Source organism: Megascapheus bottae, unplaced genomic scaffold (genome assembly GCF_031878675.1).
Source record: "Megascapheus bottae isolate mThoBot1 unplaced genomic scaffold, mThoBot2.hap1 HAP1_SCAFFOLD_40, whole genome shotgun sequence".
Taxonomy (NCBI): Eukaryota; Metazoa; Chordata; class Mammalia; order Rodentia; family Geomyidae; genus Megascapheus; species Megascapheus bottae.
This window is the reverse complement of record NW_028327715.1, coordinates 776,930-849,018: the sequence shown is the minus strand read 5'-3', so window position 1 is coordinate 849,018 and position 72,089 is coordinate 776,930. Positions and strand designations below refer to the sequence as shown.

The following is a 72,089-nucleotide window of genomic DNA, read 5'->3' as shown; positions in this document are numbered from 1 at the left end:
GTGGCAAGCAGCGGGGCTCCTAAATCACTAGATAGGAGTCCCCGCAGTTTCCCCTTTTTCTTTATTTGTGGACACTCATAATGGAATATAGGATGGGGCCCAAACCTTGTGCAAAGATATTAGCTAGATGGCATCCAGGCAAGCCTGGATAAACTCAACCAACTTAGCTAAAGCAAACATGGGTCCTGCTGCTGTGGAAATGAGTGTGGTGGGCTAGAGAGAACTAGGGCTAGGTGGGTTTAAGATGGGACTGGCATTAACAGGAGTCACAGCCCCCATGTACTCCCCAGCATGCTTTGAGGGAAGACAATAGCGTTGCAGTTCCTCTGATTGTATTGTTCATAATCATATCACGGTCCCATGCCAGGGTAGACATAGGATGAGGTAGCTTTGAGGAGAGTGTGGAGGCAGAGTCTGTGGCATCCACAGCCAGCAGAGCAGTCATTCAGGGTGGTTTTTCTGGATAGGTCGGTGTCCTAGGTCATACTGGTGAGGTCGCAAAGGTGGAGGCAGAACTCAGGTCAGCTGGCTGTGGCTGGCAGCCTTCTTCCGGGGGGGTGCTGGTCTCCCGACTGGCGCCGGAGCCAAGGTGACTGAACCCCGGAGGCAACTCAGAATAGCGACCACGATGGGGAAGAAATGAGGCAAATCACCAATGTGCTCCCCTTTCTGACCTGCCGGACTCCCCTTTTCCACATGGACTCATCCCGTATCCTACCTCCAATCCCTCACAGAGAGAGAGAGAAAAATTTCATAAACTTGCTCAAGCTGTCTATGAGAAAAGTGAAGGTGCCTGCTCTCCAAGATCCCTTTCCACATAATTGCTTATAGAGGTCCACTTACCTGCTAGTTGTGCACCACGTCTGGGCACCAGTTTTTGGGGTCTTTCTCAGACTTCTAGGAGGGGGTAAGATGGTGACAGAGCCCACGACTAATCCCAGGAACACAGAATCTGGACACCAGACTCTCAGTGCAGATCTAAGTTTATTTAAGAAAACGCGATGGCTAAATACAGATCAAGCGGTGGTTGTCATGTCATCAAATAGGGACCTCCCTGAATGCGACCATCAGCCAATGGTGTCCTGAGACAGGCCCCACTCGCCGGGAGTATCTGGGATCTCCTACTCCAGGCGGGAGGGACCAGGCACCCTCTGATTCTGGACTGCTTGCATCACTGAGAGTGTACATGCTGAAACACAGGTGGTAAGCAGCATGGCTCCTAAACCACTAGCTACAAGTCCCCACAGGTCTGCAGTAGATTGCAGAAAGAAACAGACGTAGAGGCTAGTGAGCAGCAGAACTATTTGTATGAAAGATCAAGGTCATGTAAATATCCCTTATAATATACAGCCCTGTCATCATGTGAAGCTAGTGTTTACAATGCCCCTGGGTCTAGCTGTGCCTCTCTGCCAGCTTGTTCTGATCCTAATCTCTAACAAACTGAAAAGACATTTACCCTCATACCACACTTTGTATTGTTTTATAACAATGTAGATATTTTTAATGGTGGGTATAAGAAATTGCTATGAGAAGTGGAGAATCTGGAACTTAGCTGTGAGAAAAGAAGAAATTTGGAATGAGAAAACAGGGCCATTAGAAGCTAACAGCACTGCTTTTACTTAGTTGCAAACAATGAGCATAAAAGTTTTGTTGTATGGATATGGCTTTCTTGTATGGAATTGTCCCAAACCAAATATGTCCCTTCCCAAACTACTCTCTCTTCTTTATATGGAAAGGTTGTTGCCAAGTCTCAAAGTGACTGGATTGATATGGTAATAATGTTCATTCTTGGCACACATACTCTGAAGATTATCCCAACCTGTGAATGGAGGATATTGCAGTATCGTTCAGAGCAAGTAATGACTCCATGGTTACTTTCTCTCCTCTCTCTTCAGTTACTTGGGAAAACTGGAGGTTTTGATTACATGTGATGAAGATCATGGCTAGATGACTACCCTGCCTTCTCCTTAGGAAGTTGTGGCCTAGTGTCTTGGTGACTCAATGAGTAATGTGTTCTCTTTACCTTTGGAGATGACCTTGCACCTGTCTTCTTTTCTGACCCAGTGAGCTAGATACACGATTACTTTAGAACGCTAATTGTTAATATTTTATCACCAAGTATATTTCTTTGATGATCTTAAACTGTAATGTTGTGCTGATTTGAAATCAAGTGTGAGAAGAAAATCTCAGTTATAGGGAAGAAGCATAGTCCACTGTTTTGTGACTTGCAAAATAATTTGACCCAGAATATGAAGTTTAATTATTCATGTGATATCTGACTATATGTATTTTTTGTTCCTATAGCACATCTGGATTTGAATTTTGTTCAGCACATGATGATGACAGTGTGACTGAAAGGTAAGCTATAATCCAAGCCATATAATAGAGTGCTAGACAAATGTATATGTAGAAGTTTATGTACATATTTTATATGAATGTATGTACAGACACATGGACACATAAGTATCCACATTCCTAAGGCTGGAGCTGAGCCCTTGTATTTGAAGAAATACAAACAGCATGAAAGGAGTGGTGACATGTGTGATGCAGTGCAGTTCAGAAAGTGAAAGATTCTGTGTTGGATCACCAGTGCTGCTAGGAAAATGAAAGAAATATGCATCAGGAAGGGTCTGCCTGTCACACTGACTGTGTGGTATGTGGAAATTGGAGGTGATCCTATGTAGAAGCCAGCATGGAGAACAAGTTATTGAGACCCTTATCTCAAGCAGTGAGCCTGTCCTAGGAGCTCACAGCTGTATTCCCTTCTCCCAGGAGCACAGATAACCAGGTGATGATCTGAGGCCACTTCTAGACCTAGACAGAAGGAAGACCTTCCTGGAAAGACATCTACAGCACCAAATGACTTAGGCCATTACTCAGGTGGTCGAGTGTTTGCCTAGCAGGCAAACAGAATGCCCTGTCATCACACTCCAGTGTGACAAAAAGGGGAAGCATTCAGTGACTTTCCAACAAGCTCCTACTGGGCTCTGTAAAACATTAGGTGTGACTCCTTCTGTGCTAATACACCACTGACTCTGTACCCACCTCCAAAACTCCCCACCCTGTGACTACTATTCTACCTCACACTTCTTGACTATCATGTTGAGCTGTCACATTAAAGTTAGTATGTTTTTCAATATCATCACTTTGTTTTCATTTGCTTCAAGACACTTTAAATTTCTTTCTTGGTTTATCAGTCCCCCGATCATTCAAGTGTCTATCACTTAACTTTCATGCGTTGTTTTGTCCTCTCTCTTTTTGTATCTCTATTGCTTTGTAAAAATAAGATACATTGGTATATCCAATTTTTGTTTCAGTTTCTTCTAACCTGGTTATTAGCTTAACATGTGATTTTCTGGTAGAATGTATATTCTTCAGTTAGAAAATGAAATGTTTTGAAGTGTCTTCTAGACAAATTTGAAATGTGGTAAACTTTGATGTTTTGTGATTGACATTTTTGTCTGAATGATACTTCCTTTCTGGCAATGGATATGAATGCATGTAATATAATCTTCAAGTATATGTCTCCTTGTAGGTCTCATGATGTTGGTTTTATAGAAAAGCATTTTCCTGCACTATATACCTCTATCTTTACAATAACTATTCGTGGTTGTTTATTTGATGTATTTGCCATAATTTCCTGCTCTTCTTGACATCTTTTTCCAGTGATTGCTGTAGTCTGGGTTTTTTTTTTACATATCAAGAACTGCTTGTTATTACTTTCATTTGATTTTTTCTAGACATACACTCTTCCTTTCCATCCTCACTCTTAAAAATGGGTATTCAGCAGCCAGCATATCATTGGGGCAGGGGTTTTCAAACTTACTCTACTACCATTGGCACTTTCATTGGATACAATAATGCATATTCCCCTAAGTTTCTGATTGATCAGAAGAGACATATTGCTCCCATTCTCATTTATTTCTGTCATATATCCTTGTTTCATTGCTTCTTTGTTATTTGGTGGCTGCCAACCCAGAGAAGGATTGATTCTCTTCTTCTTTGTGTATTAGCCTAAAATTGTACCCTGTACGACTGGCAGTAAGTTGACTTAGTGAGTGTAAGTAAAGATATGATTAAAATACTTGATTATCATCAAAGTACATATTTATTTCAGCTTGAAATAAATGCTTTCGTGGGGTCTGTGGTAATATTAACAATCTATTGTTAAGTGAAGGATAGTTATACAATCAGTAAATGTTAATATATCATTTTATTATAATCAAAATGATGACCTAGTTTCATCTATCTTCTGATTTTATCTATCATTATGTATGGTATCCTATGAGGTAGCAATTTGCTATGAGTAGTGAAAATTGATCATTTGTATAAAGTAGATTGTTCTTTGACTGAACATGTATGCTAAAGTTATGTGTCATGCCTGCCTATATATTCCAATACACTTCTATCCTGAAAATTGGCTGTAGGACATAATGTGTGATCTAGGATGGAAATGTGAGTTAATATCCTTGAAGGCTCTCAATTATCTGATGGTATTTACATATATACATATCTATGCGTATTCCTAATGTCAGAATGAAGGCAAGAAATGTGTGCATACACAAACAGATGTCAACATGTTAAACAAGAAGTAGCAGAGCAATATGGTATAGGCATGAGATCCCAGCTGTGAGACATAGGTAGGAATACTATAGTCTGCTGTCAAACCTAAGCAGTGAAGGAAACTCTGTGGGAAATGTATGAGAGGTAAGAGATTTTGCCCCAAAATGAAGAACTGTCATCTGATACTACAACTGAACTTCCTGAAAGAAACAAAAAGGAAGGGTAGGGTCTAAATATACATACACTCTCACCTATGTGTATCTATGCATATTTGCATGTTGGTAAGTCCAGACACACGTGAATGGATAGTTACAGAAAAGAAAGTGATAGAGATTAGAGAATTTAATTTTAAGTATTGATGACACTGCAGAGCCTTTGATATTTTTCTAAGATCCTTGGGCTCTAGTATCAGTAGAGACCTTTCTAAAATCTAAGGTATTTCCAAGAAGAAATACCATGAATTCTTCTTGTTCCTAATCTATTGTAGTGGCCAAAACCAATTCAGTGTTATGCTGTAAGACTCAGCAGGTTAAGAAATTTCTCTCTGGTGACTCCATTTTGTCTAGCTAGAGGATAAAGCAAGGTACAGGGGTTTTGTCTGTCTGTCTGACTGACTGTCTCTGTTTCTCTCTCTCTGTCTATTCTCTGTGTCTCTGTGTGTCTCTCCCTGTCTCTCTCTTATGTCTCAGTGACTGAGAAAAGGTTGGTCATTAGGGGTTTTTAAATTTGATGTGTATTTTCCAGAAATGCCTTACTGTTAAGGTGTGTTTTCAGCCCCAAGCAAAAATTTGCCTAATTATGTTCTGGATGTCTATCTCAAGAGATGATGATGAAAAGACCAGAGAATCTTTTCATGCCCATGATCATCCCTGATATGACTCATTTCATTGCTGTGGGAAGGAGGCTGTCTAAAATAGAATGACTTGCCTAGGATTTCACATGTTCTGGGGAAAACAGACAGCTGAAGACAGCTCCCTCATACCATTTGTGATATTTTTAGTGGATGAGAAGTCTTTTACCATCAAGTGATGGTTGGAATTTTATGTGAAAGGTAATACCCAAAGCATGTCTGTGTGTTTGTTTGCACATATATTCTGTAGATTAAGGTAAATAACTCATGAACTACAAATCCTTTTATGAATCAGAGAGGCTGGACAGACAGAGGACAGTAGTGCTAGCAAGGAGGGGAGAGAGGAAGCAGAAATGTAGATGCTTGATCAGCTCCATTTTCTTCATAGGAAGGGATATGGAACATAAGGAAACCCACAAAATCACTGCAAAATGTGGTTTAGGGTCATGTGAAAAAAAACTCCTTTTACACCTTGCATAAATCTTTGTTTATCACATTTCATTGGAGAGAGAGGCCTCATTTCTAGGAAAACACAGGAAATAACCCCTAGCATATAAAGAGTATTTAGAGTTAGTATTCAGCTAGTTATAGCTGTTTGGAGAGAAAAAGTAGTTTTAGGAATTTCCATAGTATTTGACTGCGCATAACTTAATGGTTCATGTTGGTAATGAAGAGCAGAACACTCAGAGATCTACAGAGGACATCCATAAGAGTTTAGATACCCAAATACAGTCAGACTTGTGTAGAAAGCTGTACCGAGATGGAGGAACATGTTAGTGGGAACCATTTGGAAGGTCAGGGAAGTGCAATTTTGTCTGTGCCATTCCATCATTTTGCAAATTGGGTGAAGGACTGAGACTGCAGTAAGGAGAGTGAGTTCTCACTGTCCTGGTGAGCAGTGAAGAGTTCTCTGCTTCTGGCCTGCCACCCATTGGTCCAATGTGAGAGTAAGTCAATAAAGACATCCAGGATTACTGAAAGTAAGGAGGGAATAGAAGGAACAGAGGAAGCAGAATATTAGGTATGACCTCAGGGTTGAGTTCCCTTGAACAACATCGTATTGAAAGTCATACAAGATAGCATTAGGTCCAGTGTTAGGCTACTGGGAAAAATTCTTCTACCTTGGATTAAAACGGTCCATATTTAATTTCCTGAAGAGATTCAACTGCATTTCTGTGGTAAAATGAAAATACTGCTTTTCATTTGGTTCTGGTCTCTTAGTTCACACCAGAGTACTCGAGCACAGTGCTAGATGGAACAAAAGAGCTGGAGATGGAGCTGCAGCTCAAGTGGCAAACATGATCCTAGCATGAACACAGACATGGTTTAAGTTCCCAGCCTCGTAGAAAAGTTTGATTTCTGCAGTATGTTCCAAATGAGTTTTCTGTGTCTTATTTTATTTTATTGTTTAGAGATGACACAACATTAACTGCAATTGCAGTTTGTGACTCAAGAATTAACATTTGGTAAGTTGTGTTATCTGTCATCTGAGTGTAAATTCATTTGTAGTGTGAGTTTAGTGTACAATCTATGTGACAGCTTATCAGTATCCTCATGTAATAGTTATTTTTGTACTGAAACTAAGTAGAAATTGATAGAGTCAATTAGTACATACTTGGTCATGGTCTGCCATGAAGTGAAATTAGCAATCATATCCTTATTTACCTATTATCAGTGCCTACATGCAACTTGCACTGAGCTAATAGAGACACGAATCCCAGTCAGGAACAATTAGGTTATCTCAGTGGTTCTGAGATGAAAAGAGTTGTTGGGCCTCTTTCCTTCTCCAGAAATCTGTTTCTTAGACAGGCCCACTGTCAGTTCTGATGAGAGTCCAATTTCTCGGCTGTTGTTCCTTGTATTTTGTTGATAAGCAGTTAAGAAAAGAGCCAAGTTAGTGAAAATAAGAAGGGAGTAGAGCAGACTTAGACAGCTGAAAATCAGATTGCATAAAGGATTGAATTTCTCTGTAGTGAGTTGCATGTACAATTAAACTACATGATACCAATAAACATTTTGTTAATTTTAAGAAAGAAAATTTCTTTACTTGTGCATAGAAACTTTCTTTTGAAGAGATAACAGTGTAAATTCCCAAAGAAATTAATTTCCTTTCTAGGGAAATGTGGAGACAAATTTCTGATGTTCAGGGAAAATTTTCCAACAAAGGAAAAGACATTAACTAAGTTTCTATATCATCTCGATATTGTGTGCCTGGGAATCTTTCTAACTTCGTTTGGAAAAACAGAAATATATAAAAGATATGTTTCATGTCCCTGTTGTGATTGAGATACTGCAAAAACACTAGCACAATCTAAAGGGCATTTCACAATCCTTGGACACACACTACCAAATCCCCACTGTTGACTACACTTCTGTCTTACACATCTGGAATATCAACTTGAGCTACCACATAAAAATTAGTGTGTTTTGCAATAGAATCATTTATTTTTCTATTTGCTTGAAGTAATTTTTACTTTCTTTCTTGGTTTATCAGACCTCTGATTGATCAAGTACTTATCAATTTACTTTCATGTCTTATCAAAATCCCTAAAGTCTTTGGGATATTTGTAGCTCTGTCTTTATAAAAATAAAAGATACATAGAGCCTGTATCCTAGCTAATGAAGAGTCTGAGAACTGTGGATCGTGGATCAGACACAGCCCTGGCACTAAAGACCTAGAGATTCCTACCTCCCATTAACAACCAAAAAAACCCCAAAGCAGTGCTGGGGCTCAAGAAGTAGAGTGGTAGCTCTGAGCTGAAGAACTCAGGGACAATGCCCAGGCTCAGAGTTCAAGCCCCTTGAATATCAACCAAGTGATACAATCCTTTCTGGACGAAGCAGTGGAGATCTAATTAGTAATATTGGTGGGAAACTCTGGAATTCTTATCCAGTTAACTTCCTGAAAGCCAGAAGTATGGCTCAAGTGGTAGAGTACCTTCTTCACAGAGAAAGCTAAGGGAGAGCACCCAGGCCCTAAGAGGAAGCCCAGTAGTACCTGCACATAAACACAGTAAGAAAGAGAAAGAAGGAAGTCCACCTCCCTATCAGAGACAGTCACAGGCCTGATGTGAATGGATGGAAAGAGATATTCCAATATGGCACCCAAAAGGAAGCAAATGTAAATGTACTCCTATCTGGCAAAGAAAACTTGAAAGTATTACAACATGAAAGTCATTTCATTTTGCTAAAGACACTGCAATGATTAACAACAAAGAAAAGGCAACTAATCCTCAATGCACCCAATTTGACACAACAGACATTGCTGAACATAAATGAGTAGATGGATCCCAACCATGTTAGATCCTTTCCAAAGAATCCGCAAGAAACCAGATTCAACTGAAGGCCAAGAGCCAAAGACAGCACATATCTGCAGAATATTCCACACAACATTCTCAGAATAAATATCATCCCAGCAACCCTCAAGCTTTCTACAAAGGAAATTAATATTTAGAGCATAGAGGCAGCATTATTCTCTTTTTCCCTTTCCCTTCCTCTAATATTCCTCTACAGTAAATATTCAAAGAGGTTTCTTGGCAGAGTATAAAGGAAGTCTTAACAATCACATATAAGAAAAGACAATGTTACTGTTTGCTATCATACTATGATGGAATTCAATTGGAAATAGACAAAAGAGAAAAGACAGAAAATATTGAAATACATAGAAATGGAACAAAACGCTTTGAATGGTTAGTTGATTATTGAAGAAAGAAAGGATGGATATGTATTCAAGTCTAAAATAACCATTAGAGAGTCTGACTATGACATTTGGTTTCATCCTATAGGGACACCTCATCCTATACCACAACCAAACTTGATGAAACAAACAACAATGAAGGGTAAGGTCTAAATATATATATATATATATATATATATATATACTCTCATCTATGTGTATCTATGCATAATAAAATGTATGTAAGTACAGTCATACATAAAAGGATAGTCACTGAAAAGAAAGTGATTAGGATTATTGAACTTTATTTTAGGTATTGATGACACTGCAGGGCCTGTGCTATTTTTCTAAGATTTTTGGGCTGTAATATCAGTAGATAACTTTCTAAAATCTTACGTGTTTCCAAGAAGAAATGTCAAGAGTTATTGTTCCTAATCTATTGTTGTGTTCAAAGGCAATTTAGTGTTTTGTTGTAAGGCTCAGCAATTTAAAAACGTCTCTCTGATAACTAGAGGATAAAACAAGTTACAGTTGCGAGCTCTCTCTCTCTCTCTCTGTCTCTCTCTGTCTGTCTCTCTGTCTCTGTCTCTGTCTCTGTCTCTCTCTCGCTCTGTATCTCTCCTTGTCTCTTTGTCTCGATGAATGAGAAAAGGCTGATTATTAGGGGATTTTTAATTTGATGTGTATTTTCCTAAAATGCCTTACTGCTAAGGTGCGTTTTCTGCCCCAAACAAAAATTTGCCTAATTATGTGCTGGATGTCTATCTCAAGAGATGATGATGATGATAAAAAGACCAACCAGCGAATCTGCTTATGCCCATGTTCATCCCTGATGTGTCTTATTTCATTGTTTTTTTATCATCAAGTTAGGGTTGAAATATTATGTGAAAAGCAAATATTCCTAAACAGCTAAAGCATGTCTGTGTTTTTGTTTCCACATATATTCTGTAGGTTAAGGTGAATAAGTCATGAACTAGAAATCCTTTTATGAATTAGAGAGGCTGGAGAGACAAAGGACAGTAGTGCCAGCAAGGAGGGGAGAGGAAGCAGAAATGTAGATGGTTGATCAGCTCAATTTCCTTCATAGCAAGGGAAACAGAACATCAGGAAACCCACGAAAACAGTGTAAACAGTGCTTTAGGGTCATAGGAAAAGAACTCCTTGTGAATCTTGCATAGGTTTTTATTTAGCACAGGTAATCATTTCATTGGAGAGAGAGGCCTCATTTCTAGGAAAGCACAGGAAATACCCCCTTCCATATATAGTATATGTAGAGTTTGTTTTCCGGGTATTATAGCAATTTGGGAAGAAAAAGTCTCTTTAGAAACTTCCATAGTATTTGACTGTGCATAATTTAATGGTTCATGTTGATAATGAGGAGCAGAACATACATAGATTGACAGAGGACAGCCATATGTGGTCAGATACCCAAGTACAGACAGAGTAGTGTACAAAGCTGTACAGAGAACAAGCACCGTATTTGTGGGAACAATTTAGAAGGTCAGGGAAGTGTAATTTTGTCTGTGCCATTCTGTCTTTTTTGCAAATTGAGTGAAGGATTGAGACTCCAGTATGGAGAGGGAGTTCTCCTTGTCCTGCTGAGCAGTGTAGAGTTCTCTGCTTCTGGCCTGCCACCCATTGGTCCAATGTGAGAGTAAGTCAGTAAAGACATCTAGGATTACTGAAAGTAATGAGGGAATAGAAGGAACAGAGGAAGCAGAATATTAGCTATGACCTCAGGTTGAGTTCCCTTGAAGAGTATTTTATTGAAATTCATACAAGATGTCAAGAGGTACTGTGGTAGGGGTACTGGGAAAAATTCTTCTACCTTGCATGAAACTGTTCCATATTTAATTTCCTGAACAGATTCAACTGTATTTCTGGGTAAAATGAAAATACTGCTTTTCATTTGGTTCTGGTCTCTTAGTTCACACCGGAGTACCAGAGCAAAGAGCTAGAGGGAACAGAAGAGCTGGAGCTGTAGCTGTAGCTCAAATGGCAAACATGATCCTACATGAACAGAGTCATGGTTTTAGTATCCAGCCTTGTAGAAAAGTTTCATTTCCTCTGTATGTTGCAAATCAATTGTTTGTGTCTTACTTTATTTTTTAGAGATGAAACAACGTTAACTGCAGTTGCAGTTTGTGACCCAACCATTAACATTTGGTAAGTTGTATTATCTCTCATCTGAGTGTAAATTCATTTGTAGTGTGAATTTATTACACAATCTATATGACAGCTTCTTTGTGTCCTCCTGTAATCATTTTGTTTGTATTGAAACTAAAAGAAAATGATATAGTCAGTTAGTACATACTTGGTCATGGTCTGCTATGAAGTGAAAAGTAGCAAGCATATCTTTATTTACCTATTATCAGGGCCTTCATGCCACTTGCACTGAGCCAATGGAGGTAAGAATCCCAATCAGGAGCAATAAGGTAGTCTCAGTGTTTCTGAGGTGAAAAGAGCCGGTGGGCCTCTTTCATACTTCAGAAATGTGATATTTGGACTCTCAGTTCTGATGACAGTCCAGCTTTTGGACTCTCTTTTGGTGAGAAGCAGTTAAGAAAACAACAAGTTAATGTAAGTACGGAGGGGGTAGAGCAGACTTGGAAAGTTGAAAATCAGATTGCATAAAGGATTGAGTTCCTCTGTAGTGAGTTGTATGTACAATGAAAATACATGATACCAATAAACATTGTGTTAGGTTTACTAAGAAAGGAAATTTCTTTACTTGTGCACTAAAGGTTTCTTTTGAAGAGATAAAAATGTAAGTTTCCACAGAAATTAATTTCCTTTCTGGGTAATAGTAGAATTCCTCTGTTTATTTAGCTAAGTATGGAAAAATTTAAATTCTACAAATTCACTGGTGTTTGGGTAACTTGCTACCTTGAGTAAGACTATGAATGTACATGGTATTTGACTGTATATAATTTAATTCTCTAGCTTGGATAAAAATGATTCAACAGAATTTGGGACAGAAGAATTCAAGCAAAGGTCAGATATCTATCAATAGAAAAACGTACATAAATATATATGTTATGAAACAGACTGATCATTTCTGGGTAGGTTCCAAATACTTTCAGTGTACCTTCTGTCTGTCATATTACTCCTTTTCATTTTGATGAATAAATGAGAAAGGAGGTGCACAAGTGTTTTGCTATTTTAGGGAGCAGTGCAGGAAAACCCCCCAAACCCTGCACATTGCCAATGTATGACAACCTACTACAATTGGTTATGTTCCTTTTTTCTGACGGCAATGACATACAATTCTATGTATTTATTTCCTGCCATAACAATTTCTTCACAGGTGAAGAAATGCAAGTGTCAGTTCAAAGTGGCTATACAACTTTGTTTGATCTTTTCCGTAGTTTTTTGGCTATGTCTGATTCTTTGATGGGTATTCCCTTTCCCTAGGTCTGGACCTTAATTTTTACATATACCTTTCATTGTGCACTTAATGCCAACTTTTAAAAACTGTGGTCCTAAGTTTTGTGTAACTATAAACACTGTCTCTGTACCATTTATATTGGATAATCAGATGACTCGGTGACATTATGACAAGGTCCTTACAACTCACATCTGTGAATACATGGTTCATGAATAAATGTACATTTTCAATGAAAGAGCTACAAGACAGAGAGTTAGAGAGAGAGAGTCCATACGTATGTGGCTGAAGGACGGTACTCTGATATCCCTTAAAGTCAGGGCTCCAGGAATGTTTTCCTTTCTTACTTATCACTGAGGCTCTGCTTCTTGATACACACGTGCAGCACACCATTTTGCTGATTCATTGGATATGGCCTACCACAGAAAGGATTTTCTGCCCTGGATGGCGTCATCTTGCCATCCTCTGGTGGTCTTCCCCCCACATCCACCACACCCCTGGAAAACAGAATCACATCTGTGAACAAAAGGCTTGCACATCTATCTCGAGTTCTGGTGAAAGACTTAAGTGAAAGTGTCATTAAACAGGCAAGCCTAGGCATGAAGGCTCACCAGGCCATGACTAAAGGTGTAGCAAGGACAGGGCTCTGAGTTGAGACTTCAGTACTGAATGAAGGTTTGGCAGAGACAGAAGAGCTAGAGACATAGTACATTTGAAAGATGACCTGTGTAGCACACACAAGGCCATAGTTTTCTGACCGAGAAGTGTCAGAAAAATGCATCACTTCTTCCTACATTGTCTGATTTAATTTCTGTATGTTTCAATATATCCACAGTGAGGACAGCAGCTTAACCAAAGTTGTTGTTCATTCAGATGAAGACATCAAGAGGGGGTGAGTTGACTAATTTTAAATTTTATTTTATTTTTGATTGTTGGGGTAATGCATAGAGGGGTTACAATTACATCTGCCAGATAGTAGATGCATTACTTCTCACACAATGATATCCCTTCTCATGTTATTGTGCCCATGTGCCTTCCCCCTCCCAATCATCTTGTTTTTTCTACTTCTTTTTCTATTTCAAACAAGGAAATAAACGTATATACTGTGTGCCAGGTTACAAAGCCAGATACAGTAACAATATGAGATTAAGCATAAGGGGAAAAAAAGAGAAGAGAAATAACATAGTACATTAAGAACAGCAATCACACAACATAAAGCTCTTGTTTCCATATCCTAGAGTTCCTTTCATTTAGTGTGAGTTGAGTTTTTGGTCATCTAAATGATAAACCATTTTGGACAATGATGAATTTTCACAGTACACCGGACCACCTATCCATATCGCATGGAATCATGATATGTTTTGAAACTAAGGAGAAATGATAGAGCAGATCATAAGACAGTGGCTCACGGAGTGCTGTGAAGTCAAGAACTAGCACCCAGAATCCTGAGATTATCACAGAGCCTATAAGCTACTCACCAGAAGCCCAGGGACCTGGCAATCCCTTTCTGAAACCTAAAGGTAGTCCCAGGTGTCTGAAGGGCACAAGAGGAAGAAGCACATTCACACTGAATGGGAGTCCTGCTTTTCGACTGTTCTTCCTTGTCCCTAACTGAGGGGCAGGAAATAGAGCTGGGAGTGGAAGGCAAGTGGCATGCAGAAATTAGATATAACTCTTGAGTCCCTTTGAATTGAGTTGGGTGCAAATAGATGAGGCTGTTATCCACCAGGTTAGGAAGATTTATTTGTTTATAGTGTTATTAAACCTTGGATAAAAATCATCTTTTGCAGGTGTAAAAGTTTAATTTCTGCAAAAAGCCTCACTTCAGTTTCTTTGCATGTGTGGATACTGAAGATACCTAATAAGTAGAGAAATGTGGAGACAGATTTCTGATGTTCAGGGAGAGTTTTCCAGCACTAGAAAATGACATCAACTAAGTTTCTACCTCATCTCGATATTGTATGCCTGGGAATCTTTCTAATTTTATTTGGACAAAACAGAAATATATTAAGATATGTTTCATGTCCCCATTGTGATTGAGATCCTGCAAAAACACCAGCACAATCTAAAGGGCATTTCACAATCATTGGACACACACTACCAAATCCCCACCATTGAATACTCTTCTGTCTTACACATCTAGAACATAAGCTACCACATGAAAATTAGTGCGTTTTGCAATAGAATCATTTATTTTTCTATTTGCTTGAAGTAATTTTTACTTTCTTTCTTGGTTTATCAGACCTCTGATTGATCAAGTACTTATCAATTTACTTTCATGTCTTATCAAAATCCCTAAAGTCTTTGGGATATTTGTAGCTGTGTCTTTATAAAAATAAAAGATACATAGAGCCTATAATCCTAGCTACTGAGGAGGCTGAGAACTGTGGATCTGGTTCAGAGTCAGCCCTGGCACTAAAGACCTTGAGACTCCTACCTCCCATTAAGTACCAGAAAAAAACAGAAGCGGTGCTGGGGCTCAAGAAGTAGAGTGGTAGCTCTGAGCTGAAGAGCTCGGGGACAATGCCCAGGCTCAGAGTTCAAGCCCCTTGAATGAAAAAATATCAGATATACTTTTGATTTCATTTTTTCAGCTTCTTGAGATCTGGTTATTAGCATATGATCTTCTGATAGAATATATATTCTTCAGCTAGAGGAACAGGTCATGAAGAGAATTTTTTTCTAGTCAGTATGTCAGCTGCACTTCACAAGATGTTACAAATGCAGTCAACCAAAGGATAGAATCCTTTCTGGAACAAAGAGGTGGAGGTCTAAATAGTAATATCGGTAGGAAACTCTATGAGATTCTTATCCAGTTAACTTCCTGAAAGCCAGAAGTATGGCTCAAGTGGTAGAGTACCCGTCTTAATAGAGAAAGCTAAGGGAGAGCACCCAGGCCCTAAGAGGAAGCCCAATAGTACCTGCACATAAACACAGTAAGAAAGAGAAAGAAGGAAGTCCACCTCCCTAGCAGAGAAAGTCACAGGCTTGTTGTGAATGGATGGAAAGAGATATTCCAAGAATGGCACCCAAAAGGAAGCAAATATAAAAGTATTCCTCTCTGGCAAAGAAAACTTGAAAGTATTGCAACATGAAAGTCATTTCATTTGGCTAAAGGCACTGCAATTATTAACAACAAAATCCTACTAAGACTCAATGTACCCAATTTGGCGCAACAGACAGTGCTAAACATAAATGAGTAGATGGATTCCAACCATGTTGGATCCTTTCCAAAGAATCCGCAAGAAACCAGATTCAACTGAAGGCCAAGAGCCAAAGGCAGCACATATCTGCAGAATATTCTACACAACAGTCCCAGAATATGTATCATCCCAGCAACCCCCAAGCTTTCTCCAAAGGAAATAATATTCAGAGCCTAGAGGCAGCATTATTCTTTTTCCCTTTCCCTTTCTCTAATTCTCCTCTACAGTAATTATTCAAAGAGATTTCTTGGCATAAATTTTAACAATTGCATATAAGAAAATTCAATGTACTCTTTCCTATCATACTATGGTGGGATTCAACTGGAAATAGCAAGATAAACTGCAGAAAATATTGAAATAGATAGAAATCGAACCAAACACTGTGAATGGTTAATGGGTTATTAAAGAAAGAAAGAAGGGATTTGTAATCAAGTCTACAAAAACCATTAGAGAGTCTGACTATGACGTTTGGTTTCATTCTATAGGGACACCTCAACTTATACCACAACGAAACTTGACGAAACAAACAACAATGAAGAGTAAGGTCTAAATATACATATACATGAGGACTGAACCCAAAAGAAGAATACTTCAGTCCTTAGGCAGGCCTTAGTCTAAGCCCCACACAGAGTAGTAAGTCACTGCTCTGTGTAGTAGCTCCACTCGCAAATCTTCTTCTGTGAGTGAACATGTTTGCTATATTGCAAGTCTGCAACTGCTCAGAAAAAAATCCAAATCGATTTATCTTTAAGCACAATTTTTTTGGATGAGAAAGAAGCTTTTGGCAGCTTGGTTGAGTCTCTCACTTTCCAGATGGCATGGGCATCCTTCAGTGATGCCTGCCTGGTGATTCCATCAAACCACATAGGCCCTGTGCCCCAGAAATAGACTTCAAACATGAGCACCTGAGGCAAAGTGCTCTCTGCTTCCTTGGGCCACTTCTCTCTCTCAACCGCAGAAGACTGACTTCCTGTCTGTCAGTTCATCTGCTTCCATTTGGCTACCTTTGTAATCTCCTTTAGGTTTCATTCATTTGGCTTTCTGCTCACATATAATTCTTTGGATTTACATTATTTCTAGCATCTGCTGGAAGATTTTTGTATGTGTATTTTTTTTGTAGGTGCTAGGGCTTGAATTTGGTGCCTGGGTGGTATCCCTTAGCTGTCTTCCTCAATGCTGGCACTCTACCAATTCCACACCTCCACTTTCAGGGTTTTGCTGGTTGTTTGGACATAACTGTCTCTCACACTTTCCTGCAGGATCTGGCTTCTAACTGCAGTCCTCAGATCTCTACTACCTTGAGGAGCGAGGATTACAGGCATGAACAACAATGGCTCAAAAACATTTAAAACAGACCTAACAGCCTCCTCGCCCCCCAGAATCTCAATAAAAACGGCTCCTTTTCCGTTTCCCATCTTGAAGATCACTCCTCCCAATATGTCACAAGCTACCGAACACACAAGTCCATACAAAAATTTGAGAAAAAAGGGAACTAGGAATCTGCTAGACCCATCGTTGTCATTACGAAAGGGATGTACAGTCTTCCATTCCTTGGCAAGTCTACTCAGTTGTACAACTTCCAAATTATATGTAAGCAGAATTTGCCCTTATAAAACACAGCTCCTCCCCGACTCCCACCAGGGACTTTATCGGTAACCACAGCAACAGCCCAGGTGCAGTAACAGAACCAGCAATTCTATAAAGGTAGAGAGCCCAGAGGAAACAAGAGGGAAAAGTTCTGGAATGCCCCACGAGCCTGGGACTGCCCAGGAGTCATCCATCCTCACTTAGTTCTGCCCAAGAGAGGCGGGAACATTCACATCTGTTTCACCAGGTAAAATGAGCCTCTACTAGTAGCAAAATCCTTCTGCCTCATAGCAAAACCTCAGATCCATCAATGTACTTTAGCTAAAAGAAATGGTCAGTTTCAGGACCTAAATCTCTAAAATCATTGGTTGACCCTGGAAAACAAAGCCCTATGTGTTTCAGTTTGCTTTTTCAATGGGATGAGATATTGCTTTCCATCTTTCTCTGGGTTTCTATTTCAGTCTGTCCCTGTCTATCACTGACTCTTTCCTTCTCTCCCTCTCAATAACAAATGTATGTACACACGCACTGGCAGAAGGGAGGAGGAACAGGGAAAAGCTATGATGAAATTCCCATTACCTGATCACAAAACACACTGCTAGTGCTTTACAAATAATATTTTCTAAGTGCAGCAGCCATGCTCTGGTGTGTATGTGTCAGTCTCTACATCTCTATGTACGTGCACATACATAACTACACAGAGATTTAGCAACTCTCCTAAATTACAATAACTGTCAGAACTAGGCATACTCAAGGTTTATGGCTACAGGAATTTCTTTTTAAGATGCTCTTATTCAAAAGAATATCAAGAACTGAGCAGAGGCAATAAATTAATAATGACTTTTACGGCAATTTGACTAGCATTCTAAGCACACCACTGTTGGTGAAGAGAATAAACAGGATATCACTTCTGATGAGACTTGGGACCAGACATGCAACAGACATGTCCGTGGGTCATGGCTGTGCTGGCCCCTGGGAAGGCTCTGTGACTACACATGGATGTCCTCTTCCTGCAGGCACACACTGATTATTGGAAGACATTAAGGAAGAAGAAGCCCTTGAGGACACAGTTACATTTTTTTAAAAAAAATGCCTGAAAATAAGGTATTAGAAAGGATTCTCCACTAAACACACACCCAGAAATCATTTTTTACCTTGTGGTGAGGATCTCGTGATCTCCACCTTGGTACTGTCCTTTGTTCTGAGAGAGTGACAGCCATTTGTTATGCATCCCTCGTAGGGTTTGACTCTCAGCTTCACCTCGTTTACACTGGCGACTCTGACCACTCAACCAGTTCACTTTCCAGCTCTATTACTGATGTCTAATGGAAACTCTGCTCCACAGAATTGGAGAGCAAATCGCTCCTACACTTGGACAGTTCCTTCCAGATCAACTCAGTCAGGTCAGGGTGCGGCACTTGACACTTGCCGTGGCCTGCTCTATTCTGCTTCATCACGACACTTCAGTAACAGGATGTTAAGTGGGAATCTTCTTTTGATTCAGTACATCAGCTACACCGCTCAAGTTGAGAACCTGGTAGTAAAGAAGAGATCCCCAAGAATTAAAACCAATCAAGAGGCCAGCAAAGAAATTCCTTTAGGGTTGGAAAGCTGATTCAGTTTTGAGGTCTACATGGTTTTGAAATCTGTAGAATTTTTAAAACCTAAGTATATAATTTTGAGAATATTTTTAGAAATTTTATTGTTGGGATAATGTATAGAGGAGTTACAGTTACATTTGTCAGGTAATAGGCATATTACTTCTTGGATACTGATACTCCTCATGTTTTTGTCCCTGTTTCCCTCATCCCACTCCCTCCCAATCATCTTGTCTTCCCATCTTCCCTTCCCTATTTCAAATAAACATACATACAATATACCAGGTATGAGATTTTATTTTGGAATGAGGAAAATGTTTTGGGATAATGTAGTGGTGGTATTTCCATAAACTCTGTGAATAGTGTTTTGAAATATTGAATTATATCCCTTAAAAGATGAATTTTCCAAAAGTGAAACTAAATTCAATAAAAATGTGTAATCTCAGTCTAATCATAAGAAAATGGTAAAGAAACACAAACTGAGAGTTTTATATTATAAAAGAAGTCTGAATGGGGCTGTGAATTTGGCCTAGTGGTAAGAGTGCTTGCCTAGCATGTAATGAAGACCCGATTCCTTGTTACCACATACTTAGAAGAAAGCTGGAAGTGGTGCTATGGCTCAAGTGGTAGATCTCTAGCCTTGAGATCAGGAGGCTGAGATCTCAGGATAGCAGTTCAATGCCAGCCCAGGCACTGAATATTAGGAGACTCTTATCTCCAATCAATCACTAGAAAATAGGAAGTAGGGCTGTGGCTCCAGGGTAAGATGGTAGCCTTGAGCTGAAGAGCTCAAGGACAGCACCCAGGCCCAGAGTTCAAGTCCCATGACCCACCAAAAAAAATGAAAGTAAGAAAAAGGAAAAAAAAGGTAAAAAGAAACAAACAAAAAATAATGACACAAACCTGCAATCAAGCTATAGAATGTGGCTATAGTAAAACTAATGTTGCTTTTTTGTTGTTTAAATTCATCACCAAATTTCAGGTAGCCATTACATCTGTCTTAAACATCTGCTTGAAAACATTTTTCCCTCATCCTTATTCTTCTCCCTTCTCCTCCATCACAGTTTCTCAACTCTACCCCCAAACTTCAGGAGCTTGTTCACTCCAGGAGGAATGAGCAGACCTTTACATAAGAATTCCCAGGTCCTGTCTACATCTCTCCTATCTCTTTATACTGGCTGCCATTGTCAACTTTCCAAATTCACATCTCAACTTCCAACTTCAACCTATATTCATGCACTTCTTTTATCAGACGGTTATATCTCTCAAATCAAACTCCACCTTCCCCTCAATTCCAAATAAATTATCTCTACAGCCTTCCCCATTACAGTAAGTACCAGACATTGGCTCAGCTGCTTGTAGCGTCAAATAGAATCCCACTTTTCATCTCTAAGATTAGCCATCAATAAACCTTGGATTTTTACATTCTGGAAATTGCTCCTGAAGCTGTTGTGAGAGTTAACTGAAATACAGGAGCAAAAGTCACATTTGCCTACAAAAGGTGACTTTATTCTATTTCATTTCCATGGGATCATCTGCATGGGCCTTTTAATGTTTTCTTCCCTTCCACAATCCAGGCCTCTACATAGTCCTTGCAAACTATTAAAGAATTTGATCTTCTCTTTATCTCCCTTTGCAAAATTCACTACCTTCTCTCCATGATCAATGCAAACCATGCTCTTTGTTCACTTACATCTCTATTCAAGGCCCTTGGGTACTTTCTACCAGATTTAAGGACTTTATGAAACTCCATACCTCCCCCTTCTAAAGAAAATCAAGACTGGTACTGTGCAAAAATGCAGCCTCCGCTTTCTAAATAGATTCCTAGAATTTCCCAAGTCCCCAAGCTTTGTGAAACAATTCCCTGAGACTATTTTCATTTAGGGGCCTAGTAAAATAGTCCTTGCTGATAATACATTGAAAAGACACTTGCATGTCCTTATTAAGAGTATTAATAGGCATCATCCAGATCAGTAACATGTCTGCTGGCCATTGTCCAGGCTGTTTATGGTTGTATTCATCATCCAGCAGAGTGCTTGCCTCCACACAGACTTAGCCCTGAGACTGCCAGTTCATTTCAGAAGCTAGAACTGCTGACTCTGCAGGTTGCAGTAGCAGCTTTGGAATAACTTTCTGGTAAAGCCAAAAAGGAGAGCTTCCATGTTCATTCTACAGCTAGAGCCCTATAAAAACAAAAAACAAAAACAAAAATAACATTAAGGAAGACTGAAATGGTTCGCAAGAGTATAAGCAAAGCATATTAAAAGCAATAAAAATGGGACCATCATAAACTCTAACTTGGTAGCATCCAAATTTCCTTCTAGAAAAGCCATACTCAGCACATGGTAAGTAAGCAAATCAACTTCCCACAAGTCAAGAATGTGTCTCCAGAGAAAACCCATGGAAACTAAGCTTTCCTCTATCTGTTTCATTGTCAATAAAAATAGGGTGTACAGTAAGGGTCATTTGGGATTCTTCTTCTAGTAGGTGGATGTGCTGTGAACACAGATTGTAGATTTGGATGTACCACATATGCTTACTTAGCTCCGAACTTATCCAACTGTATATATTAAGTATTGAGTGTTTGTGTGTCATTCTGCCTATAAGTCATTTGAAAATATGTAAAAAAATAAAGTGTACCTAACTAGTCATGTAAAAGGTCTAGGGGCAGGCTCTAGTGTGAAACTGTGGTGAGCCCAACATACTCCATCATATCTGACATGCCAGTAGATCCAGCATATCCCACCCACACAAAAGAAATACCCAGGGTAGACATACCTGGATATAAAGACGGGAAAGAAGGAAAGAGAAGGAAAATCAGTCCATTTTTGAAGGAACAGAAAATAAACTATCCTTTAAAATAAGAATCAGAATACAAACTACAGGGCTGGGAGCATGGCCTAGTGGTAGAATGCTTGCCTAACATGCATGAAGACCAGGGTTCAATGCGTCAGTACCAAATACATAGAAAAGGCTGGAAGAGTTGCTAGGGGCTCAAGTGCTAGAGCTCTAAGCCTTGAGAAAGCCCAAGGACAGTGCTCAGTCCCTGAGTACAAGCCCCAGAATTGGCAACAACAACAAAAGAAATACAAATGACATTGCAGATTTCCATTTACAAACATGAGAGCAAAAGCAGAGTTGACCAAACTGTAGAATCCTGTATTCTTAAGGGGCATTATCACCAAAATGAAGGAGAAAAAGACTTTCTGGCAAAAATACAAATAAGAAAATGACATAGGTCAGAAACTCAATTCTACACAGATAAAGACAAAAACAAACATTTGGGAGGGTACTAAGATTTAAACTCAGAGCTTCCACATTTGCTCAGCTTGCTGCTTAGCTGGTGTTCTTCCACTTGAATCATATCTGCTTTTTGGGGGGACATAGAATCTCACTGTTTTTTCTGCCTGGCCTGACTTTGAACTGCAACCACAGCTCCTAAAGTGCTAAAACTACAAGTGTGAGAAACCAGTGCAGTATATTTTCTGATTCTTATTTGATCAGAGAGGTTAACAGTTTATTCAAAATGATAGCAGTAATATAAAGAGTATTTGTAACTGTGGATGAGCAAAATGAATAACAGCAATGTTATAATAGAAGGGGGGTATTTACTTCTTTTTGTTATGAAATTCCCAACCTACCTCTGGAACAGTGCAGTATCATTTAAAAGTGGCTCAAGTTAGTTACTGACACACTAATCTCTTATTTCCTACAATCTTGGTTTAATTACCCAGAGTCAGCTGAAGCCTAAAAGACATTAAACGGGAAATTTCAGAAATAAACCATTCATAAAGTTTTAATTGCATGCCACTCTCAGTAAATACGATGATACCGATATCATTTTATTCTGTTCCACCTAAGACCTGAATCCTTCTTTGGTCCAATAAAACCATACTCTAGATTTTATATGCCAATTAGTCCTTCAGAAGCCTTCTCAGAGGTCACCTCACTTATGGTAACCTTACAAAACCTGTGTATAAGGTTTAGTGTTATTAACAATTTTAGGCATCTATTGGGTGTATTGGAACATACCTTCTTATGGGTAAAGGTAAACTATGATATTACACACTAAGGTCTATTTTTTTAACCTTTACATCCAAGTACTTTCCAAACTAATAGCCTTCTCTGTCAACCCAGAACATTAGAATACAGAAATGAACAATAATAGAGAAATAAGTACCTAAGATGTAGGATCACTTTAGTGATTGTTTCCTGGGTGACAGTGAAAAAGACAGGCTACAGAAAGCCACTCTTTAGAAAGGTACTGACTCCAGCCATACACTGCCTTCACAGTTAACCAAGCACTTCAATTTCTCACTAGCCTTCCCCCAAATCCACTGGAATGCAGTTTATCTAACTTTATATCTCCCTCACATACTCCCATCAGTCAAATGAAAGCCATAGGCAGACACCTTAAATAACCCCCAATTCCTGTATGCCCCATCCAGAGTCAGGGTAGAATGACTTTAGTCTTTTTTTTTTTTAGTGCCATGAATTAACAGCATTAATTCCTAGCTATAGTCAACCCTTTGTGCACAAGGCTTCTGTCCTTCACACATACTCCTAAATGTAGCTCTCCTCTGGTGTATCATAATTTTCCCCTTTCTAGTGGACATTCAAAAGCACAATGTCATTTCTCTTATTAAAAAAATGCTTGACTCCGACCCCCAAATTCCATTTACTACCAAAGTTCTCTTTATAAAGGAATGAATTTGATGAATTACATTAACTTACTGGTTCAATTTCTCTTGCTCTGTTTTGCTCTGGACACTGTGTGATCAGGTTTTACAATTCTGCCACTCTTATCAGAATCTCTAGAAAGCTCCACATTACCAGACCAATAGATATTCCAGTCTTCATATGCTTAGCCTTCAATTTTTATTTGCACATAATCCTATAAAGGCCTATATAATGCAATTAATTTATATAATATGACTATGCCAATGATTCTTATATTTATAGTTCCAGCTAAGGCTTACACTTGGACTTCCAGACATCTTCATCCATCCAATCACCACTAAATCTCAACTTGGTTGGCTAAGAGGCAGATCACACATAACAAGAATAAAGCTCCCTCCCTACTATTTCTACCATCCTAAACTTTCTAGAGCCTTCAATGAAATTAATAGTGATTTCATCTTTCCAAGAGTTTGACCCATAATCATTTTTATCTTTCATTTCCAGGTTTAATCTGTCAACATCAAGAAAGCCTTCCTTCCCTTACCTACTGAAAACTGACTTTCCATCTTGTTTGTTTGTTTCAAATATATCTACCTCCTTCATAATGCAGGTTCCACAAGGTAGAACATTTTTGTTTCAATTTTCCTTTGCACCATCCCCAAGATATCATCCAGTATATAAAAACTGGAAAAAATTCTAAGAAATGACAAATATTTTCGAATTAATATTTAATCATTTGTTTTCTACTCCTCCATATATAGCCTTCTACTCGTTTAACCTGTCTGATAAAAATTTCTTGGCCTTTTTCTGGAGATTGAAGGCCTCTTTTGCATTGCAAACCATTAAAAGTGGACAGCTTCATACAATCCAATTAGTGACCCCTGCTTTTCACAGGAAACCCATCATAGATGGGTTGCAATTCTCCATGAAAATCGTTTACCTTCCGGGAAGCCGCTGCTTTTGATGTGGCATTCCAGGAGGGTGTTAGAACAGCCTGTGTACCTCTGGTGTTTCAGAAACTTCCCCAAATTCTTTTGCGTTCAGTGATTATCCCAAATTATTTAAATTGGTTCCCAGTCATCTTTGATGCAACTCTGGAATCTTTTCTGAATGTAAGAAAATCACACATATAGCACAGAGAGAAGATTACAGAATCAGAATGACTTAGTACTTCCCAGGGAAATTCTATCAGAACCAAATAGCAGGTGTTTGAGTTGAATTTGAAGCTCCACAGCCACACTTCTATTGTACCTTTACCCACAGCTCATAGATGAGTACATAAAAGTTCACAATAATTGCTCATAAAAAATTCTCCACCCAAATGAGGAGCAAGTAAGGCAATCACCGAAGTTAATGTAATTATACAATCAAAATTTTATTAATATGTCCTCATTTCCATTCCCCAGTTGTCCCATATCATTTTATCACGCTGTATTATTCTCCTTGCTTCTCCTGTTTTGCAAGCAAAGGAAATGTCAAGTTAAGATACATCCATTCAGGGGGACCAAAAATAGCCATTTCTCACTTCCCATGATGCTTTCTGTTGTCATCTGTCATTGAGCCTGCCTCCTGTATGAAGTGTTATTCTTCTGCACTTAGTAGAGTCTTTTTCTGCCAGAGGCCTCAGAAAACTAGGTTCCAACACACACACACACACACACACACACATTCCTTAAATACAAAGATATTTTCAGTAAGTGTTCTAGTATGTAGATGTGGGATTCCCTCAGAGAGGTCTGAGGAGTCATAGGTATGGACCACTCTAGTAACTATTTTCCCTTTGACCAAGGCCAATGTCACCATCTGTGTGACATATGTCACACTAGAGCTGCATACTAGTAAATTTTCAGCCCCTTTCCAGGAATGCTGTAGGGAAGAAATCGTTTTGAATTTGAGCTACACATTAACAGATTTTCATTAAATATAAAATCTTAAGTAGCTTTATCATCCCTATTTAAATTTCTGAATAGGCATAATTTGGTCACTGAATTTCCTATAATAAAAGAAAATGCACAGTATGCTCAGTGGAATAAGACAGATGAAAACGAATGAACACTGTATGATATCACTTGTACATGAAATTCAATAAAGTTAATTTCATAGAAACTGGGTATAATGGTGGAACTACCATGGTGGTACTACCAGAGAAAGTGAGATATTGATCATGGGTAAAAAGTTTTAGTAGGGGGGCTGGGGGTTTGGTCTAGTGGTAGAGTGCTTGCCTAGTATGCACAAAGACCTGGGTTGTAGAAAAAAGCTGGAAATGTTGCTGAGACTCAAGTGGTGGAGCTCTGATCTTGAGAAAGCCCAAGGATAGGGCTCAGGCCCTGAGCTCAAGCCCAGGACTGGCAAAAAAAAAGTTTTAGCAGGACTTGAAGAACAAGCTACGATATGAGCTATTGAAGTACTCTGTGACCACAATTAATAATACTGTACAATTCAAAATTGCCCAAAGAATTCATTTTTAACATTTTCTTCACAAAAATGGTGAGTTAGAAAGGTGATGGATATATCAGTTACCTCTATTGAATATTTCCATACTGTATAGACAGATCAAATATTATGTTTACTCTATAAATTTGCGTAAGTAATGCCAATAGGAAGGAAGGAGGGAAGAAAGGAAGGAAAGAAGGAAGAAGGAAGGAAGGAAGGAAGGAAGGAAGGAAGGAAGGAAGGAAGGAAGGGGGAAGGAAGGAAGGAAAGAAGGAAAGAAGGAAGGAAAGAAGGAGGAAAGAGAGAGGGAGCATTTCTAGAATGTACATAGGTGATCCAAGAAACAATCTCTTTTCCAAATGTCTGAAATTCTCCACTCTACTAAAGCTTTCCTTCCATGCTATCCATGCTGTACACTCCAAGCTTTGTTATCACTACTAGTAACTACTTTACCACCGAGCAATCTCCAATACATGGATCCTCTTTATCGAGCCTCCACCTGCTGTCGTTCCCGCATACTGTTTATGATATTGCCCCCCTGCCATTCAATGATGTGATTGGGACCAGGAATCCTTCCTGTGACTTCCCTCAAGTCTTCCCTTCCCTTCTTGCCAAGCTGGGAGCCAATTGCAGAACATACTAACCTAAAAGTTTCATAAACACCCTCCCTCTTTTCATTGTCCTATTGGCGAAAAACACTACATGTATCTTCTGCTGTCACTAAACTAAACTAGATGTCAGTAAGCTATAATTTTGGACAAATACAGACCACTGCCAGGTTTTATAAATGAAGTTTTATTGGAATAAAACAACATTCATTCATTTCTGTATTATCTATTTCATGCAATAATGGCTGTGTTAAATACTGGGACCAAAACTGTGGCCCACAAAGTTAAAAGTACTTTATGTGTGTACTGAATACATTTGTGAAACTCTGAGTTAAATTATTCCTTAAATCCAGATTTGCCAACCATTCTTAGCTTTGATTTATAAACTCAAGACTCTAATCAACACCCAACTCTCTAGCTCACATCTGTATTCCTGACTACTTAGGAAGCTTAGATCTAAGGATCCAAGTTTGATGTCAGCCTAGATAATCATGAATATCATGCCTCAGTTTCTTAACTCTAATCAGCAAAATTTGGAACTAAAGACATGGCTCAAGGATAGAATGCCAGCCAGGAATAAAACAGAAAACCAAGCATATGAGGGCCTGAGTTCAAGCTCCAGTAATGACAAACATGTTTGGATGCATATTCGGGCATGTATAACACTGACACACGGACAGACAGACAGACAGACAGGCACACACACACACACACAGATAGAGACAGAGAGACAGACAGAGAGAGACAGAGAGACAGAGACAGAGAAAAAGGTAAATCAGGTCTTAAAGCCAAAGCATGGGAATGCCTTTTGGAATTTCCCTCCTTGCACTCTCCCTATTTACCTTTGCTAAGCTGTGTTTCAGTATTTCATTATGTTCTGTTTTGTATTCTGTATTTATTTGAGACCAAGCCTTGCCATGTAGCCCAGACTGGCCTTCAATTCACCATGTTGTCTAGGCATGCCTTAAGTTCTCTGTCTTCCTGACTCAGATTCCTGAGAGTAGAAGTATATATTACCATACTTCACTTTTGCTGATTTTTTCCCCTAGAAATGGTCACAGCAATGTTCTCATCTCATTTGCCCATTGAGTGTGATTTTAACAAGTCTTCCACAAGAACTAATATCTAGATGCCCTCTCTTTGTATGAGAACATGCATGTATGGACTTCACAAGTAGAATGTGACCAGTGGTGCTTCCTGAAGCAAGTCATGAAAGAAATTACAGGTGTCCTTGGTTCTCTCATTCTCAGAGCCCAGCTGCCAAGCTGTTAGGAAATCTAAGCAACCCGTGGAGTGTCTCACAGAAAGCTGCCTATATAGAAAAGGAACAGAACCCCTGGCTTTCTACCCAGCCAAGCTCCCAGCCAATAGCCAAGAGTATCTTACCATCTGTACATCTCAGAAGTAGAATATCCATGCTAGGTACCAGTGGCTTACCCTTAACGACTCAGAGAACTGTGGTTCAAAGCCAACCTAAGCAGAAAAGTCCATGAGACTCTTATCCCCAATTAAACATCAAAAATGGCAGAAATGGACTATTACTCAAGCAGTAGAATGATAGCCTTGAGCAAAAACGCTCAAGCATAGTGCCCATACCCTGAGTTCAAGTCCCAAGACCTGTACACAAAAATAAATGAAGTAGAAAAGCCAGTTCTGCTCCAGTTTGCCCATTACACAAACTACAAATTTTTGACGTATAAAATTACAGCTATTTTGGATTTCAGTTTTTTAAGATTAGAAGATTGGGTATATACAAAATGATAAGACCCAACATAATTCACAAGATTCATTACATTTGATGTGCACCTTATACAGATAATCTGAAAATAATTTTATATAGTATTTGACTGGGTCTGCAATTTGACTATGACTTACCCCTTGGGTGTGGAATTTTCCACTTGCAGTCATGTCAGCATTCAATATGTTTCAGATTTTGGAGTGTTTCTGAGTTCAGGTTTGGTGGCTGTTCATCCTGCACCGTTCTGAGTGACTATGGGGGAGGGCGCTCATTTATTACACATGGCACAAAACAAACCAAAACAGCAGCCATCTGGTCTTTTCCTCTCTAGGCCTAGCTTTCTTATCATACAGACGAGGTGGTGCGTCCTTTGACTCCTCTCTCAATCATCATGGGACAGTTCTGGCCTCTCACCTCACTCAGAGTCAATATGCTATTTGTCTTTCAGCTTCTGAACTAAGCACCACTACTAGGTCATTTCTGTTCCTGACATGTATTATTTTAGGCCCACACCCAGCTTCATGACCTCCTTGGGAAGCCAAGTGTGGGAAGCCATACTCTCATAGGCCCATACCTAAAGTGGTGGGTTGTCTAGTTTCAGATGCACTTAAGATTGATGCTGTTGAAAGCATAGGCTGAGAAGGAAAGGACAGGTCTCCAAAATTTGATAGTTTCTCTGTATGAATTATTAGTGCCAAGACAAACTGTGACACAGTCAGTCATCAGTAATGGGTGACGGGTTGGCAGCACAGCATACATAGAATCCAATGTGAGTCAGAGCAGGGTTGTAAGCAAGGCAGTAAGTAAATGCTTGAGAAAAACTCATTAAAACAACAACATTCTACTAGTAATCGGTCCTTGAAAGAGGGTCTTGAGTGTCAATCACTATCTCTGGCAGTAATTGCTGAGGTCATTCTCTTGGTAACTTGTCATATTAAGGAACTCAATCAAATAGATTGCTGTAGTAAAGCAAATTATGTCTTAGTCACCACATCTTCTTTAACACATGCACAAATGTCCCCCATGTCTCTTTATGTCTCTCTTATTCCTGTCTCTCTGTCTCTATCTCTCTCTGAAATGTGCATACATGGATATTTAACATGCATGTGTGTGTGTGTGTGTGTGTGCTTGTATGTGTGAGAAAGCAGATCCTATGTCACCACCTGACTGAGCCAAATATAAGAAAGACAGTTCATACTGATCTTCCACCTCCAAATTGTGGAGACAATTGGACAATGTGTAATGCAGATTTTACCATTTATCAGCTATGTGACCTTTGGTTAGTCACTAAATCCTTCTGAGCATCTGTGTCTTAATTTACAAATGAGACTTATATTAGACAGAGTATGACAAGACTGTATGGTGTGTGTGTGTGTGTGTGTGTGTGTGCTCACACATGAGTGCATGCAGGTCCTTGGGCTTGAACTTAAAGTCTGGTGCTATCCATGAACTTTTTTTGCTCGAGGCTAATGTTCTACCACTTGAGCCACAACTTCATTCCCAGCTCTTTGTTTAGAGATGAGAGTCTCATGGATTTTTCTACCAGAGCTGGCTTTGAACCATTTTTCAGTCTCTTGAGTAGCTAGATTTTAGGCCTAAACCACTGGCACCCAGATGAACTTATTTTTGTTTTTATGACTAAATAAAATCACAAGGAAAGTATCAAGTATTTCTAGTGAATGGTTCATACATGTTGAATTTCCTTCCTCTGCTGGACAAAACAGCCTGGTCTAGGACTGCAGTACTAAGCCATTTGTCCCCACATTTTATTTAAAGTTTAACCTAGCATATCCTAACTTTCAGGTTTAATCTAATTAGTCACTTCTAGTCTGTAGCTTTAGGAGTCCTGACACCATGCTAAAAACACTCATCAGAAATTTTCTCCCTTACTTTGGCCATTAGTTGCTTTCTCATTTTATCACCAACAAAATCACATTTTCTTCCTTAGCCCTGTTGAAAGCAACAAGCTTACCACTGAGATGCTTGGACTACATCCTGCAAAGCAATCCTGCCCCAGAGCCAGGGCCTGATTTAACATGGTGCCAGTGGCTCTCTTAATGAAAGGCAGGTGGCAAGGCCTTCAGAGATTCTGTCACAGTGGGAGCACAGCAGGAAAAAGATTGGGTTAATCCTCTATGTGCCTCCTGATTTGCCAAGCTTTCAAGCATAGCAAAACTGAAAATAGCCTACTTTCTCACATTTTCACATAGGCATTCCCTTCTAAATCATCTCTCCCCCGCCCCCCCCCCACCGAATGCCTCATCTTTAGGGATATATATTGTTAGCTAAGACAGGAAGTATTCTGGGAAAAACCTTCTCTGTGTTATGAATTCTGATAAATTCTACAGGTTTGAACAGGCTATCCCACTATAGGTTATCTTTGTACACAAAGGACAACTCTGTCTTAAAGAAAATGCCACAGAGGAAATGAACATGGGGGTAAAAACTCAACAAGGAAACCATCTTACCAAAGAAGCCCCAATGTGGTAGTTCACAACTTTAACCCCAGCTACACTGGCTGGCAGAGATAAGCAAACCACAGTATAGGATAGTTCTGAGAAAAAACTGCATGACATTATCTGAAAAATAATACAAAAAGGCACCAAGGACATAGCCTTGATGGAAGAAACACCTGACCAGCAAGCAAGAGTGCTGAGTTCAAACCTCAGTACTACAAAAGCAGAAAAAGAAAGAGAAGGGGGAAGGGAAAAAGGGAAGGAAGGAGGAGAAAATGAAAAAGGGAGGAAGGGTTACAGTAAACCAGAATAGAACTATGCTTTGTATATGGCATTATTCAGGACTCAAGAAGCTTCTTTATGAAGAAGCTCATTAACTCAGCCTTAGACAGGAATGGGATGCAAAGATCAGCCCTGATGGAACCCTGCTCTTACCGAATCCTTCACCAACGAGGTTAAAATAGGACAAGTGCCAGGATCATCAGGACAAGTTTGGAAAGTCCCCTCTGGAAGACTTTTCCACCACTGCTCTCCCAGCTGAGTTTGGTTCTGCTTCTGACAGCCTTCATTCAGAAAAAGTCCCAGGTCTGCCTGTCCACAGCCAATCATCTGTATCGAGGGTTGCTCAGTTCCAACTCAGATCCAACACTCAAGGGAGTCCCATACTCAGGTTTCCTGGAGTCCCTGCAAAAGCCCAGAGAAGCAGCTGGTGTTAGAGGAGGAGGGATCTTGGACTTAATTATCTTGGGACTTTGTGGAAGTCCTGCTCTGGGCTGGCATCCTCCTATTCCAGCTCTGTTCACAGGAAGAAGCCTGGCAGTGATCCCTAGTTCTGGTTCCAGTCTTACCCATCCTTGCTTACTTGTCACACATAGTCTGGGTGGACCCCTTTTTTCTTGGTGCTCACCTAAGGCTTCCATTCTGCAAATTTGGGTCTTACTTTTTCTGATTAAAGAAATTAAAAGGTGGAGAGCGCGGAGGTAACGGACTGCGGCCTGCTTCCCTGGGGCCCTTGGGGCCTGGCGGCCCCAGGCCAGAGGCTGAGCGGAGGGCCCCAGGGGCCCGGTCCAAACGCAGCCATCCTCCCGCAGGAGCTCTCCGCATCCCCGCGCCCCCCTCCCCCCCCCCCTGCCCCTCGATGACTTGAAGGCAGCGGTGGCCTCTCGGAGCCCGGGCTCCATCTTGCCAGGCCCAGACACAGGCTTCGCCTGGCTGCCGAGGACGCAGCACCCTTGAGTGGTGGCGGGCGGGCATTGCGCAGCAAAGCCAGAAGAATGGCGGAGGCTTTGTGGGGCTGGAGGACAGAGACCATAGGCGGCCTGGGAAGCTCACCAGCATTCCAGGCCGAGGAGCCCGCCGGTCCGGAGCCTGGGGTGACCTCCCTGCCCCGCCACCAGGACCGACGAAGACCCTAAAGGTCCTGGAAGGAGAGCGGAGCCCCGGATGCCGGTAGGTGCACGGTTGGTGGCCCCGGCGGTTGGGCTGGTGCCAGCGGAGAAACGGTGGTGACGACCACGGGTGCCCACGGAAGCCCGCGAAGATTTACTGGCCGGTTCTAGGCCTGTGTATATAATATGAAAAGGCTGCTCTCAACCTCCCCCAACCTTCAAAAGACGACTTTTAGTCCTTCTGGACTTTGCAGACGTGAAGAGGTTGCCGACGTATGATACAGTAGAGGTAGAAAGTCACCCTTGTTGTCAGGGCCCATTTTCTGTAAAAACCGTAGAAATGTCTTCTGGAAGTGACTTTGAATGGCGATGGTAGACCACCTCTAGGCGAGAACCAGAGCGACACTCCGTCCACGTTTGTTTTGTGGATGGAGGACGTGGAACAGAAGAGAAGAGGGTATCGACCAATATGATCCAGTGACAGTCACGGATCTGTGTGCATCTCATTCCCCTCGCTGTATATAGAGTCGACTGTGCTTAAGTATCTTTTATGTTCTGAAGTGCCTGATGTATTTTTAAAGTAGGAGTAGGGGAATAACACATTGTGTAAACGTCTGTCTTATAAGCCTTGTGAAATGCATGGGGTGGGGGGAGGGGGGGACAGTCCAACGCTTGAGTTGTAGGCATGGTGCTTTGTAGGCCCTGGTTCCCAGGAGAAAGAAATGTAAAGAGGGCCACACCAGTGCTTACAGTGAAGAGTCACATTGTCCCATTTTGTTCTACTTTCTTGTGTATATAGTGTATATAAAGGACAAAGAGGTCCTAAAGTACATCTAGGCTTTCTAGATATTAAAGAGGTTGCCAGTGTATGACAAAAATAGTTAGTAGACTTTGTATGTTTTGTGTTAAAATCCCTAAAAAAGGTCTTCTGAAAATTTGAGCATTCCAGCATACTGGGTAGGTGGACAAAGGTTCTAGAATGCTCATATTTTGAAGACACTTTTCAGATTATAATTTGTTACATATGTGCAGTCAGTGAAGACTGCTATGTATATAGTGGACGAACTGAGTCCTTACTTGAAAACATCTAGTCTGTCTAGATGTTTAGAAGTGCCCAACGTATGTTAAATGTAGAGATAGTAAAATAATCACTTTTTAGATATCTTTTTGCTAACATTCACATGAAACACTTGTCTTTAAGGAATGGAATGGGGAAACCACCACTGTGAGCAGAATGACATGTACTGCCTGTACTCATTCATTGGTTTGGAGGAGGTGGAAGGGAGCAATTGTGAAAGGTCATATGCTAGTGTGTTCATACCTGGACATCCTCAGGTGCCATTTTTCTATAGTGTACATTTTGTTTTGCTGTGTATATAGTGTATATATATAATGGACAAATAAAGTCCAAATTTTGCAGCATCTAGTCTCTAGATGTTAAAGAGGTTGCCAGTGTATGACAAAGTAGTAAAATTAGCACATTTTGTGTACTTTGTGTTGCATTGTCATAGGAAGCTTTCTCTCTACAAATGACATTTAGATATGAATTTAACTATCTCTAAGCATTACATATACCTGTACTTGTCCACTGGAAAGAAGGAATTGAGGGAATGGCCCAGGGCCAAAATGGCCATATTTAGAAGATACCTCGGACCATAACCACTGCTGCATGTGCAATTGTATTTACCAGTGCTGTGAGCACAGCATGCAAGTTCGCAAATGAAATAGCCAGTTCTAAGGTATTTAGAAGTGCTTGGTGTACTTAAAAAGTAGAAGTAGAATAATACTGTAAATAGCTTTGCAAAGTTTGGGAAAATACTGTCTGTTTGGAAATGGAGTTGCTAAACCACCTCTGTGAACAGTGTACTGTCTGTTCACTGGGTTGAACAAAGTGGCAGAAAAACTGCTGAAAAAGTTGTGTGTGTGTGTGTGTGTGTGTGTGTGTGTGTGTGTGTGAGAGAGAGAGAGAGAGAGAGAGAGAGAGAGAGAGAGAGAGAGAGAGAGAGAGAGAGAGAGAGAGAGGACATTCAGCTTATCCTTTCCCTTGTATGTTACATACATTTTAAGTTTGCTGTATTGTATATAATGTGTATAGACTGGACAAATGAGTCCTAATTTTATAATATCTACTCTCTAGATATTAAAGAGGTTGCCAGTGTATGACAAAAGTAGAGTTAGTAAACTTAACACATGTGTATGCATTGTGTTAAAATTCATAGAAAGGCTGTCTTCTGAGAAAGACTTCAGAAGCAAAATTGTAACATCTGTGACTACGTACCTGTATCAAGTGTGATACTAGAGCGGAGTTGGAAGAAATGAAAGGTTCTAGGCTAGAATGCTCCTGAATGCTCTTGCTTAGAAGACACTTTCAGACAGAATCATTGTTACATGTGTATGGTTTATTCAACACTACTGTGTATATAGTGGACAATTAAGTCCTTATTTGAAACATCTGGTCTCTCTAGATATTTAGAAGTGCACAAAGTATGTTAAAAGTAGAGGTAGTAAATAATTCATTTTGTAGATATAGTTTTACTAAAATTCATAATGAAATTTTGTCTTTTGGAAATGGAATGATAAAATCACTCCTGAGCAGTAAATAAGGTGCTTGCACTGCTCAGGGAGGGAGGAGATGTGCTGAGGTCTTTCAACCAGTGGGTTTATGGTGAAGCAAGATTGACCATTGTCTCTTGTGTCTATGCATTTTAATTTTGTTCTGCATATAGTGTATATAAAGGACAGGTGAGTCCTAATTTACAATATCTAGTCTTGCTAGACGTTAAATAGGTTGCCAGTGACAAAAGTAGAGTTAGTAAACTAACACATTGAGTATATTTTAAAGTTTAAAGATGTTAAATATTGATGTGAAATTATTAAAGATCCCCTTGAAACTTTAAAAAAAAGAAATTAAAAGGTACCATGCAGTTATTTTTTAAATGAAAAATCACAATTAAAATAAAAATTGCCACCTTATTCCTCCCTCAAAATAATGCATCCCTTAGGTAAAGTTGAATGTGTATTTTACACCTCGAAAGGCAGATTTTGGAAATGTAAGAGACAGAATATACCGGATTCTAAATCAAGAAACTCTGAGGAGGATGATAATTCTCACAATTCTGCATTTGGAACAGGCTCTAGTAAGAATGAAAGGCCTAGTACTCAATTAAATAATTGTGTGGGCAGGAAAGAGCAGTACAGAGTCCAAATGCCTCATCCATGGCATTCAAACTCCTCTCTGTATTACAGTTGTCAGATCCCCCAAATTGAGATGTGACATTTATGCCATATGTTTACAGTGATGACTGAGCAAGATAATACACTTAAAGTGGCCCCTAGTAAAAGCCCAGTGGATTGGGGCTATTATCCTCTTTTGTACCAGATCTATTCTAGGTACCAAAGACAAAAGAATGAGGCTTAGTCCCTGCTTTCAAGCAATTCTCTGTCATTTGAAATAACTAAAATGCAATGGGTATTGATCAGTACAAACTATAGTTGTCTCAAAAGATCCCAGCAATCCAACTGGAGTAAGTTAATAATTTTGTCCATCAAATAACAAATTATCAAAAGGAAACAAGGTCTGCCCATTGAGGGATAATTATTCCAAACTATAAAATTAAACATTGAGGTGATGAAAAGGAAGTACAGGAGGAGTTGGGTACAGTAGTTTATGCCTGTAATCCTAATTACCCAGAAGGCTGAGATCCAAGGATTGAGGTTCAAAGCTGTCCCTGACAGAAAAGTCAATGAAAAATATTATCTACAATTACCTGCCATAAAAGCCCAAAGAGAAGATGTGGCTCAGGTCGTAGAGTATCAGTGTTGGTGGTAAAGCTAACAGAGCTTGTCCAGGCCCTGAATTTAAACCCCAGTAGTAACACAAAAACAAACACAAAAACTTGAAGTACCAGATGAATCTTGACAACTGCAGCGACCCACAGTAAGCTCATTCTTGATTGTTCTGAGATTGAGGAAGTACAAAGAATCAATAAACTGAGAGTCAATAGAAGTGAGTAAAGAAAAATGGACTCTCCTAACTTTGCTTCTTCAATGGCTTGATATTTGGACTAAAAGGAATGATATAGAATTATCATGAAGGAATGAGGGCCTTAAAAAGCATTACAATAATCTAAAAACACCTATGGTCCCATAGTGTTTTTAAGTCTGTTGACTAAGACTTTAGAGCTAAAGGAATAAAGAGGGCTTTCAAATGAAAGAGGCAAACTTCCCTACTTAAGGATAACGAACTAATGTGAAGAGGAAGATTTCTAGCACATTGAAAGTGGACAAATGCAGTAGCAATTTCAAAGGAGCAGAATTCTGCAAACTAGAGACAGAGGCTTGGCTAAGGTGGTACACTAGAATAAGAAAAAAATTGTATAGAAGAATCTAGAAGTAATGGATGAATTTCTAGTCAATATTAACATACCCGTACTGACCCAAGAAGACCTAATCCAACTAAACAGACATATTTCAAGCAGTGAAATAGAAATGGCAATAAGAGACCTCGCACCCAAGAAAAGCCCGGGGCTGAATTTTATAAGGTCTTCAAAGCAGAGCTCATACCAATACTCCTCAAGCTCTTCACGAAATTGAAAATGAAGGCTCTTTGCCAAACTCATTCTACAAAGCCACTATAACCCTCATCCCAAAACTAGACAGAGATTCATCAAAGAAAGAGAACTATAGATCCATTTCTTTGATGAATATTGATGCAAAACTTCTCAACAAAATACTGGCCAACCATCTTCAGCAACTCATCAAAAAATTATACAATATGATCAAATAGGATTCATCACAGGGATGCAAAGCTGGTTCAACATACGCAAATCAATTAATACAATTCAACACATCAACAGGAGCAAGGACAAAAATCACATGATTGTCTCAATAGATGCAGAAAGGGCATTTGACAAGATCCAACACCCCTTTACACTAAAAGCAATGGAGAAACTAGGAATCCATGGAATATTTCTCAGTATAATAAAAGCAAAACCTTGATACAAAAGGCCATACATTATGACAATAAATGAAAGGACCTCTAGGATATAGAAACAAAGGCCATATGAGTAATTGGTGTCCTTAATGTACTATGTTATCTCTCATCTCTTTTGCTGTCCCTTGGTTATCTCATATTGTTACAGTATTTCACCTTGTTAACTGATATATTGGAAATATGTGTATTTGGTTATTTGAAATTGGATAGGGAAGGGGGTAAAACAAGATGAGGGGTGGGGGTAGGGGAGGGAAATGGGGACCAAGACACGAGAAAGGGTATCAATGTATGTGAAGAAATGCACCTTCTATCTGGTGAATATAATGTAACCCTTTTATTAATTACAATAAAATATATGAAAAAAGAAAAATTATATAGAAAGGGAGCCAAAAGAAAAAAATATTCCTAAGGGGAAAAATGATGAATTATTGTGCAGTGCAAGAAAATAACAGATTTCAAAACTGTGTGTATGCTATATACCTGGTGCTATTCTAGCTACTTTTATATGCACGATCTTTTTAAATTTCCCAGTAGTCAGTATATCAGTCTATTCACATCTTATAGATTTGGAAACAGACATATAGAGGAAAAGATTGAAGCTAAAATCAATATTTAATAGTCTACCACTGGTCAATGAGCACTAGGAATCCCAGATATACAGAACTTCCTCTAAAAAAGGAATAAATCCTGCTAAGCACTAGTAATCCCAGCTTCTCAGGAAGCTGAGATCTGAAGTTTGAAGCCAGCTGGGACAGAAAAATTTGGGTTGAGATTCTCACCTGCAATTAACCACTAAAAAAACTGAAATAGAAATAGGGCTCAAGTGATAGAGTACTAGCCTTAATAGAAAAAGCCAAAATAGAGATTAAGGCCCCGAGTTCAAGTCCCAGTACCAGTACTAAAACGGGGGTTGGGGGAGAATGAGGCCAATCATGTCCAATGAATTGTGGCAGGCCCCTTTTTTTATTTCCAGCTAATATACACTCTTTTCTGAGAAATACCATCTTAATTTCAGACATAAGGGAGAAGTCAATGAGTGTTTTCCTCGGAAGGAAGGTTTGGATATTTTGGAGACTTTAGTTAGTCTCACTTGTTTGAATTGAACTGAACTAGAGTTGGGAACTTTGTACTTATGTCACTAGTATATATGATCTTAGCCATATGTACAAAAGCGATACAAATGAGTAGATGACAGACTACAAAAGACTTAGCAACTCTACAAAATAACTCTTACTCTAGTTGTTTCTTCAGGTCTTCGATTGGTGTGTGTGTGTGTGTGTGTGTGTGTGTGTGTGTGTGTGCAGAGAGAGAGAGGGAGGGAGGGAGAAAGAGGGAAAAGGAGATAGAGAAACACACACACATATATTGCTGGTAGATTTTCTGACAATATTCTTTTTTAACACACAGAAAAGAAGACATATTTATTAGGCTAAAGAACAGACGGTGTGGTCATGTTTTCTGATAATATTCTTTCAGATTCTTATAAAATTTTGTTTCCCATAATTAAACTAGGTTGCTTGAGCTTTGGGAAATAATCATCAAAATACCTACTTTGGATGACTATCTGTTGCTGTGACAACTAAGGTCTCCTAAGACACAATTCTGAGACATGACAGAGTCTTATGATAGGCACTCATGAATCATGGAGTTCCCTCATATCAAATGAAGGAAAATTAGAATTGAAAGAACATGAACCATACATCTAGAAATTTAGAACTCTGAAGTAAACCTGAAGTTACAGAGATGGAGGTGGTATTTTTTCTATCTACCAATCTTGTCTTTGATATAAGTACCAAAATTCAAACTTACACATGGCTTCATTTCCCAACTCATGTGTTCATATAGCAAAAGGAATCATGAAAAAGGAGAGAGATTTCTGTCATAAGGGACGAATGTAAGTCAGTAGGCATAAAAACAGTACCGATGATGATAATAGGCAATGCTATCAAAAAGGTGAAAACTTCATCACAAAAATAGGCAACCAAAAAGAACCCAGCAGACATGTCGCAGAAATGATTTTCAGATAAAAATAACAGGTGAGGAAGTGAAGAAGAAAGCATATTGTCATTCTTGGAAGATGGCATTATGACAGAATTCAGATAAGTTCCCTTTCCCTTTTCTTTCTCAAAATATCCATGACATTTTCTGTCAAAGGGTAAAAAAAAACCTACATTAACACCAAAAATGTTTGACAAGAATTTCTAGCATATTTCATATTCTGTAGCAAATGAATACTTTCTCTTACAAAATCGGAAAGGATTAACTTAGCACCAGATGCCAACCCAAGTCTAGAACACTTGGTAGAACATAGTCAGAAAGGACCTAGGGTCAGGATAGAAAGACTGTTTAGGGCCTGTAATGTCTTGGAGCCAGTTCCTTGTTTATAGATCCACAACTAAGGCAGGCTTGAGAATCCTTGAACTGGAAGCTTCCAGCCACATTCTGAACATGTTTGCTTTCATCTAAGAGGCTGTACCAACTAGCCTGAGCACTAACAGAAATTATAACATGATATAGGAAAAAGCAGGCCTTTTTTAACCCTTCATCCAAATGGAATAGAACCCACTCTCCTGACCTATCCTCATTTAGAAATAGTTGATATTCTGAAAAGTGAGGAAAAAATGATAAACTTCTTACGTTTGGTAAAGACTTGAAATCCTAAATATAAAAATAACATTGACTGTGTCTGGAGTTTGGCCTCCTGGTAGAGGGTTTGCCTAGTATGCACGAAGACCCGAGTTCGATTCCTCGGTATCACATACATAGAAAAAGCCAGAAATGGGTGCTGTGGTTCAAATGGTAGAGCTCTAGCCTTGAGAAAGCCCAAGGACAGTGCGCAGGCCCTGAGTTTAAGGCCCAGGACTGGCAAAAAAAAGTAACGATGATTATAAACATCAATGAAGTAAACTAATGTTTTATATTTCAACAGCCCCAAGAAGCCAAAACAAGAATTAAGAATGTCCCATCACAAAAGATGCAGAAATGCAGCCATGGTACTCAGTAGACACTACCTGGAAAATCAACTAGATAACTTGTCAGTGGGATGGGAGGGAAAACTGTGAGGGAATGAGTGACATTGCCCCAAAAGAATGTCCTCATTACCTAAATTATGTAACTGTAGTCCCTCTGTATATCACCTTTAAAATAACAATAAAAAATTAAAAACAATCGGTATACACAATAAGCAATGGCTTTTCAAAACCAAAATCAAGACTGTCCCTTCAATAATACCTTTTGACAATAAAAATAAATGCAACTGTGTAATCTGGGACAATGTGGCTAGACCTGGAAATCACTGTGTAAAATAAAGTCAGAGGGGCACAGAAAGGTAAGTGTTACTGGTCTCATTTATTTGTAAAATCTAAAAGTCTCGGGGCCTGGAGTTTGGCCTAGTGGTTAAAGTGCTTGCCTAGCATGCATGAAGACCCAGGTTCGATTCCTTGGTACCACATACATAGAAAAAAGCCGGAAGTGGTGCTGAGGCTCAAGTGGGAGAGCTCTAGCCTTGAGAAAGTCCAAGGACAGTGCTCAGGCCCTAAGCCGAAGCCCAGGACTGGCAAAAAAAAATCTAAAAGTCTTGACTGGTATGTAATATACATATAGTCCCATCTTCTCAGGAGGCTAAGACAGGAAAATCACTTATGCCCAGGAACTTGAACTTTAGACAGCTTAGCATGACTTTAGGAGAAAGGAGCAATGATCAAGCAGATGGACATGCTTAACCTGACTTAAATGTATATGATTTTGACATTAGTACATTGATAACTAATAAGGTAGGAATCAAGAGGACAGCAGTTAAAGATGAACACAGAAAGAAAGCTGCACTTTATCTGAGCCAATAAGGCTGGGTGTGATAGTGCAGAACTGTCATCCCAACTATGGAGGATGTATAAGTAAAAGTACATGATGCAGGCACACACACACACACACACACACACACACACACACACACACACATACACACACACACAAACACACACAATCCTTTTTAAGAATGACAGAATGACACAACTCCAAATTTAGAGCCTGAGCAATTTACTGTATTTTTAAAAATAATGTATAGAGTGGTCACAGTTATATTTGCCAGACAGAGGGTACATCACTTCTCACACATTGATACCCCCTCTCATGTTTTTGTCCCCATTTCCCTCCCCCCACCCCCTTCCAATCATAGTGTTTCTCCCCCCTTCCCTTTCCTATTTCAAATAAACAAATATATATATATATATATATATATATATATATATATATATAATACACACCAGGTAACAAAGTCAGATACTGTAACAATATGAGATTACCCAATGGTCAAAAAAGACAAAAGAAATAATATAGTACATTAAGAAAAGCAATCAAATAATATAAAGCTCCTGTTTCCATATCATGGGGAACCTTTCATTTATCCTCATCCTATATGGCCTCATGTATCTAGGTTTTGAATTATTGTAGTCCTCTGCTAGGAGAGTCCTAGGTTTGTAATAATATTACAAATGAGGGAAATCATTGTGCTTATGTTCCTTTGGGTCTGGCTCACTTCCCTTAATATGATTTTTTCCAAGTCTTTCAATTTCTTTACAAATAGTCAATGTCTTTCTTTCTGATGACAGCATAAAATTCCATTGTGTATAAATACCACATCTTGTTGATCCACTCATCAACTGAGGGGCATCTTGGTTGGTTCCATGTCTTTGCTATAGCAAATAGTGCTGCAATGAACATTGTTGTGCTAGTGGCTTTAGTGTGTCCTAGTTTCTGGACCATTGGGTAAATGCCAAGTAGTAGGATTGCTGGGTCATAGAAAGAGCTCTATGTTTATTCTTTTGAGGAACTGACATATTGCTTTCCAGAGTGGTTGAATGAGTTTATACTCCCACCAACAGTGTAATAGTGATCCCTCCTGGCCACATCCCCACAAGCATCTATTGTTACTAGATTTCATGATCATGGCCATTCTAACTGGAGTGAGGTGGAATCTCAGAGTTGTTTTGAGTTGCATTTCTTTTATGACCAGAGATGTCAAGCATTTCTTCATGTGTCTATAGGCCATTCTTGTTTCTTCTTTAGAGAAGATTCACTTTAAGTCTTTGGCCCATCTTTTAATGGGATGGTTGTTTCTTTGGAGATTAGTTTGGGAGTGATTCAATTTTTTGAACTGTTGATATATTTTAGGTATGAGGCCTTTGTCAGTTGTATGGTTATTGAAGATCTTCTACCACTCTGTGTGCTTTCTGTTTAACTTGCTAGCTATGTCCTTTGCCATTCAGAAGCTCTGAAGTTTAATGCAGTCCCATTTGTCCGAACTTTCTTTAATTTGTTGTGTTTCTGGGTGTTTATTAAGAAATTTTTGACCTGTGCCAAGGAGACCTAGTGTATCTTCTATTCCTTCTTGTAAAGTTTTCAGTGCATCTGCTTTTACCTCGAGGTCTTTGATGCATTTGGAGTTAATCCTGGTGCAGGGTGATAAGGAAGGATGGATCCAACTTTAGTTTTCTGCAGGTGCTTGAGCAGTTCTGCCAGCACCACTTGTTGAAGAGGCTTTCTTTCTTCCATTCTATTTTTTTGGCTCACTTAATTTATTGTCTTTAAACATATGAACAACAAAAAGATAATTTTAAGGCAGCGTCTCAGGTAACTTGATTACTCAGAAAATTAGAAAAACCAGGGCTGGGAGTTTGGCCTAGTGGTTAAAGTGCTTGCCTAGCATGCACGAAGACCCGGGTTCAATTCCTCAGTACCACATACATAGATAAAAAGCCAGAAGTGGTGCTGAGGCTCAAGTGGCAGAGCTCTAGCCTTGAGAAAGTCCAAGGACAGTGCTCAGGCCCTGAGTTCAAGCCCAGGACTGGCAAAAAAAAGTAAGAAAATTAGAAAAACCAGAAAATACAGAGACACACACACACACACACACACACACACAGGGAAATTCTTTGGCATTACTGAAAGGGTTACAGAATGAACTCAGCTCTGACTACAGAACAATTAAACTATTAGAAGTGAAATTGGTTAATAGTGGAATTTTGGATAAATAGGCACCATAGGAAAGAATATATATAAATTCTTGTTTTATTCCACCTGACTCCTCAGGCTGATGAATCTTAAACACAAGGAATCGGTTTGCAAATGCTGTCAAGGTGGTACTACCCAGTAAAAAAAGATAAATAGATACTACCCTACATGTCACTAGCTAATTTCAGTGCATTACTCCAGAATCTTAGGAGTGCATGATTAGTTTTTGCCTGTTTTGTTTTATTTTGTTTTGGTCAGACACACTTGTAATATGGGATTCTCAGGAAGCTGAGCTCTGAGAACTGAGGTTTGAAACCAGCCAGGCAAACATTTCTGTGAGACCTAGTGCAAAGCTGTAAGTGGAGGTGTGGCTCAAATGGCACGACACTAACTTTGGGGGAAAAAGCTGAGGAAGAGGTTGAGGCCCTGAATTCAAGCCCCAGTAAGTGTGTGTGTGTGTGTGTGTGTGTGTGTGTGTGTGTGTGTGTGTGTGCATGCGCATGTGCATATAGCATGTAAAAAGGGAAATTAAACAATTAAACATACTGCTGGGCACCGAAGGCTCACACCTGTATTCCTACCTACTCAGGAAGTTGAAATCTGAGGATCATGGTTCAAAGCCAACCTGGGCATGAAAGCCCTTGAGACTCTAATCTCCAATTAACCAACAAAAAACCAGAAGTGGCACTGTTGCTTAAGGGGTAGAGCACTAGCCATGAGCTGAAGAACTCAGGAACAGTGTCCTGGCCCTGAGTTCAAGCTCTACAACTGCAAAAACAAAAAAAGTAAACATACTATTACAATACTTTGAACAGAAAAAATTTAGGCTTTGTTATTAGGATACATACTACTAATTCACCCCAAATTTGGAAGAGTCAGCATTAGTCTTCATGCTGAATAACAAGATGAAAATTAAGAGACAGTCTTTTGGGAGGAAATGGTAAAATTTATAAAACTATGTATCCCTAAGTATAAATAAAGTACAATTTTATGCAGAGAGAAACAAGGGCACCATTAATATGTTTATCACCGTAAATGATAACATGATACAGAAATTATCATATGGAGATAGGAGAGAGAGTGTTTAATGAACCATGGAGAAACAGAAAATGCTCAAATATTAATAAAATAGACAAGACAAAAATTCAATCACAAAATAAAACTATTTTTTTGCCAGTCGTGGGCTTGAGCTCAGGGTCTCAACACTGTCTTTGGTCTTTTTCAAGGCTAGAGCTCTACCACTTGAGCCACAGAACCACTTTTTCTATGTATGTGGTACCAAGGAATTGAACCTGCATCTTTGTGTATGCTAGGCAAGCACTCTACCACTAGGCCAAACTCCCGGCCCCCATAAAAAAATTAAATAAAACTATTTTTAAATCACAGCAAATCCCTTTTTCATGCCTTGGTTGCACAAGAAAAGCATTTTTCTGGTTTGAAAGTAGTTTGCAATAGGTGAGATATGAGAGAAGAACGTAAACATCTGAGAATACAAGAATCTCTAAACATAAAACACTATGGAATTTCTGCAGCAAAATAGTCAGTAGAGGAATTCATTTCAGATATGGTAGACGCGTCTAGTCTTGACTAGTTGAGTCTACCGTATTCTCTCATTAGATGCAACTACAGACCGATCAGATTTTTCAAGAATCTGAAAAGTAAATAATGCCAGTAAGTTTAGGGAAGCAGAATAGAATTCAAAGTAAAAGCACGTTAGCACAGAACCATGGTTAATCAGAGACTTGAATCATGGTGACTTCACCGCTCCCATTCTCACAGTCAATGTCATAGACATATGGAGCTCAGTTTTACCAAAACACTAGACCAGGAGTAGAAGCAGTTTCCCAATGGCACCTCAAGCATTATGAAAATACAACCTGAAACACTGAATTTGGCACGAGGGTGATTTTTTTCTAAAACACTAAAGGAAGCTTTGTAGCTCTAATTTATTGAAACACCTCATGTTCAAACAAAATATGAAAATCTTGGCCTCTGCCTAAGCATGGGTGGCACACACACACACGCACACACACACGCATGCACAGAGGACAGCTCCAAATGCCACCAAGATGGCCTTGAAAACAGAATCAACTGTGGAACATTCCATGGAAAATAGAGTGGTAAGTTCAGCTTAAATCTAAATTACTTAATTACCTGCTTTATAGCAAACAAAGCATTCTCCATAGGATTACTGAATGTCAAAGCCTCATAACATAATAGTCAACATTGCCAGGATAAAATTTGAATTTACTCAGTATTCAAAGAGCTAGAGAAACATCAGTTCAGATAATGGGAAATCAAAAGATGCTAATGAGAAATTATTCTTAAAAAATGTTAAAATTGTCTGACAAGGAATTTAAAGCAACCACTATAAAAAATATTTCACCAGGCAATTACTAACACTCAGGAAACAAAAACAGGAAGTCATAAGAAATAGAAGAGAAAGAAGAATTGAATGGAAATATGAACATTACAAAGTAAAATAACTACATTCATTGGTCTTCATACCAGGATGAAGATAACAGAGGACAGCCTAGGATCTCGATTGCAATTTGTTAAAAAGAAAAATATTTACTCTTAAAAGGAGAAAAAAGTTGAAAAAATAATCAGAAACTAGGTGACAGAATACTAATTAGTGTGGTAACCTGTCAATGGAGGGGAGACAAGATTGTAGACTTAGATAAATAAGCTTAAACAATTAAGGGCTAAGATTCAAAGGATCATAGGCTCAAGGGTTTCTCTCATTTGTTATAATCAGTAGAAACCTGGGGCTCTACTAGCAGTGATTTACAACAGAACAAAACCTAGATGCATAAGGCCATATAGTATGACGATAAATGAAAGGACCTCCAGGATATAGAAGCAAAAGGCATATAATGAGTGATTGTTGTCCTTAATGTACTATCTTATCTCTCATCTCTTTTGCTGTCCCTTGGTTATCTCATATTGTTACAGTATTTCACCTTGTTATCTGTTATATTATATATGTATATACATATTTGCTTATTTGAAATTGGATAGGGAAGGGGGGAAAACAAGATGAGGGGTGGGGGTTAGGGGAGGGAAATGGGGACCAAAACATGAGAAAGGGAATCAATGTATGTGAAGTAATACACTCTTTCTATCTGGTGAATATAATGTAACCCTTCTATTAATTACAACAATAATATATGAAAAAAAGAAAAAGAAGATACAACAACAACAAAAAGAATTAAGGGCTAAAAGCTTCTCATTTAATAAAAGAAATCAAAATATGATACAATAGACCTCCTTGGTACAGGTCGAAACTTTCTTAATAAGGACCAAGAATCACAACAAATCAGAGAAAGGCTGGATAAGTGGGACTGCATTAAACTGCAGAGCTTTCGTATGGCAAAGGACATAGCTAGTAAACTAATTAGGAAGCATATGGAGTGGGAGAAGATCTTCACCAACCATACAACAGACAAAGGCCTCATATCTAAAATATATCAACAGCTCAAAAAATTGAAGCAATCCAAAACTAATCTCCAAAGAAACAACCATCATATTAAAAGATGGGCCAAAGACTTAAAGGGAATCTTCTCTGAAGAAGAAACAAAAATGGCCTATAGACACATGAAGAAATGCTCAACATCTCTGGTCATAAAGGAAATGCAAATCAAAACAACTTTAAGATTCCACCTCACTCCAGTTATATTCTACTCACGCCAGGATCAGGAAAACTAATAACAACAGATGCTGAAGGGGATGTGGCCAGGAGGGATCACTACTACACTGTTGGTGGGAGTGCAAACTCGTTCAACCACTATGGAAAGCAGTATGGCAGTTCCTCAAAAGACTAAACATAGTGCTCCCCTATGACCCAGCAATTCCACTACTTGGCATTTACCCAATCATCCAGAAACAAGGACATACTAAAGCCACTAGCACAACAATGTTCATTGCAGCACTATTTACCATATCAAAGATATGGAACCAACCTAGATGTCCCTCAGTTGATGAGTGGATCAATAAGATGTGGTATTTATACACAATGGAATTCTATGCTGCTGTCAGAAAGAATGACATCGCCCCATTTGTTAGGAAATGGAAAGACTTAGAAAAGATAATATTAAGTGAAACAATACTGAAAAGAAAATTGAAACATGTACAATGAAGGAGAAAAAAAACACACAAAATGTTTTTCAGATCAATATAAGACTTTTTCCTCAAGAGATTCTTAACACTTGTTTTGCTGTTAAAAGTTAAAATAATGACATTTTCTCCTCACGTTTTCTGCGAATATATATGGTGATGTGTGACATCACGGGAGAGGTGAAGGAATTGTGCATGTGGGAAAATTTCTACATTCCATTTAAAGTTGATAAAATTGCTGATACTCACTAGATTGTGATAAAGTTATAGAATTCCCCAGAGTAGCTATTCAAAAAGCTGTTGTAAACTAAAAACTCTGTGGTTATATTAAAGTACTGTACTAAACAGATATTTGAAGCAACACAAAACAGAGCAAGAAATGAGGGAAGAATGAAGAAACCAGAAGGAATAAAACTGAATAGAATGTACAGTGGTAAACTTTCCACATGTATAAATACATTAAATATAAATAGTTTGAGCACACCAAAGTAAAAGACACAGATTTTAAGAATGCATAATGAAACATAACACAATTATATGCTTGCTGTGTGTGAGACTTGGCTCAAATTTAATTCTTCAGGAAGCTTAAAACCAAAAGGACAGAAAATAATACCCAAGGCTCTTACTAAAGAAAATGTAATGGTGAGGAAAAAACTTATAAGAAATAGAAATTTTATGCAACGTATTAAGCATATATCCAGCATGAAGACATAAGGTTCCAAAATATATATGAATCTAACAATAGAACTCCAAAAATACAGGGCATATAAATATCAACAAAAATCAGCAAATTTACTATGATCAGTGGAAATTATAAAACTCTCCTGTCAATAATAGTAAAATGAATTTTTATAAAAATCAACAAATACATGGAGAAATTCAGTGTAATCATTCTTATAATATTTTCTACTAGAGAAACAGAGGAACCCAGTTTGAGGTCAGCCAAATGAGTTAATCAATGAGTTGAACAAGGTAACATATATCTGTAATCCCAACTACAAGGAAGGCTACCTGGACAAAAGCATGCAATTCTAGCCAAACAATAATGAAAGTCCAAAAAAAGATTGGAGGCATGGTTCAAATGGTAGCAAAGGTGGGGCCCTAAGTTCAAACCTGAACACTCCCTCCCCACCCCCAAAAAATTCACTAGCATATTTGTGTTCAGGTGCACAGAGAGCTTATACTAAAGGCAGAGCATGAACAATGACAAAGATTCCCCTGTAACACAGCCTGCACTCTGTGCACCAAGAAATAAAACTGAAATTTAAGAGTAGTACCTCAGTGAAGGTAAGAAACAACTCAGCTCACTTCTTGAGTGTATTAACTGACTATATTTCTATGAAGGTAACAATGGAATGTAATCTGGATAATCTATACTGCTATCAGAGTAGACTTCAGAAGAAGGAAAAAAGGAAGATTACTGGAAATAATGTTTGACATTTCCTAAAGCTAAAGGGACCAACTCAAAAGAGATCAAATCAGTCCTAAATATGTGTCAACGGAAAACAACATCAAAATATCAAAAATGAAGTAGAGTGTAGTGGTGGTATGAAAGGTAGAAGCAGGAGCACGGGGGATATGCAGCCAAGCTAGACTAGTAGTTAGACTTTGTCTCAAAATATAAAGGCAGAGGATGTAGCTCACTGGTAGGGTATTTCCCTACCAAGTGCAAGGTCCTATATTCAATTCCCAATTCTACAAAAATCATGTAAGAAAGGGAGGGAAGGAAGAAATGAAGAAAAGGATGAAAAAAAAGAAGGGAGGATGGCCTAATACAACTAAAGTTAAATGAGAAAATCCACAACTGTAGTAGGAAACATTGAAATCTTTTCTTAATTGGCAGAACAAGACTGGAAATTATACAGAAAATGTGAAAACATTGCCAATTGACTTCACCCACCTGACATTTAGAAAGCACTTTTACAGTAACTGCTGCATACACATTTCTTTTTCAGTGCTCCCCATAATAAACTCTATTGAAGGCCATAAAACACGCTTCAACAATTTTAAAATAATTAATATTATAGAAAGTGTGCTCCCTTATAAGATCAAACAGGAAATCAATTATAGAATGATAGCTGAAAAATATTCAGACATGGAGATAGTTCCAAACAGTTTTACCTAGCCCAAGTGTCAAATATCAAGTCATAAGGGAAATCAGGAAATACATAATTGGAATGAAAATGAAAGCATAGCAGACTCAAACGTGTGAGCTGCAGTAGTTGGAGATAAATGTGTTAAATGATTATCATAGAAAAGATCTGTGTCGATTATTAATTTATTCCACTTTTCCTCCACATTTACCCATCAGTATGTGTTCTGCAGTAATGGAAATATTTCTTTGAAGCACCTTCTCTTTCAGGAAATCAATGAGATAAGCTTCTAGTGGAGGTCATGAGATAGACTTTACAGGAGGCAAGGACTCTCCTGATGGTTTAGCATATACACAGGAGAAGGCAAAAGAATGGGTAAGGGACATGTGAATGCGGGGAATCCATGGAACTCTGACCCAGCTGCAGGCCCAGAATATGCGAACATTCATCAACTATGCAGCTTCTTGTAATAACATTTCTACTGTGTGTGTGTGTGTATGTGTGTGTGTGTGTGAGAGAGAGAGAGAGAGAGACAGAGAGACAGAGACAGAGAGAGAGAGAGAGAGAGAGACAGACAGAGACAGAGACAGAGAGAGGGAGAGACAGGGAGACAGAGAGACAGAGACAGAGACAGAGAGGTGGAGAGCGTTCTGCGATTTGAACTCAGAGCCTGGGCACTGTCTCAGCGATTTTGAGCTCAAGGATAGTGCTCTACCACTGGAGCCACAGATCCACTTCTGGCTTTTTTTTTGGGTGGCTCATTGGAAATGACTCCTAACAAATCTCCCTGCCCTGGATGGCTTCAAACCTTGATGATCTCAACCTCCTGAATTAGCCAGAATGACAGGTGTGAGCCACCAGATCCTATCTTTGCTCTCTTCTTGACACAAAATCTCCCTCTCTTTAGGTTTTCTACATCAAGATCTTATTGGTGCCAATGTCTACCGGCCTCAACCCATTCCAACATGACCCATCAGTATCCCCAATCTGTTTCTGAGGAGCTAGCTTCCTCTGAAGATCCAAAATAACTCATTTGTGCCCTGAAAATTTCCCACTTCCATGTTACATCAATGTGATGGTTGTTTATCTCCCACAAGACACCTGCACTCAAGAGGATTGCTTCCTGTTTCTCACATCCTGCTTCCCCAGTGACTGCAGATTTTCGCTTGCTTGACTACAACAGCAAGCCTCTCTGTTACCCTGGGGACTAAACTACACTTGCTGCAGCAAGGTCCAAACACTTTGCAAGCCTCTGGTTCCTTGGTGCAGTAAATGCACAGACTAACCATAAACAAGTAAGAATTATGAAAACATACATATTAAATATAAATCAAAGAAGGCAAGTGCAACATATGTAGGGTGAACATTATAAAATGTGGCTCAGAAATGTTAGAAATATGAGAATGTAGAAGAAAATATTGTGTGTTAGATTGGAAGTTGAACAATTTTCTAAACATTTCCATAGAACAATGGAATGAACAAACAAATCTTAGCACATGAACAGTCACAGAACAAACTGTTTCATGGGAAAGGGGACTGAGAGAGAAAAACTAGGAGAAAACAAGGGGTGAAGGTGACACCGTTGAAAAAGAAATGTATTCATTACCTACCTAAGTAACTGTAATAACCTCTGTATAACACCTCGACAGTAAAAAGAAAAATACAAAACTGTTCCAGTGATTTAAAGTAATTCTGTTAAAAATTCCATCACATACTCACATATGACTGTACATATACTCAAAACTGGAAAGATACAGAGAGGATTACCACAGAATGGGATTTTTTTTTTGGTCTGAGATCATGACTTGCACACGGTAGCTACTGCTTTCACGCATTGGCTAGCGCTCTACCAACCAAGCCAGGCCTCCAACCCCATAGCACACAGCCTCTATACAAGAAAGACCACAAATTCATACATCTTTCCATATATATATATATATATATATTAATGAAACCAATTTTAAAATCCCAGCATGAGTTTTTTTGGTGGTAGGCAAGGAGGTCAAACAGCAATTTGATTCCAAACTGAGAAACAGAACCATCACAACAGGCTATAACAGGTCAATTATTTTTTTTTAAAAAAGGATAAAATCAGTTAATAATACTATCTGATTTTGAGACTTATTGTAAATTACCTATCAAGACAGCATTGGTAAGTCAAGAAATAAACCCCAGGCCAAAATGCATATGACAAATGTTAGAACTCCATGGAGAAATAATTCAATCTAGAGTTACAGTCATAGACTTCAACATACATACCTCTACCATTAATTAATACACCAGTGGATATAAAATCAGTAAGACTGTTGTTCTGCTGGATGTAATTGACACAGAATGCTGTATACAATAGCAGTCAAACACACATTCTTCTTACATTTAAAATGGAACAATCCCCAAGACTAACCACATTCATAACTATAAGACTAAAGCAACAAATAGACAATATTAGAAATCACATGAAATATGCTTTGAGATCGTAATGGAATTAAACAAGAAGTCAATAATAGAAAGTTGGAATATCCCAAGTATATGGCAATTCACCATTAAACTTCTAAATAACTCATGTTCACAGGAGAAACCCTAAGAGAAATCTAAAGGATTTAGAACTAAACAAATATAAAAATATATGACATGTCAAAATGTGTGTAAGCAGCAAGAACAGTACTTATGGGGAAATTTATATTATTGGGTAAAAATATTTTTAAAAAGAACTAATATCAGTAAGTCAAGATTTCATGTTAAAAGATTAGAGGACAAAAATAATACAACTGTAAAGCAAGCTGAAGAAAAGCAATAATATATACTATAGGTAGAAATCAAGAAACCTGAATATTGGCACCAAAAAGGAAAGAGAGACAATATGCTATCACGAGAATAACAAACAGATTAATAGACCAAGCAGACCTGAAACACATGTATATATGTGTGGTGTGTGACACACACACACACACACACACACAAACATATATGAACAAAAGCACACACATGCTGATCTTTAACAAATGATGGTAGAAACATTGGATACAGAAAGACAAAAAATATTTTTTATAAATTTAGATGATAAACTTTTTTACAGAAAGTTACTCAGAATGGACCACAGCCCTAAATGTATAATAGAAAACTATAAAGATTCCAGGAGATAAAATAGGAAGAAATCTAGGTGACTTAATCTTTTAAATTTATTTTATTTGTTTTCTTACTTTAAGTAGCTGAAATGAGACATTCCAATTCAGAAAATCAGTTTACAAACATCAAGCATCTGATCACTATTACTTCTTCCATCTTTCCTCCCCCTGTTATCTCAACCCCAACCAACCCTTAGGTGACTTTTGATCTGGCCATGAGTTTTTGGTAGGCCACCAAAACCATTATCCATGAAAAAAAAAAAGATAAGTCAAATTAATTAAAATTGAGCAATTCAGAGTGTGGAATGTGGCTCATGTTCAAATACTTGCCTAACAAGATCCAGGCCCTGATTCAATTTCTAATACAACTCCTGTCATCAAATTTTAAGCAATTTTACTTTACAAAAAAAAAACTGGGGATCTCTAATCTGCAGGATGGGGTTTGTTAAAGTTGTCAAGAATAAGGCCTACTTTAAGAGATACCAAGTGAAATTTAGAAGACGTCGAGAGGGCAAAACTGACTACTATGCTCGGAAACGCTTGGTGATCCAAGACAAAAATAAGTACAACACACCCAAATACAGGATGAGAGTTCGTGTAACCAACAGAGATACTATTTGTCAGATTGCTTACGCACGCATAGGAGACATGATCGTGTGTGCAGCATATGTGCACTAACTACCCAAGTACGGTGTGAAAGTAGGCCTCACCAATTATGTGGCTACTTATTGCACTGGCCTGCTGCTGGCCCGCAGGCTTCTCAACAGGTTTGGGATGGACAGGATCTACGAAGGCCAAGTGGAGGTGACTGGTGATGAATACAACGTGGAGAGCATTGCTGGAAAACCTGGTGCCTTCACCTGCTATTTGGATGCAGGCCTTGCCAGAACTACCCCTGGCAATAAAGTCTTTGGTGCCCTGAAGGGAGCTGTGGATGGAGGCTTGTCCCTGGCTATGATTCTGAGAGCAAGGAGTTCAATGCAGAAGTACATCAGAAGCACATCATGGGTCAGAATGTTGCAGATTATATGCGTTACCTAATGGAAGAGGATGAAGATTCGTACAAGAAGCAGTTCTCCCAGTACATAAAGAACAATGTAACTCCAGACATGATGGAGGAGATGTACAAGAAGGCTCATGCTGCTATAAGAGAGAACCCAGTCTATGTGAAGAACCCCAAGAGAGAAGTGAAGAAGAAGAGGTGGAACCATCCCAAGATGTCCCTTGCTCAGAAGAAAGATGGGGTAGCTCAGAAGAAGGCAAGCTTCCTCAGAGCTCAGGAGTGGGCTGCTGAAAGTTAAACCAAGTGATTTTCTATGAAGATTTTTTTTCAAAAAGACAATAAACTTATTGACAAGCAAAAAAAAAAAACTGTTACGAATTAAAAGGCAAGCTAAGACCAGGAAAACAATACCTGCAAAACACATGTGGAAATATTTTTAAAATACGTTTTGTACCTATATAATTACATAAAATATTCTTAAAATTCAACAGTAAACAAAATAAATCTCCATTCTCAACATGGATGAAAGATCTGAACACCTCACCAAAGATGAAAAACAGATGGAAATGAATATAGGAAAAAAATACCTCTGGCGGGGAGTTTGGCCTAGGATTAGAGTGCTTACCTAGCATGCACAAAGACCTGGGTTCAATTCCTTGGTACCACATACATAGAAAAGCTGAAAAGTGGTGCTGTAGCTCATATGGTGGAACCCTAGTCTTGAGAAAGCCCAAGGACAGTTCTCAGGCCCTGAGTTCAAGCCCCAGGACCGGCAAATAAACAATTGAGAGCACCATATGCAGAAAAGTATAAAGCCACTAGAACACACATGTACTGCTATTGAGAATTCAGAAAAGAAATGGAATAGCCACTCTGGAAAATGTTTTAAGTATTTCTCCTGAGGCGAAACATGTCTTTTATATACCACCTTGCAATTCAACTCCTAAGTATTTATCTAAGAGAAATAAAAGCATGTTCACAGAAAAACTGGTAATAAATATTACAGTGGCTTAATTCATAATCACAAAGGCAACATATAAAGTCCTTCAGCAGGCAAATACATGAAATGTGTTTCACTTTACCATGAAAGAAAACATCCCAATCATAATTTTAAAATAGTAATAAATACGCCATAGCTGAATTGCTCATGCATTGTACAAAATGATTTTTAAAAAGCCAGCCTCAAAAGATTGCATATTGTTTGATTCCAATTGTGACATTCTAAAGTCAACAGTACAAAGACAAAAATCAAGTGATTCTCAGGAGATGGGGTATAGGGATAAGATAATTGTTGTCCCAGGCAACAGAAATGTTCTATACCTTGATTTTTTATTAGTGGTGTCATGAATATACATACATTTATCAAACAAATAGGAGTTTTCACTAAAATGCTTGATTTTAATTAGGGAAATTTTAGCTGAACAAACCTATTAGTTAAATTTGTCTTCTATATAATTAATTCAAATATTTTGTCATAAAAGTTGCATTTTGTCAAAAGCTTTTCCTGCATCTGAGATTATTGATTGAGATTATCAAAAGATTTTTGTCCTTGATTCTACTTAAGTGCTGAATTATGTTCATTGATTTACATATGTTAAAGAATGCATGCATCTGTGAAATAAAACCAATTTGACCATGGTGTTTGATCTTTACATGATAAATTCAGTTTGAATTTTACTGAGAAAATTTCATCAGTGTTCATCAAATAGGTTTTCTCTCTCCTTCTCGCTCTCCCTCTCCTTCTCGCTCTCCCTCTCCCTCTCCCTGCCCCTCTCCTTCTCCCTTTCTCTCTTCCTCTCCCTCTCTCCCCCCTCCCTTTCCCCCTCTCTGTTGTTGTTCCATTCTTTTTTTCCATATATTTTATGGTAATTAATAGAAGGGTTACATTATATTTGCCAGATAGAAGGTACATTAATTCACATACATTGATACCCTTTCTCATGTCTTGGTCCCCATTTCCATCCCCCCCACCCCCACCCCTCATCTTGTTTTCCCCCCCTTCCCTATCCAATTTCAAATAACCAAATACAAATACATCCAACATATCAGATAACAAAGTAAGATACTGTAACAATATGAGATAATCAAGGGATAGCAAAAGAGATGAGAGATAACAGTACCTTAAGGACAACAATCACTCATTATATGACTTTTGTTTCTATATCATAGGGGTCCTTTCATTTAGTGTCCTACTATATGGCCTTATGTATCTAGGTTTTGCTCTATTCAAATCTCTGCTAGGAGAGCCCAAGGTTTCTACTGATTATGACAAATGAGGGAAACCATTGAACCTAAGTTCCTTTGAGTCTGGCTTACTTCACTTAATATGATTTTTTCTAAGTCTTTCCATTCCCTAACAAATGGGGTGATGTCATTCTTTCTGACAGCAGCATAGAATTCCATTGTGTACAAATACCACATCTTGTTGATCTACTCATCAACTGAGGGACATCTGGGTTGGTTCCATATCTTTGCTATGGTAAATAGTGCTACAATGAAACATCGTTGTGCTAGTGGATTTAGTCTGACCTTGTTTCTGGACAATTGGGTAAATGCCTAGTAGTGGAATTGCTGGGTCATAGGAGAGCTCTATATTTAGTCTTACTGCTTTCCATAGTAGTTGAACAAGTTTGCACTCCTACCAGCAGTGTAGTAGTGATCCTGGCCACATCCCCTCCAACATCTGTTGTTATTAGTTTTCTTGATCCTGGCCATTCTAACTGGAGTGAGGTGGAATCTTAGAGCTGTTTTGGTTTGCATTTCTTTTATGACCAGAGACGTTGAGCATTTCTTCATGTGTCTATAGGCCATTTTTGTTTCTTCTTCAGAGAAGACTCTCTTTAAGTCTTTGGCCCATCTTTTAATGGGATGGTTGTTTCTTTGGAGATTAGTTTTTGAGCTGTTGATATATTTTAGGTAAGAGGCCTTTATCCATTGTGTGGTCGGTGAAGATCTTCTTCCATTCTGTAGGCTTCCTAATTAATTTACTAGCTATGTCCTTTCCCTCTTTGCAGATGACATGATTCTGTATTTAAAGAATCCTATAGACTCCACTCCCAAGCTCCTTGAGCTGGTTCAAAACTTTGGAAGGTTAGCAGGGTATAAAATTAACCTTAAAAAAATCAATCGCCTTCCTCTACGCCAACAATGAGAGGAATGAGGCAACAATCAGGAAAGCAACTCCTTTTGCAATAGCTTCAATGAAAATAAAGTACTTAGGAATTACCTTAACAAGAATGTAAAGGACCTTTTTGATGAAAACTTTAAAACCCTGAAAAAGGAAATTAAAGCAGAACGGAGGAAATGGAAAAACCTCCCATGCTCCTGGATTGGAAGAATCAACATCGCGAAAACGACAATCTTGCCAAGGGCTATCTACAAATTCAACGCAATACCCATCAATATCCTAATGTCATTCTTTAAAGAAATAGAAGAGGCAATCCAAAATTTCATATGGAATAATAAAAGACCCCGTATAGCAAAACACTTCTTAGCAGAAAGAACAGCACAGGAGGAATTTCAATTCCAAACTTTAGACTCTATTACAGAGCTATAATCATCAAAACATCTTGGTACTGGCACAAGAACAGGCCTAAAGTCCAATGAAATAGAACTGAGGACCCAGATATTAAACCACGGACCTATGGCCACCTAATCTTTGACAAGGGAGCCAAAAAAATAGAATGGAAGAAAGACAGCCTCTTCAACAAGTGGTGCTGGCAGAACTGGTTAAGCACCTGCAGAAAACTAAAGTTGGATCCTTCTTTGTCACCCTGCACTAGAATTAACTCCAAATGCATCAAAGACCTGGAGGTAAAAGCTGACACACTGAAAACTTTACAAGAAGGAATAGGAGATACACTAGACCTCCTTGGCACAGGTTGAAACTTTCTTAATAAGGACCAAGAATCACAACAAATCAGAAAGGCTGGATAAGTGGGACTGCATTAAACTGCAGAGCTTTTGTATGTTGTTGCATTCTTATCCAGTTTTGGAAGGAGAGTATAGTAGATTTATAAGGTTCATTTAGAAACTTTATCCCTGTCTATTTTATGAATACTAGTATTAGTTCCACTTTAAAGGTCTGCTGAGCTTCAGCTATGGATCTATCTGGTCTTGGCTTTTCTTTGTTAAAAGACTCCTTATGACTACTTCAAACACACTGTTTATTATGGATCTTTTTTTCATATATTTTTATTGTAATTAATAGAAGGATTAATTAATGCACCATCTATCTGGCAAATATCATGTAACCCTTCTATTATGGATCTTTGTAAGTGGTTTATATTCCCTAGTTTCTAATTTTGGTAGATCAAGTGCATCTTCATGAAGTTCTTCTAGGTTTTCAAGTATATTTAATTACAAGTTTTGAAATTATTCCCTCAGAATCCCCTGGATATTGTATAAATATTTATTGCAATATTCCCTTTTCCATGTCTAAGTTTATTGTTTTTTTCTCCTTATTTGGATCAAATTGATTAGGAAGTTACCATATTTTATCTCCTTAGAGTACTTTTAAAATTGATTCTTCGAAATATTATTTTATTCTCATTATCCAAATGATAGACTTTTGGAAATGCACAGAATGAATAAAGTTGCTTTTACAATGTTTTGTGTGTGTGTGTGTTTGGGGGTTTTGGGGGGTTTGGGTTTGAGTGCCAGTAGTGAAGCTTGAACTCAGGGCCTGGGTTATGTCTTCTAATTCTTTAGCTGGAGGCTGCCGCTCTACCATTTGAGCTACAGCTCCACTTTCAGTGCTTCAATGGTGAGATCTCAGATATGAAAACTACTCCAGATCCTGAAAAGAAAAGTTGTGGGTTCTTCAGTGTGACAACTACCATTCATCTCCTGCTTTCTCAATTTTTGACATGACTATACAGTCAAAGCAGCGGTCCTCCTAGCCTATCAAACTGTTTTTGCAAAGAGGTGCCATGTGCACAGATTTCTGCAGGTGAGATCTTGCCAACTATAATGTGAATTACAGCTCTCTCTCAGCCCCCACACCTGCTCTCATAGCTAATCACCACCTCCTAGGCTCTGCTGCTTTATGAGAAGAGGAAATGAGATAATCCCTATGGCTATTTGGGGCTGGGCTCTGTGAAAGCCACCCCTGACTGGAATAGGACAGCTGTGTTTGGAGCACTGAGTGATGCTAGGTTCCTTTCACTAGCACATCCCTGGTGCCTTTAGCACATGAGTTCCCTGAAGGCCTCACAGAACATAATGCGTTGGTGGTCTTTCACCTTCAAAGACATTCAAGTATGTCCACTTTCTGGATCCCTTTAACCCTTCTCTGAACCATCTGACACAGAAATTTAGGCATTGTCAACAGCTTCTGCTACAGGATACTTTATGTTCCCAAGACTTTTAAGAGTTCTCTTAACAGGAATTTGCCCCAATTCCCATTTTCACTCCCAAGAGGTTAAATTGCTTGCTATTTTTTTTTTACTGTAGTCCCTTTCACTAAGCACAAGCAGAAATTAGTCCCATGGGTATTTCCACCAAGTTCATATAATTCCTTAAGTGTAGGTGCTTTGGGATCTGTTCCTGCAAATAACTTTCCCTTGTAAGGAAAGATCCCTACATCACATCCCACATTGGGTTGGGAGGTGGACGCTATCAATGGGAGACACTGGGATATTTATAGAAATATGATGAATCCTTACAGTCACAATACAATGCTCTATATACACAGGTAAAATGTAACCAGGGTAATGAGTAGGATTAGGATAGCTGGGGGAAAATAATGAAAGGGGTAACACTGAACAGGATGCTTTAGCTGGCATGTTGAATTAAATCCCCTTTATGCAACTACTTAAAGATAATGAATAGAATATGAGGAATCCAATCTTACAGTAGCATCCACACATATTAGCCCTTGTTATGGGTCAGAGACTTTAAATTGAGACTTTGATGTTGGAATTAAAAATGATCCACTCCCATTGATCCCTCAACCACCTTTGAAATGAGGGTGCTCTGTTATATCTTATATATGTTCTTTATTATTTTCATTTTTTAAATTGTAATGTATAGAGGAGTTATAGTTACTTCTCACACCAGCTACTTCTCACACATTGAAACCCCTTCTCATGTTTTTGTCCCCATTTTCCTCTTCCACCCCCACCCAATCATCTTGTTTCCCCCCCTTCCCTTCCCTATTTCAAATAAACAAATACACGTATATATAATATGCTAGGTAACAAAGTCAGATACAGTAGCAACATGAGATTAACAAGAGGACAACAAAAGAGAAGAGCAATAATGTAGTATATTGCTCATTTCATGAGATGACAGTGTATTGTAAACTACCAAAAGGACTATATTTTCTAACTGTTAATATTCCATTCCTTGTTAATTCCTCTCAGCTTTGCATTATCTGTTGGTAGGATGTCCAAGAAATTTAGTCACCAATATTCAGTTTCATTATCCTGATTCTGATGATGGCATCTGCATATTCCAAGGCCTGAATTAGAGTGCTGATCTGTGAATAGTCCTATCCCAGAACAGTTGCTGCATTTCACTTTAACAGCTGGGACACCCCAAGTGTTAATCTGTACAGGTGCCACCCTAATCACCCAGTGGACCCAGTGGGTCCCTGTGGACCCAGTCACAAATCCCTGCTGTAACTGCTTGCTCCTTAAGGACAAAGCCAGTGAGAACACAGAGACTCGCTGAGCTAGAGGTGGAAATTCAAAGATGTATTGGGTAATAACTCTTGTGGGAAGAAAAAAAGAGGAAGGCAGATCAAGCTAGAACAGTCAGGTAGAAGTGTCAAAGAGTGAAAGCCCTTCTAGCATGGTAGGAAACACCAGAGGAAAAATGTAGAAGAGGAGGCTCATGTTGAGTAGAACTCCTTCTATGCCATTGTATAATTGCTTTGCTTAGGCCTTCAGCAAGAGTAATGTGACCTCTGCTACCTCTGCCTTCTTTATTTATTAACTGTGGCTGTCTTGAGAAAAGCATGACCCCAGTTCAGAAGCTGAAGTAGACTGGACAGTAGCTAATAGCTGGAGGATACCCACTAGCCATCCTCCTTACATTTTTTAAGGAGGATCTGCACACCATGCATCTATGTCTATCATAGCCTAAAAAAAGTATTTTAATGTGAAAATTAAGAACAAAGTTAGAAAACTTTGGACATTGAATATCAAGAGCTATAAAAAAGCTATAAAATAACAGTATGGGATCAAAATGAAAGGCAAATACAGGAATGCAACAAAGTAGAGCCCCAGAACACACCAATGCCCTCAATTAATGTCTAAGTAAAAGCATTAAATAATTGCAGAAAAGAGAGGAAACCCTTTCCAACTCATGGTTGTGGTACAGTGGATATCCATTGAAAGAAAATAAATCCTAACCTCTACCTCACACCTTATACTAAATTACTTTAAATTGTACCAAAAATCTGAATGTAAAATCTAAAGCTATAGTTTCAGGAAGAAAGCTTTACAGAATATCTCTGCAGCATGAGAAATGGCAATGATTTCCTAGACAAGAACCAGAATAAAATTAACTAGGAAGGAAATTTTTAATAAATTATACTAGGTTGGATTTAAAGTTCCTATTCATCAGAAAAGAAAAACACCAATAAAGAATAGGAAACTGACACACTGAGAAAAAATATTGCACGATGTATGGTTGATAAACAGCTTAGATCAAAGCAATACAGATATGTAGATAGTTTTTAATAATAGGAAATTCATTTTAAATTATTTTAAAGTCTTTCATATTTAGTGTCAGAATATATGTGAATGGCCAATAACCATTGCAAGTTTTTATTAGTCATTAAAGGAAATGAAAATTAAAACCACACTAAGATTTTGTTAGATATTACATATCTACTGAAATGAATAAGATTATTTTTAATTAGATAATAATATTGAATATTGACTAGAATATGGAGAAACCAGAAGTCTTATATATTATTAAAAGAAATAATAAAGGGTTCAACCATCTCCAACAAAATCCTCTGTTCCTCTATTCAGCAATATAATTCTCAGGAATATCTGGGAGTTATTAAGACATAAGGGCACATAAACAGAGTAACTGAAAGATTAAGTCATATAGTTTTTTCCCCTCAACTTGGCCTCCCTTCCTTATTCCTTAATACAGTTATTCAGTAATTACCTGAGTCTCAGAAAATTTTCTTATTAGAATATCCATAAATAACTTGGGGGCTCATATTTATCCTGCATTTCCCTTCATTGGTATAGAGTACCTATATAATTTGGGGTATGTTCGTATGTATTGATCTCAGATATAGGAAAACATATTGAATTGAATGCCCTGGTTTCCTGAAAGTTCACCAGAAGAAATGAGGAAACATCCCTACATGTCTGACTTAGAAGGAAAGAACCAAACATCAGTTTCATCAAAACTCGAGCCTTAGAAGGCATTCTGCACTGTCCTTTACCAATCCCCAGCTTCCAAAGATATTCATGTTACCCAGAACCCAGCTTGTTTTCAAGACTTGATACCAGGCAAGGTGATTTCTTTGTCTGTAGCCACTAATAGAAGCATGACCCACCTCCCAGGAAGGTATGGGGTCATTCAAGGTTGAAGATCTTAGTCTTCTCAGGGTGTTATAACAGCAATACTATAAAGTTGGGTGGTCTATAAGTAACAAAGCCAAGAGGCATTGTATTCATAAACTCCTTTGTTGATAGTAACTTCTGTGTACAACTACTTTAAAGGTAATAAAAAATATTTTTAATTTATTTCTCCTGATTCTAAAACCATGGCACTGGAAGGTTCAGTGACTGCCAAATACCTGCTTCTTGTTCCTCAAGGACATTTTCTTGGCATCAGCTCCCATCCTTCCTCCCTCCCTCCCTCCCTCTCCCTCTCCCTCTCTCTCTCCCTCTCCCTCTCCGTCTCTCTCTCCCTCTCCCTCTCCCTCTCCCTCTCCCTCTCCCTCTCTCTCTCTCTCTCTCTCATGCACTGGTCCTGGGCTTTGTCCTCAAGCTTTGTCTGAGGACCTGATGGTTATGAACCTCCAGTTAAGGCATGAATAGAGCAGCAAAGAGAGCTGATGGGTTAGAAATTTGCCAAGTTGACTACTGACATTTCCATGCTCAATCCCCCACAATGGTCCTGAGACACAAATGATCCTTACTTTATAAATAAACAAAAGACTTGAGTACTGAGCCTCAGTACCTATATGGGAAGCAGAGCTGTTTATACTGGCACAACTATATCCAATACGAAAGCTTATGCCTTCACCATTACCATCTAACAAATATTTATACTCCAGCCATTAGAATGCAGAGGTGAATCTAGCACTTAAAATGAGTTTTTGAAGGGCCAGGAGTTTGGCCTAGTGGTAAAATGCTTGCCTAGCATGCACAAAGACCCAGGTTTGACTCCTCAGTACCACATATATAGCAAAAAGCCAGGAGTGGTGCTGTGGCTCAAGAGTTCTAGCCTTGAGAAAGTCCAAGGACAGCGCTCAGGCCCTGAGCCCAAGCCCAGGACTGGCAAAAAAAAGAAAGAAATAGTTTATGAAGGTAGCTAAAGAATGGAAGAAACAGTAGGATAGTATTATTTGGATAGAAGGACTAGAAGCCAGGGAAATTCTCTCTCAAGTTGGATGCTTTTGTTTTTGTTTTTCACTGGCCCTGGGGCTGGAATTTGGGGCTGGGCTCATCCCTTCTTTCCTACCCTTGCTCAAGGGTGGTGCTCCACCACCTGAGCCACAATTACACGTCCATCTTTTCAATGGTTAATTCAAGATAAGAGTCTCATGGACTTTTCCTGTGCAGGCTGGCTTTCAAACACAATCTTCAGATCTCACCCTCCTCAGTATCTAGAATGACAGTCATGAGTCACTGACACTTGGCATGAAGTTGAGTTATTATTGCATCATAAATTATACAGTTCCAATGTACACAATTTGCTAATATTTTACAAATGTCTACTTCCAGAAAGCCTTTGCCACTATTGAGATTATGAATCCATTCAACATTTCAACATCCCTCAGTTTCTTCTCTTCCTTTCATAATTCCTTTCAGGACTCCTTCGCTTAACCCTATAGATCCTCGGGCAACAAAATATTTGCTTCTGTTACAGCAGCTTGATTGACATTTTCTGTGTCTGACTTTCTTCACTAAGAATAATTACTTTGAGACTTGTCCATTTTGTTCCATAGAACAGTTGTGCGCTCACTGTTATTGCTGAATAGTATTCCATTGTATGCCTGGACCAAATTTTGTTTGCACATTCATCTGCATTCCTATTGGACATTCATGTACACTGAAGTGAGATAAACCCATGTGCCAGATGTTCATGATTATGTCAGGCTTCTCTCTCCTAAAGAGCCATAGACAGAAAGAGGCCTGGCCACCGTTATTATTTCTGTCTGCTTCCTGTTGTTGTGGATGCTCTGCTCATTAAGACAGTCACTGATCCTCATAATGTGATGGCTAATTTCATGTACCACTTTGATTGGATTAAAGGATGCCCAGGTAGGTGGCAAAACATCCTTTGTATCTGAGAGGGTTTCCAGAATACCGTAGCATCTGAGTTGGTTGATTAGGTAAAGAATATCTGCACTCAGGAATCTGAGGGGTCTTTGTCCACCCTGTTGCAAATCTGAATAGAACAAACTGATGGAAGAAGGGAAGGTTCATTTGCTCTGCTTAAGACATCCATGTACTCTGGCCATCAACACTTGATTCTTAAGCCTTCAGCCTCAGACTAAAAGTATTTCATTTGTTTTCCTGGGTTTCCAGTTAGCAGAAACTAGATCTTGGGACTTCTCAGCCTCCATATTCTATAAATCTCCATATATATCTGTCTTCTTGACTCTGTTTCACTGGGGATAAACTAACAAACATGATTATACCCAGACACGTGTCACAGTTTCTTATCCCTCGCTTACAAGGATACTTATGGACATTTCCCAAAAGGACCACGATCCCAAGTCAAGCACAGCCAGCATTCAGTGCCTATTGTAGACAGAAGCATCAGTCATTAATTTACTCATGGACTAAAACCTAAGCAAAATGTCCATCAAAGTATGGCAGAGCCGGCAACAGGTGTCTCAGGCCTCATCCAGGGGCCTCAGCACTGACTCTAATGGAATGTGCAGTGGCTTATAGGCTCAGTGTGTGCCCTATATTCACCCCATCCTGTCAAATGTCCTGGATAAGCAGTGAGCAGGCCCACTGCAATCATCTCCAGCACAGAAGTTTATCACAAAGAGCAGAGGAAATCACCTCTTCAACCACAGCCTCTCGTCCTGGCCCAGTTTTCCTGTTACTCCAATTTATCTAGTAGGCAATTTGGGGAGGCAGAAAGAGATTTCAAATCGTCAAAGATAAGAACATAAATTACAATAAAATTCTCTCATGTGGTTAATTCACAATGAGTGTAAGACAGTGGGTTCGAATGGATCTAATACCTACAACTCCAACACTGTCAGAAACACAATTCAACTATCATTACACCCTATACATGGTTTCCATTTTTGTACATGGTCCACCTTTACCTTGACTACAAGACATAAAAGAATGTAATTGATTTAAAAATAAATCATGCAAATGACCCAGAATGGTATATGAGGGAAACAGCGCTCATAAGCATTTCTTTGAAAATTGGTTCCTTGGATTTCGTAGCATTGCTGACTGGTCTTCTACAGATCCCTCTCTGAGGCTATCATTGGTTCAGAGGTCTACAGACGAGTTGCATAAAGCATATAAGCCAGCTCAACTACCATAGTGAAGGAGCATGGGTCCAAAAGAAACAAATAAGAACTGAGTTTGACACACCCCTATTTTGGTTCTGTCATTAATGGATTGTCGCGTCCCCTTCCACCGGTAAGGAAGACGCAACAGCAGCAACTTCTTCTCAAGCCACGTTTATTCAGCGAGCTTACTCTTCTCTGGCCGTTCACCCGCGGTTCTCTCTCCGTTCTCCTCTCTATCTGTTCTCCTCCCCTTCCGTCCTCCTCCCCTTCCGTCCTCCTCCCCTTCCGGCCTCGTAAAGCTCTCTTAACCAATCAGATTAACCTCCTTAAACAACTAAGCCAATCACAGTCTGACACATACACAACATAGGCAGGCTCCAACATGGCGGCAGGCAGACTTCCGATCACGCAGGAAGCACGTGAACATTGTAACAGATCAACAAGCTAAAAGTAACAAACCAAGCGGCGGAAGCTGGTGCCATCTTGTAATGGCGAATTGCAACTTACTGGCTACCTACAATGGATGTTCAAAGATTCTAGGTAATTCACAGGACTTCTGCCCAGTTACTTAATCCAAGCACTTCCGAACTGTATTAAATCTTTAGTTCTTCCAGTGGATGTATGGGAACAAGGAGTATTAGAACCCCAAGCACTTAGGCATACTAAGTGAGATGATAGCTTCTTCAGTGTCCTAGTATAACCACTGAAAGGAGACTTGGTTTCACAATTAAATTTCTGCATGTGTCTACGCTTGGTGTCAGCGAGTTGTGCTGTTCCCCCCGAATCCTGCCCCATGGAAGAGACTGTAATGCCACAGGATTCTATTTGCAGCTTTTCCAAGTAGAGGAAGGTATCTTGGGATAGAATAGAAAGAACTGATCAGGATTTAATGTTATGTATCTGAGATTTTGCTTCTGGATACCTCCTGTGCTAGTTGTCTAACTTTAGGCAAAATACACATATTCTCTGGTTCTTTAGAAAAGTAAATGTAATAGTACTTACTCAACGATTTAGGTTAATGTGGGATATAAATTAAAATGCCTGCCAAGGGGCTTTCTGACATCAGCAGGTGCTTGCTGGCTGTGAATTCTTCTCCCCTGATATCTTCCTCCTCTCTCATCCTCATATATCTCAGCCAGAATCACCCAAATGATGTATTCCTGTTTTTGTCAGCTATGGAAAGAGAAATGGCAAGAGTTCAGACCTGCTGGGCACACTTGAAGTTGTGCATTAAGCAAGTTTATAGACATTTGTGACCCCAGTGGGGGATGACAAGAGATACTTTCTCTCCTTTCCCATCTGGTCTGGCACCATGGAGCTCCCCAGGATGTATTACATTGACAAAAAGGCATGCCCATGATGGCAGAGTCATGAAATCGGTATCAACAACTCATAGGCATGATAGGATTTCATTAATCCCTGATGTCCTAGGCTGAGGTTTCTGTGGTCTGTGTACTAGGAGAAGAAATGCAAGTGATGATTCTAAACACCTGCCCTACCTTGATCATTTGAAACCGACTAGGGGTAAAGTCAGAGGCTGTGTTTCATTCTTGTTATCCTCACCAGATTAAAGAATTCTGAAAACTAACGATGAGAGACATATATTAGGCATCCAATGAGAACTCTTTCTTCAATTTCCTTGTATTTCCCCACCCCCACTGAAACTTGGCGGCCTCTCCCTGATAGACCACGAGAGTCCTCTGTCCTTGAGTTTCCTAAATCTTTGTTAGCAGAGGTCAGCAAGCTATGGCTTCAAGGCTTTTGTAAGTAAAGTTTTATCAGGATGCAGTCATGCTTCATTATGTCTGTACTGAGTGTGACAGAGTTTAATGGTGGTTATAGAAATCTTACTGCCTACCAAACCTCAAATATTTACTCTCTGGCCATTTACAGGAAAATGTTTGTTGATTTCTGCCCTTGAAAACAATCTACATAAGCCAATCCCTAGTCTATGCTCCACAAAGCACTATAATCCTGGGAGTTTAGTTAATGAAATCTTATATTTTGAAAAAAATAGTCTTAAAGTTATAAAGCTTAAGGCTATCAAGATTTACAAAGAAGTTTCTGGAAGCATCCACAAAAAATCATTAATAGGTTTATATATATACAGAGTCTCCAGAGGAGAAATATTGTGGTCTGGGTGTCTTAGCCTCACTTTCAAAAGAAAATGAGCCTGGGGCAGGCGCTGTATGTGCTATTACCTTATTAAAAAGTACATGGAACATGCCAGAGGGACAAGGGGAAAAGCCAGAAAGAAAAGAGGGGAAATGAGCCTGAATTGCCAGGCTTGTTCCTATAAACACTACCTCAGCAATGTGTCTGGTGTGGGAGGAAAATGGAGAAGGACTCCACCAACCTGTGCAGGCTCATAGAAGGCATCCATAGTGACAGGCAGTGTCGAGTATAGGTGTGACTGCTTCCAGTAGAGCCCATGCAGAGCTATTGGCCAGAGATGGACCTGGAACCAGGGGGAAGGATAGGAAGAGAGCTCTGAAATTAGACACATATCCTGATAGTAGAGAACAAAGAGTGCTTGTGTTTTCTAGAATTATTTGACCAGGAAATCACATAAATGATAAATAATCCACATGTCAAAGGGAAACAACATTCCTTATAGCAGTTTGTGTTCACCAGAGAATATGCAAGGCACAGCCTGCAGCTTGGGCTTCTTTATTACTGTACATCACTGACCCTTCCTGGACCTCTTCTAAGCCAGTGACCTCTTCTCAATATCAATCTCCCACCAAGAAGACAATGAGCATAGTAGAAATCAAACACATCTCAAGGGCAGAGACCCATGCAGAGCCACTCGCTGAAGGAGCTTGATCAAGTTTCTCAGCTTCTGTGAGCTTCAGGTTTCTGGACTGAAAATGGAACTGACATACTCCATTAAGAAATCCAAAGCAACTAATGCCAATGACTTGCACGATACCTTGTAACTTTGCTTTCTGTTACTTTATGTTCATTCATTTTTTAACATCTATTACTCATATAAAATAATGGGTTTCACCATGAAATTTTCAAATATGTGTAAATGAACTGATTATATTCAATCTTCTACCACCCTCACATTTCCCTTTTCCAATATCTCTCTGATCTCTTTCATTTTTCCTAATGGTTTTCTCCTACATCCAGGTTTCATAGTATTTATTTTCTAGATCCAAGATACAGAAAGAAAATGTGGTTTAATTCACTTAACATAATGATCTCCCATTCCACCCGTTTTCCTGAACATGACATGATTCCATTCTACTTTATGACTGACGTAATACTACATCAATTTGTGCTATAGGCTTTGCATATTCATGATTTTCTCTCTACTCTCACTTTCCCTGCTGCTCCATATGTTGCCATACTTCTTTTTCACCATACTTCTGTCACCTTTGTCTAGGGGACTGAATTATAGACCATCCCCCAATCATCCAGTCAATTCTTGATACCCTTTCACATGTCTTGGTGTCTCCTTTATTTGCTGGCTATAGTCACAGGTCCTCCTCAGCTCATAGATCATCTCATTGTCCAGTAGGCCAAAGCCTTGGCAGGTTGTGTACTCAATTCAACTTCAATTACAACTGCTTATTGACATTCTACTCTGCAGCTGGCGATTGCTCATGTGCAGTGTGCACAAGCAGTGAAATAAAACCTCTTGCTTCCATTTCTTGGAGTTCAGTCTGATAGGTATCATTTATATGATTATATGCAATAATTGTGGAACCCTTGTCCTCCTCTCCTAAGAATATTCTCCTTTGTTCTTACTGTGTGAGTATTCGGACTGCTGTTTAATTAATTATGTCCAGGTGTAATTATCTGTCTTTTACTATCCATTGGGTTTACTTGCAGATTTATAAGCACATACTAATTATTAAAAATGAGGGAAACCAAGCAGCCTAAGTTTCTTTGGGTCTGGCTTGCTTCATTTAATATAATTTTTTCCAAATCTTTCCATTTCCTTTACAAATAGGGCATTGTCATTCATTCTTCATGATGGAAATATAGAATTCCATTGTGTATATATACCATATTTTCTTGATCCATTCATCCACTGAGTGGCATCTGGACTGCTTTCATATCTTGGCAATGGTAAACAATGCAGCAATAAGCATGGCTTTGCTGGTGGCTTCAGGGTAGGCTAGTTTGTGACCCAGGAGTGCAATTAATGGGTCATAGGGAAACTCTATCTGTAGTCTTCTGAGAAACCTCTATACTGCTTTCCAGAGTGGCTAAAGAAGTTTGCATTCCTACAGTGTAGTAGTTGATCCCTTTGGGCCACATCTTAGCCAACATCTGTTATAATATTTTTTCCTGATAGTGGCCATTCTAACTGGAGTTGGGTAGAATTTCAATGTTGTTTTTATTGCATTTCTTCTATGGCCAGAGATTTCGAACATCTCTGTCTATTCTTGTCTATTGAGCATGCATTTTTTCTTCTTTGGAGAAGTCCCTCTAAAATCTTTAGCCCATTTATAAACTGGGCTACTTTATTTATTTATTTATTTGAGGATTTGTTCTAGACAGGTTTAATTTTTTGAGCTCTGAGTATATTTTATTTTATTTTATTTTTTTGCCAGTCCTGGGCTTGAGCTCAGGGCCTGAGCACTATCCTTGGACTTTCTCAAGGCTAGAGCTCTACCACTTGGGCCTCAGCACCACTTCCAGCTTTTTTCTATGTATGTGGTACCGAGGAATCGAACCCGGGTCTTCGTGCATGCTAGGCAAGCACTTTAACCACTAGGCCAAACTCCTGGCCCCCTGAGTATATTTTAGATATGAGATCCTTGTCTGATAAAAGTAGCAAATATATTCCCCACACCATTCTGTGTGTGTTCTATTTATCTTTCTAGCTATGTCCTTTGCTATGCAAAAACTCTTCAGTTTGATAATTTCCATTTATCTAGTCTTTCTTTGATTTGTTGTGATTTTTGATCTTTTACTTAGAAAATTACAACCTCTGCCAAACACTTGTGATTCCTCTATCCATTCCTATAGTATTTTCAGGGTATCTGGTCTTACATTGAGGTCTTTGATTCATTTGAAGTTTATTCTACTACAGGTTGATATATAAAATCTAACTTCAATTTTCTGCATGAGGTTAGCCAATTCTGAGAGTACCATTTGTTGAAGAGCCTGTTTTCCTTCCATTCTGTGTTTTTGGCTCCTGTATCAAAGATTAGGTGGCCATAGGTCTGTAGGTTCATTTCCGTATCTTCTATTCTATTTCACTCATCTTCAGGCCCATTCTTGTGCCAATACCAAGCTGAATTTTTTTTAATTACTACAGCTTTGTAAATAGAGTTTGAAGTTTGGATACCACTTAATTAAAAAAAAGAAAAGAACAGGAGGAAAAATAAAATTAGAAAATAAAATGAAGTCAAATTGAAAATTTAAATGAAACAAATTACTTGGATAATGAATTTTAATGATACCATTTAAAGGACCGTATTCTGGTGGCTCACACCTGTAATCCTGTCTACTCAGGAGGCATGATCTGATGATGCCAATTTGAAGCCAGCTGGGGCAAAAAAGTCCCTGTGAGACTCTTATCTATAATAGACCACTCAAAAATTGGAACTGGCTCTATGGCTCAAGTGATAAAGTGCTAGCTTTAAGCACAAAGAGGCTCAAAGAAAGCACACAGGCCCTGAATCCAAGGCCCACAACAACTTGTTTATTTCAAAACAAGTTTCCTGGAATTAAAGCATGTGATTTTGGTACTGAAAAGGCTCATCAAATGTCCAGGATAATGAACTCTGATGTACTCAGATTCAGCATCATAAAACTTCAGTAAAGTGAAAGTAAAGAGAATCTTATAGAAGTTTCCAGAAAGAAATACCAATTCACACACAAGGTGTCAGGAAGAGGATGAGTTAGAAATTTTTAGCAGTAGCACAAGTTGCCAGAAGCAATAGAATGATGTCTTTAGATCCTAAAGGGAGTTTTGTTCCAATTGGTAGCAGAATTCATGCCCAGAAAAAAATCAATTGAAGATAGGTGTAAGATAAAAGATGCTTGTAACATATATAAATTTGTCAACCAGGAATTGGGAGCTTATTCTTATCTTAACTATTCAGGAGACAAAAATCTGAAGAAATATGGCTTGAGGAAAGCACAGGTAGAAAAGTTCACTATATTCCATTTCCAAATAACTAGCAAAAAGGACAAGCTGGAGGCATGGTTCAAGTGGTATAATGCCAGCCTAGCAAACAACTATGAGGCTGTGAATTCGAAAGCTAGTGATGTCAAAAACAAAAGCAGATGAGAGGGAAGAAAGGAAGGAGGAAAGGGAAGAAGGAGGAAAGATATATAAATTCCAAACTCCTTGCCTTCTGGTTAAGCTCCTGAAGGGTACTGTGCCTTATCGTGCCTAACATCAACCAACTTTATAATTGATAGGGCATCAGTAGAGTATTTCAATTATGAGGAAAATTAGCTCTAAATTAAATAAATGCCTATCTGTCTGGTCCTGCCTAGCAAAAAAGAAAAAGAAAAAGAAAAGGAAAACACACACACACACACACACACACACACACACACACACACCACAGGAAAACTTTGGCTTTCCTGTTTAAACAAAACTTAAGATAACATAAGAAAATATACATATACACAAAACATTCCACTTGAATAAATAAAATCCCAAAGCCTGATAGCCAATCAAAAATGTATGTGTATGTAAAAATGAATGAAATATAACCCCCCAAAAGAGACTCAATTTAAAATATGGAAGCCTAGACATGACATGGATGATAGAATAAATGGCAAGAGAGGAAAAGAAAGATTATGATTGTGTTTCATATAGTCAGTAACCTAGAAGAAGGATTCATCATAGTAAAGAGAAATGAAAAACTACCAAGGGTCAAATAAAACATGTAGATATAATCATTAAAATGATAGAGTTAAAAAAT

The 72,089-nt window shown here is 38.9% G+C and overlaps 1 long non-coding RNA gene and 1 pseudogene across 2 annotated transcripts; one reads left to right on the top strand and one right to left on the bottom strand.

The window, feature by feature from the left end:
* Positions 1-24,488: 24,488 nt before the first annotated feature.
* LOC150039284 (uncharacterized) lies at positions 24,489-66,356 on the bottom strand. 2 transcript variants are annotated; one of them, XR_016534384.1, is made up of 4 exons: positions 66,190-66,356; positions 31,213-31,461; positions 28,459-28,573; positions 24,489-24,648 (listed from the first exon to the last, which is right to left on the bottom strand). It is a non-coding gene; the product is annotated as an uncharacterized LOC150039284 (long non-coding RNA). The 2 variants fall into 2 exon arrangements; XR_016534383.1 differs by lacking the exons at positions 31,213-31,461; positions 66,190-66,356 and adding an exon at positions 30,790-31,121 and having other exon boundaries at positions 24,490-24,648.
* On the top strand, positions 52,922-53,850 carry LOC150039285 (large ribosomal subunit protein uL18 pseudogene; annotated as a pseudogene).
* Positions 66,357-72,089: the final 5,733 nt, after the last annotated feature.